At 37.8% G+C, this 72,089-nt stretch overlaps 1 protein-coding gene across 1 annotated transcript; it reads right to left on the bottom strand.

Moving 5' to 3' along the window:
* Positions 1-13,384: 13,384 nt before the first annotated feature.
* On the bottom strand, positions 13,385-60,208 carry SYDE2 (synapse defective Rho GTPase homolog 2). Its single transcript, XM_008690648.2, has 7 exons — positions 59,446-60,208; positions 49,474-50,142; positions 41,511-42,613; positions 37,297-37,423; positions 24,332-24,513; positions 21,291-21,522; positions 13,385-15,487 (listed from the first exon to the last, which is right to left on the bottom strand). Exons 1-7 carry the CDS (start codon positions 60,191-60,193, stop codon positions 14,988-14,990), a joined length of 3,561 nt encoding a protein of 1,186 aa, XP_008688870.2. The 5' UTR covers positions 60,194-60,208; the 3' UTR covers positions 13,385-14,987.
* Positions 60,209-72,089: the final 11,881 nt, after the last annotated feature.

Raw genomic sequence — 72,089 nt, 5'->3', positions numbered from 1 at the left:
AAGGCAACTGACTCCAGTAGATGGTGGTCGTTGGCCTGGGTACACTTCCACAGCTTCACTAATCCACCACTGTCAATGATTAACATTACCCTGTGCCCTCTACCCCCAAGCGTTGCTTGGGGTAGGCCATCTTCCACCCAGTTGCTAGGATGCCATCGTCAGGTCAGATACCATGTAACTGAGCAAGGCTCCCAGGACGGAAATTAAATACCTCGGCTAAGGGCAAATTAAACCCTGTGTGATGAATCCACTCCTTCCATGGCTGATGAGCTATTTAAGGGTCACAGGTCATGTAAAAACAACTGCACACCATCAAAGTAGAATCCCAAACACCCAAGAATCCAACCTCGACAGTTTACTGGGGAAATGATAATTAAAAAAAAAAAAATTAAGTGTAATTACTTCCAAATGCTCTCTTGTTCACAAATATGACATTAAAAATATATGCAGTGAGTATGGTAAATAATTTAGGTTGTGTTTTCCTGCAGTCATGCCAATGTTCCAAACTTAAAGGGACAGAAAATAAGATTTCTCTAAGTCACCTGTACATGTAATATTCCGGGCTATTTTTATTCCTTTTTCTTAAAGAGAAGGAAAGAAGATGTAAATACCAGATTTCACATTCTTCCCATCAATTAAAGATAGTTCTTCCAGCCTGAAGCTGTATTTTTAAGAAGAATAATTCTCTTTAAAATTTTTTCTTAAAAAAACAAAACCACACTAAATCAAATCTAAAATATGGCAAGTTTCTGCTTTATTTTGACCTTAGTAAACAAGCTAAATTAACAATTAAAATTGACACTGATTTTTCACTTTTAATGAAGTTTCCAGACTGTATGGATCTAAATCTAACAAGAAAACAGAATGAACTCCCCGTTTTACAAAATCTAAGTAAGGATCATCCTGGTAATGGGGCTATGCATGCAGGGAGATCTAGTCTCCAGAAATTTTACACTATAGACAGAATTGGAAATAAAGAGATTTTGCCTCAGTTCATTATGAGGATCTTAATTTCAATTGATTGAGGGTATCAGAAAATCTGCGTAGGGAGGGAGGTGACAGAAATCACCAACGCTTGTCAAATATCTACGCGCACCTCTACATTTTCCAGCCTCTTTGGCAGATAGACTGTAGCCTGTGACTGAATTCTAGCCAACAGGATGTGGGTAGAAATGATAGAAGCCACTTCCGGACCTGGCTTTAACTCATCTTGTGAAATCCTCCAACTGCTATGTGTTTCAGATGACATGTTTATAAAATAACGTTTTTCAACCTGTTTCAGACTTTCAGACAGGCAGGAAATAAACCTTTATTGTATTAAACCACGGATACATCAGTGTTTATTTGTCACCACTTCATAGCCTTGCCCATCCTGATGAATTTGGGTGGATTAGAGAATACTCAGTCTCATTAGAACACATGAACACAACTGTTACTTGGAAATCAGGAATTGGACTTAAATCTGTGCACATTTAATAAGACGCTAGAAAAATTTAAAAAGCCATAGCTGAAGATATCAAAAGAAAACCAACTTTCTTATATTAGAAAATACCTCTATCCACATGTTGAAAAGAGTACACTATATTCCAAGCAAATCCTAGCGTATTCAGTAAGTGGGTGAATTGGGATTGGCATACTACTCCAAATCCCATGATTGTAATACCCAACACTGAGGCCAAAGTGGTCATTTAAAAATCAAATCTGAACCCCATCCCTTCCCTCCTTAAAACCTTTCAAGGGTCCTTGCTGCCCTCAGGATAGGGTCTAAGTTCTTTACCTGCTAATGACACAACCCTGCTTGCTTTTTGAGCCCATTTTTTACAGCTTTGGCTTCCCTGCCTCCCCTTCAGATGTTGCAGTCCATGCTGTTTTCTGCAGATCCTATGCTCTATCTCACCTCTGCTTCCTAGAAAATGCTATTCCCTTTTCATGGGTAAAAACCTACCAAGAATTTTTAAAATGCCCTAAAATGAATTAATATCTAATGCAGTACAACAGTATCTACATATATTTAAAAAATGATTCATATGTAGTTCTCCTATGGGAAACGAAGAGCACTCATAAGGATTTGTTTGAGAGAGGCGCCTGGTGGCTCAGCTGGTTAAGCATCTGCCTTTGACTCAGGTCATGATCTCAGGGTCCTGGGATGGAGCCCCCACATTGAGCCGCAAATCAAACCCCGCATGGAGGAGTTCCGCCCAGCATCCAGCCTGCTTCAAGCCACCCCCTCTCTGGCCTTGAGCCCAGGCTGAGCCCCACATTAGGCTCCCTGCTCAGGGGGGAGCCTGCTTCTCCCTCTGCCCTATTCTTGCTCGCTCGCTCTCTCTCAAATAAATAAACTCTTTAAAAAAAAAAAAAGGGATTTATTTTAGAAACCATAACAGGAATTGACAATGTGATATTAACCGTTTTCAAAGTCACGAAGTAAGACGGCTACGTGGATCGTAATCAGAACTTTGGAGTCAGAGACAGTTCTGAGCACTCCGTCACTTACAAGTTTTAGTAATTTAACCATAACAACTTTCTGCTGTGGCAAAATAAATTCTCAAAAATGGCCACAGCATTTCCCATCCCACATGCTCTTTAAAAGCATTGCCACACCCCCATCAGGAGACAGATTCTTGAAATGGAGTGTGACTCTGTGGTAGCCTCAAAGCATAGAACGCAGCAGAAATGATACTGAATGACTTCTGGGGCCAGGTCATAAAGGGCAACGCAGATACAGGTCCCACCTGGCTCTCTCATTGAAAACTCACCCTGGGAACCCAGCCACCATGTTGTGCGGAAGCCCAGGCTACATGGAGAGGGCACACGGAGGTGTTCTGGTTGATAAGCCCAAGTAAGATTTCAGCCAGTGACCAGCTTCAACCACCATACATGTGGAAGGAACAAGCCTTCAGATAATTCCAGGCCTGAGCTATTGAGCCAACCCAGCTGTTGCTGACTGGAGCCTAGATGAGCTCTCCCTTCCAAGACCTGCCCGAACTCAGGCTTGTGAGCAAGTGAGCAAAGTAAATTCTGCCATTATTTTAAGCCATTAAGTTTTGGTATGATTTTTTATGTAGAGGTAAATACCTGGGAAAACCACCTCATTTGGTTCTTGTGAGGATTAAATGAAATAGAACATAGAAAATTCCTGGTACAGTGTCTGAAGCACAGTGAATGTGAGTTATCTATAATGTATCCATAACTGTGGCAATTGCCTCAAAATAGCATATTTATTTATTTCTATCCCTACTTTAAGAATTATAAAGAAACATAAGCTGCTTTTAATACATATAATCCAGTAAGACAATCAGCTATGTACTCAAATAATTACAACAGAAAACAGAATAAAATTAGTGCTACGTATCTTAAAATTTGAAAAAGGTCTTTAATAAATATCAAACTATGAATAATGGAACTCTGGTGAGTGGGATTGCATTTAAGTAGGAGATAAGGAAAAGATAAGAGGAGCATAGAAGAATGGGCTTTCAACTACATACTCTTCTGCACTGTTGGAACTACTACAGGAAACATGCATTTCTTTATTTCTTATTATCCTTTTTACTGAACTATTATTTATAAACAGTGAAGTGTACAAATTCTAAGTGTGCAGCTAACTTAATTTTTAATTATGTATACACCCAAGTAACCATGTAACCATCACCCAAGCATGTATTCACTAACAACTCTATTACTATAGTTTACATTTTATAGAATTTTATATAAGTGAAATCATATGGTATTTATTTTTGTCTTATTCTTTCACTTTTGAGATTCATTCTTGTGTACATTAATATTTCATTACTTTTTATTGGGCTAAATAGTATTTCATTACATGGATACACCACAATTTGTTTGATAGACATTTGGGTTTGTGGTTTCCAGTTTGGGGTTATTACAAATTACTCTTCCGTGATCATTTCTGTGTAAGTTGTTTTATGGACATATGTTTTCATTTCTCTTGGATAAATATCTAGGAGTAGAATGTCTGGCTCATATGGTGTGTATATGTTCAACTTTCTAAGATAATGTCAAATGTTTCCAAAGTAGTTGTGCTATTTTACATTCCCACCAACAGTGTGAAAGTTACATCCTCAGTTAGCCCAGGATGAAAGTGTATGAAAGTTCTAGTTCCTCCGTATTCTTGCTAGTATTGTCAGTCTTTTAAAATGTAGCCATTCGAATTAGTGTGTAGTGGTATCTCATTGCAGTTTTCATTAGCATTTTCCTGATGACTGATGTTGGTGAGCTAATTTTCATTTGTATTTTCTATCCACATGTCTTCTTTCATGAAGTGTTTATTTACATATTTTGCTCATTATTCTTGGAGGGTTTTTTTTTAATTGTTGAGATTTTAGAGTTCCTTATATATTCTGGATACAAATCTTTTACCAGATACATGTAAATATTTACTTTCAGTCTGTGGTTTATCTTCTCATTCTCTTAACAGTGTCTTTGAAAGGGCAGAAATTTTTAATTTTGATGAAGCTCAATTAATCAGTTTGTTTTTTTATAGATTATGTTTTTGTTGACTTATCTAAGAAATCTTCGCATAACCAAGGTTTTCTTCTAGAAGTTTTATACTTTCAGGCTTTACATTTAGATCTATGATCCATTTCAAGTTGATTTTTACATATGGTAGAAGGTATGGATCAAAGCGTTCTTTTGGTTTCAGGGGGAGGGGGTTTGCATATAAATACCCAATCATTCTAGCACTATTTATTGAGAAGACTGTCCTTTCTCCACTGGATTGCTGTTGTCAAAAATCAGTTGTGGATCAGAGAAAAACAAATATCATATGATTTCACTTATATGTGGGATCTAAAAACTCAAAACAAACTAAGAAATAAATGACTCAAATACAGGGAACAAACTGGTGGTTGCCAGAAGTGAGGTGGGTGGGGGGAATGGGCAAAAAAGATGACAGGGATTGAGAGGAACAAACTTCCAGTTATAAAATAAATAAATCACGGAGATGTAAAGTACAGCATAGGAAATACGTATAGTCAATAATATTGTAATAACATTGGTGACAGATGGTGACTACACTTATTGTGGTGAGTACTGAGTAATGTATAGAATTGTCAGATTGAGACAACTGGCTGGCGCAGTTGGTTAAGCATCTGCCTTCAGCTCAGGTCATGAACCTAGAGTACTGGGATCGAGTCCCGCATTGGGCTCCTTGCTTGGTGGGGGGGGGGGGGAACCTGCTTCTCTCTCTGCCTGCTGCTCCTCCTGTTTCCCCTGCTTGTGTTCTCTCTGACAAATAGATAAAATCTTAAAAAAAAAAAATTATCGAGTCAGTGTTGTACACCTGCAACTAATATAACATTGCATTTCAATTATAGTTCAATAATAAATTTTTTTAAAAGTCAGTTGTCCATATATGTAGGGCCTTTTTCTGAACTCTGTTATGTTCCATAGATGTGTCTATCCTGATACTAATACCATACTGTCTTGATTACTGTCACTTTAAAAGTCCCCTTAAAATCAGATAGTATTCGTCCTCCATAGTCATTCTTTTTTTTCCCCCCAAGGTTGTTTTGGCCTTCATATGTATATTTATGCTAATTTACATATGCAATTCTGACTTTCATAAAATTTCCACTAGGTGATTAGCTAGAGGTCCAACCCCATTGTGACTCAGGCCCTGTGTAAACGCACTGAGGATACAGCTGATAATGGCTTAAGTGATCCTGGGGTAACTGAGGATGTAAGCAGATGGAGGAAGTTGAGATGGCTAATAAAGGAGCTAGCAGTCTCTCAGAAGCAAATGTGACACGCAACTGTAGAAGCACCATCCAGGGAGCAGAAAGTTAACAGAAAGAACAGAGAAAAAGCAAAGGAGTGCCTCTGATATTTTCTTATGCATACCCTTTATGAGGTTTAACAAACTCCTACTTTAAAATAAAATCTAAATAACCCCTACCATCGTTAACACCCTAGTATTTTAGCAGATGATGAGACTTCATACTTCCAGGCGAGACTACAGAACCTAATGGAAGGTAAGTTTTACTTCTAGGCAGAGGAGGAGGCAGATTCTGGGGAAAGGCAAGACTGGCTGGGGTATCTGAGGCTCACGGCACCAGAACTGGCACATGGCCACAGGGGCTAGAGGAGGAAATAGTTCATCAAGAGAGGCAAGAATATGCCTAATTTTGGCTACTTTGCTGGTTAACAGGATGCCCAATGGCAGCCATCGCCTAGCAATTACCTGGAAAATCTTTGCATGTTGGTTTTGGCTGCCAATACACACTTCCGTTTCCTGCTCCATTTGACGAAGGGTCCCAAAGTTCATCCTGTGACAGTTGGTCACTATAGGAGGAAGCAATAGGAGGTAATTGTTAGGGGATAACATCCTGTTCTCGTGTTTCCATAAAAGGGGGGGGAACTTGACTTCTCAAGAGGAAGGAGTATGGGAAGATCACTTCCAGCTTCCCTCTGACTCCCTCACTTAACTTTCTCCAAGTCACGGAGACTGACTCATCTGACTGGTGAATTGAGCAGGACTTGAGCATGCCTGCCTGGGAGCCTTCTGTGTTCTCACCTACAGAGCCAGCCTGTCTGTAATATGCACTTCTTTTTTTCTTTTTTGTAGCGCTGTAGCGCTGACAGGCCGTACCCCTGCCAGGAGGCTTGTTTTTAACTAAATGTGCCAGTGACTGGATGGGAATGATCAGATCCCAGGGACTGTAGAAAGAAGCTTACTTGGCCATAGACCTAGTTATTTTCTCCAGCTTACCTTCCTCAGTAGTAAATCTGGTATTTTGATCTCCGTATGTCTGGCTCCTAGGTCTTGGTTCTAATTTCAGGAGGGAAAAATAGGTGTGCTGTTAGTCTCCTACCACACCTATGTTAATATAGAGGGAGCTTAAAGGAAGATAGGGTGGTAGGAGAGGGTTAAAACTTTAAAAGGAAATAAAATGAAAAAGAAAATATGGTCAGAGCCATTGCTCTGAGAGGCTGCAAAGACTGGGCTTTGGCCAGTATGGAGTCTGCAACTCCAGGGCAGCTGGGGTTGACAACACAGGGCTCATGAGGAATGCACCCCACTTGGGACACAATCTCAGACAGGCTGCAGACAGACCCTTCCTCACCCTGCCTTCTCTCTCCACTGCCAGTTCAAGTGAGATTTAGGCAAGTCTGGATGTGGTGCTTTTGTCCCTTAAAAAGAGAATAGCCTAATATCATCTATGTGTCCAACTTCCAATGCAGATTTGAGTTTTCTTGTGCCCCAATATTTGTGAAAGGAAAGGGGGAAGGATAGAGGCTATATAACTCAGAATTTCCCTTAGTATGCATGCCAAGGTATACATTATAAATTTATTTTTGTTTATAGAAAAAAATATGGTCAACTTATTTATGACAAATGATACTGGTTTTCCATTTATGGTAGCAATATAAAGTTGTACTCTAAAAATAAATTAAATTGAAAATAAATTTTTTTAGAGAAAATAAGAAAATAATACTACACATGGTATTTGAATATGGTAGAAATTGTGAAGGCTACCTGTAATGAGAGAAGTCTGGGAAACTAAAAGTTATGTGGAAAGGATCACAATACTCAAAATATGCATTATTTTTTAGAGGCTATTAATAGCAATGTTATATCTTTCTAACCCTGATGAAATCTAGGATTTGTAGTAAATTCACATATTTTGTGACTCTTTTAGGAATTAATTATAATGGGGGGGGGGGCTTCCAAAATGACACTTACTGTGAAGTATACTGAAGCTTAAGACTTACTTTAAAATGTACCAAAAATTAACACAGATAATGATAGACAGGCATATGATGAAACACATATAACAAAATGCTTACAATTACAGAATCTAGCTGGTAGGTATATGGCTGTTCACTGTATAATTTTCAACTATCCTTTATACTTGTAAACATTCATAATGAAATGTCCATGGGAAAAGATACTAACATGCCTTCTTTTATGTATAGTTTAGTTGACTTTACAGGTGAGTTTTGACGTTGAGTACAGAATCCAACATAGATTCACAGCCTTGGACAGATGGTACTTCGTGCTCCAACATTTCTTGTCAACCAGCTTAGACAAGTTATTTTCACTTACCTAATGATTCAAATTTGCCCTTAGGTTAAAATGTGAGTTTTACAATGGCTACAGGGCAGGGTAAAGTTAGTCAAAAAGAGACTCAAATGCTGGCAAACTGTGTCCCTTTTCTTGAACAAAGGTCAAGAACAAGGGGTCACTGTTCAATATCTGCAGCTGTGAAAAAACGTGAGCTGCAGGCTTGCTGTCTCTCACTTTCACAAAAATGTCTTGAATGCAAGACTTTCCCTTTTCTTGATTTAGTTAATATTCACCGTATTTTTCTAAAGTTGAAATTTTAAACTCTCCTTAGAGGAGTTTCTAGTCAAAGAAATAGGTAGAATGTTGAGGCCAACACCAAGTTTCCACTTCATAAATACCTCCAGTAAGCAAAACAACAACAACAAAAGAAAGGTTAACTCAAATGACTTAAAAGCATGCCAGGGGCCTTATCAAACAGATAAGGATTAAGTTAACCCAACCCAGGGGCAATATCTAGGCATTTTTCTCAATTGCTTAAAACAAACACTTGACATTGAGGAAGACAAAAAACATGAAATGCAGTGGCTGTTTCCCCAAAATGGTCTCTGCTACTCTTTCTAATAAGAGTTCTATTTTTGGGTTCATTCAACTTTATGAAAATATTTTCTTTTAATAAAATGAAAAATAGTTTTTTTTCAGTTCTAGCAAAAAGTACACACTGAAATGAATCAGGATGGTTTTTGCTCATGATTTCTACAAAGAAAGAAATGCCGCGTTTTAACAAAAGCTCTCTTAGAGACCTTCCTTTCTTATGGTGACACTTCTTCATACACGTTATTTAAATAATTGTTTCCACTGAAACAATTGCTATTCTTCAGCCAAAAAAAAAAAAAAAATACCCCAAATTTATGAACCCACTAACTTTTCAAGTCATGAATATTCCCAAGGCCATTCTAGTTCCAAAAGAAACACAAGTCATTTAAAACAAAAAAAAAAGGAGAACACTTTGTTAACTACAAATAGTTGCTACACAGGAGTGAATTTTTTTTTTTTTTAAGATTTTATCTATTTGTCAGAGAGAGAGAATGAGCGAGCACAAGCAGAGGAAATGGGGGGAGTGGTAGGCAGTGGGAGAAGCAGGCTGCCCACTCAGCAAGGAGCCTGATGTGGGACTCCATCCCAGCACCCTGGGATCATGACCTGAGCCAAGGCAGACACTTAACTGAGCCACCCAGCTGCCCCGGAGCGAATATTAGAATAATTACATAGACATTGCCCCTCTTGGTCCTTGGTCTTTTCCTGACAAAAAGATAACCATTGTCTGAGAATCCCTTTACATTCATTCATTTATTAACAATTAACTGAACATCTCTGTTATAGTTCCTAGGCACATGGCAGTGAAATAGATATATAAAGGTGTGGATATACTTTTTTACATTTTTTTTTCTTTTAGATTTACTTATTTAGGGGCGCCTGGGTGGCTCAGCTGTTAAGCGTCTGCCTTCAGCTCAGGTCAGGATCCCAGGGTCCTGAGACCGAGCCCCGCATCAGGCTCCCTGCTCAGTGGGAAGCCTGCTTCTCCCTCTCACACTCCCCCTGCTTGTGTTCCCTCTCTGGCTGCCTCTCTCTGTCAAATAAATAAATAAAATCTTTAAAAAAAAAAAAAAGATTTACTTATTTATTTTAAAGAGAGAGAGCAGGGCAGGGGGTGGTGATGGGGAGAGAGAGTCTTAAGCAGACTCTGAGCTGACAGTGGAGCCCAAGGTGGGGCTCGATCCCACAACCCTGAGATCAGGATCTGAGCCGAGACCAAGAATTAGACGCTCAACCGACTGGGCCACCCAGGTGCCCCTTAAAGTTTTTCTTCTTAAATTAGGTTTATTTTCTAAAGTTATAAATGTCCATCGTTTAATCAAATAGTACAGTCACTATTTGGTACTTGTTACAAGAAACAGAAATCTACATCATCTTCCTCCCCCAATTTTCAATGCAGGTCACTAATTGGGTTTTCAGAGGTAGCCTCTGAAGTGGCATTTGAGCACAGAAGTGAAAGAACAAAAAATAGCCACTCAAGGAAAGTCTGGATGAGGAGCATTTCATATAGCGGAAATGGCAAGCACAGAGATCCTAGGACAGGAATGAAGTCCTCAGTGTTGCTAGAGCACAGGGAGCAAGGGAAGAGCCTGCGGAAATGATACAGTTTATTTTTTTTTAAAGATGACTTTGGCTTCTGTGGGTAGAATGGATGTGAGTGTGGAGAGAGGAGAGTGATAGCAGAGATGAAACAGGAAGAGACTGAGAGATGATGGGAGCTTGGTCTAGAGTGTGAATAGTGACAAACCTAAGTGTATGGTTCAAGGATATATTGTGGTCAGAACTGTTGACGGGTTGAGTAAGGGGGAGTGAGAAAAAGATGCCAGTTTGGGGGCAATAGGGTGAGATGAAGACTAGGGAAGTGTTGTGACATATGAAGACTGTCAGGCTGCTGGGCATTTGAAGCCCCTTCTTAAATTCATAATTTATCATTGTGTAAATTCCAGGAAAGCATGCTAGCTAATTGCTCCCTGACGCCTGGAAGCTGGGGCACAATCTAATGCTTCCGTCAAGGATCATGAATCAGGGATGATGCTGCGGAGCAGGGCTGTTTTATAACTAATTCCAGTGGTGTGCATGAGCTGTGTTTCGTGGCAGTGCCCTAATCAGGCATAGCCTTGGCTGCTGTCATTCTGATCACCTAGCCTCTCTTAGTTCTGCTTATCTTCCAAGTCTAGTTCTCCAGCTTTCCCATTTAAAAAAAAATTGAGGTATGACTTATATAAAGGGCAAAAATCTTAAGTATGGAACTTGATATGTAAACATCTGTGAAACTTCCCCTGAGATCAAGATAGAAAACATTTTCAGCACCCTGTAACAGTCTTCCCTCTGAAACATTATTATTTATTTTTAAATGAATTCCATTTCTGCCTGAATTAGCCAGTTTTTGGCTAAGTCAGAAAGCAACCAAGAACTCTAATTTCTAGCACTTCAATGTTTATCAAACATGAGCCTTACTGAATTAAAAATGAGCCTTGGGCTGGGAAAAGAGCAAAAGAGCATTCCTCTTCATACCAAAGTCCTCAAGTCTGTAAGATTCAAAAAGAAACTTGTTATTATTAAACATAATACAATTTTATCATTTTTAAAATCATTTTCCAAGTACCTAAAAGTTGGTGTCTTTAAATTATAAAATCCTAAGCCTTAAAGTCATTCTGTCTGGAAACATTAATTCTTTTCAGGAACCATACCACTACCCCAACCTGTTTCTTTAGGGTTCCTAATATAAAGCCACACAATCTGAAGTTTTCCAGAGAGTAAGGATATGAACTTGGCTTTGATATATATTCACTCTTCCTGCTTTCTTATTGTTGCGTGACTATTGGCATCATTACCAGGTACAGAAGCATTAGTACTTAGTAACAGGACATTATAAGGTATTTTAGTAAATACTGCATTAATAATAGCATCTTCCACTACAAGGAGCTCATTTAAAATATATAATGGAGTCACCTCAATCTCACTTGATGGCAACTCCATCCTTCAGTTGATCAGGCCTTACCCCTTTCTCTCACAGTCCACTGGCAGATTCTTTTGGCTCCTACTTCCAAAACACATCCAGAATTCAACCAGTTCTCACCACCTCTATTGCTTCTTCCCTTGTCCAAACCACCATCTTTCTTGCCTGGATTACTGCAAAACTGGATGCAAGAAGGTAATACAGAAATGCCTTCACAGTTCTAAACGGAAGTGAGTTTGAACCCAGAACTGCAGGTCCAGTCAAAATGAAGTATACGGAAAAAAATGAAGGCCTTGTCAGAGAGGCAAGGACCCAAAACTTTCTCTCTCAAGCACCCTTCCGGTCGGGGGTGGGGGTGAGGGAAGTGGGGGGTACAAGGGGTGGCAAGTGGTGTGTGTGGTAGAGGGAACTACTTCTATACTTCAGCAAACAAAAGAAGAACACCCCTAAATTTTAGAAAAGTGAGATATAAAACAAAACAGAATATAAGAGTGCAAGGAAAACATATCCCAGGATGACCCCTAAAAACCACATCATCCACGTTTGATAAAGTTGATTAAAAAGCTTAGGATGATCTCAGGGTTATACTGAAGAAGATATTTTTCTTCTGTCAAAGAAAAATAAAGGCAAGAATGTACTTCATGAATCCCAGAATGAGAGTTAAAAGCACTCTAAACAAATTTGGTATTTCAATAGCGTAATAAAAGAAGAATAAAAATCTGCAAAAGCCATGACCCAATTATGAAGCAAATAACACACAACATGATTTGGAGAAGTTGATGGCTATAACATAAAATAATCCATTTGACCTTTAGCTTGGAATATTCTGCTTAAATCAGCATAGACTTCAGGACATAAGACTGGGTATGTAGGAGACAAAACCACCTGGCTAACCTGTAAATGCTTTTGCATAATCCAGTGCATAATGGCTAGTTATTGATTTGTAGTTTTTAGAATCAATATATAAATGAAAAGCCTATGTCAAATATAGTTCCCCCCAAATAATATAATCTATTAATGTTGATTATATCAACTAATGGTGTAACTTAGAGAAATTAAGAGATAAAGAAGAACTAAAAATACTAAATGGGGAGGAGGAATGGATATTCCTTATCATTCATACTCGACAATCAACAGATACTACTTAAATGACAAATCAAGAAACAGCAGCAGTAAACCTAGACCCGGTGATGGAGGTAGTACCTACCTGAAGAATGAAAACTAGCTGTTACCTCTGAGAAGCAGGGCTGGTGTGAATGGCAGGGAGGCATACTTTTACTTTTTACTCTCTATCCGTCTGAATTGCTTGAAACCTTATTCAGGTACATGCACTGAAATTAAGATTGTTTTTAATCCTATAAAACATTGGGGCTGGTAGACTTAGAAGGAAATGGTAGCTGACAGTCTAATAGTGCAGAAAAAGCAGTTATAAAAAACTCAAAAAAGGTTTGAAGTTACAGGTCATTTAAAGTAAAAGCATCAACTTACTAAGAACTACTAAATACAGCAGAGTCAATAAAAGAGATTTGTAGTTAGGACTCAGTGATTTAGACAACACAGATGTTTAGTATTTTCTATTTAAGATGGCAGAGATTAAACTATTTCCATCCAAAATTACATAACAAAACACATCTGGCCTTGAAAGTATTTCAGATTCTGGAAAATTCAATTCTGGACCAAAAAATATTGTTACATGTATTTACGGATAACATTCGATCGTCCAATGCTCTAACACATTTGTTTAAAAAGAATGACATCAAAATAAGTAATCCTTAAAATCATTATAATAATTAATAGCGTGACACCAAGGTTATAATACTTTAATAAAATATTTACATTTCTGGAACAACTTATTCAATTCATACAATATACATGATACAGCAAACAAAAACATTTAAAGCACATTTCTTTTGACTGTTTACTCAATATATATACCTGTCACATATTCTTTTGGTATTCTTCGGAATTGTTATACAAAGCTTTAAAAAATGAAATTTTCGTATAAAAATAGTTATTTATCTGGCTTTTTAACAATTGAGTTTTCAAATTAAATAATAAGATATTCTGTTTACCAATGTATGTTACATAGAAAGTTAAATACTTTAATATTTAGAAAAACACCAAGAAGTCAGTTTTGTAACAGCTGCTACATCTTTAAGTTGGTGATTCAAATTTTATTTATAATTTTTAAATTACATGTTCTGTAGGTATAAAAGTTTTAAAAAATACATTCCAATTTAATAAAAAAGACTTCCAAATTTACATTTTCAAACACTGCTGTAATTGCTATAGTGACTATCTTATAGATATACTTAGCCAAAATAAGTTAATTTTTCAAAATCAGTAACATGGAGTATGCTGGGCAAGACTTCTTTAAAAACAAATGAGGGTAATTATAAAGTCAACGTTATCAATGTACTACTACAAATAAATACATTTAAAGTATAATCACTTTGTTTTAAAAAGCAGAACATAAAAATGCATAGAACAGGTGAAGATATTTTTTAATGCAAATCACTAGTGCAGAAACCTGGGCTCTTAATCCCTTAAGAAATTAGAGGCTAACAATTTAAAAGATGACTTCTCACTAGGGATATTATGACTGTGAATCAAAAAAAAAAAAGAAAGTCTATGATTTCTATTCAGATGCTTCTAGTGTTTTGGTTCCAGTGTTTCTATGGCACTCCTTTAACTTAAATGTTCTTTCCCTGAAAAAGACATTTTAAGCTAGTAATTTTGGCCTCATGACATATATACTTTAAAGATACATGTGATTCTGCAGCCAATGCCTCCCCCATTCTAATATCTATCCATATATGCACTTATAAATAGATACATTTTCAGGATTATAAAAATATTTAATTTTTATAAGCTTAAATAATCACGGAATGTTAATGCAGAATACATTAATATTTGTATAATTTTACTTTTATTTATAAAAAGGTTTTTTATAGCAGCATTTGCATTGCAAATGAAATACGATCAAATGATGTTGCAGTGTACATGGACTCACACTGCAAACCAGAAGGAGCAGCTGCCACGTTCCTCTAAAAGAAACATTTGTCTCAGCTACAAAAGAGCAGTTTCTACTAAGTACAAGAACCATGAGGGGCTAATAACTTATCTGAACCTTATAAGTGCATTTAAAAGTTATCTCCATAGAATTGGCCATATTTGTTAAAAATATCCACAAGTCCAAGTTACCTTTGCCCCCAAAATATTTTCTAATGAGATAAGTAAAAATGATATTAATGAAGTGTTTTTAATTGAATCACATGAATTTACTAGAAATTAATGGACTTTTCAAGAGTAAAAAAATAAAGCCATCACTGTGAGAGGTATAAGAAAGTGAGAAAGACTGATTTGAAATTTAAAACATTACAAAAAAGCAAGTTAAAACTCTCCATCTCAAACACTCATATTAAGCTTGTTTTTGTTGAGTTCACGCTCCAGATTTCCAATCAAAATATCAATACTTTCTTGTAGGTCTTTAAGATTGACTTTTCGATCCACTGTAGACTCAATTGTCTGCATTGTGAAGTATGTCTGAAATGTGTACTCTTTGGACACAGGTACTGGCTGTTCAATCATTATATCTGGTCCATACATTTTGCTACAATTTTCTCCGTTTTCTCTATCTTCTGAAGAGATATCATCATAATCTGTATCATTTAAATTTTCTTTTGTATTTAGAAAGTAGTTTTCTCCACAGCTGCTCCAGTCTCCTGCATAACGATTGCTAACTGGACTGTCTAATCTGGTTTGCCTTGGTCTAAGTAATTTTGATGAATCAGTACCACTCAAATTTAACATGCAAGGTCGCTCTTTCTTCCTCCTCAAATAATTTAGAGAAGACTTCTGCTCTGGAAACAAATTGTCTGTTGATTCTTTGACAGTTAAATGTTGCACTAGAAACAAACAATAAATTTGCTTAGTCACAGCCATCCGACTGGCCTTAAAAAACCCAGCAAAGATAAGCCGTTTAATAATCAACTACAAACATGCATTAAAACAAAACATGCACACTATTTAAAAAAAGGCATTCCATAATTACTTTTTTCTATCACCAGAAATAATCAAGACTAGGGACAGAAGCTAGTAGAATGTTCAATGGTGCTAATTCATGCCATATCATAACATCCCCAAACAAATTTCTGATGTTGATTAACTTTCGGTGCAAGTTAATTATTATCTAGCTATAATCCAAACAGTAGTTAAGCTGGTAGCTTCTTCTAAATTAAAAGCTACAGCAAAAAGCAGGCAAGCCATGTTGGTGTACAAACAAGAGAAAACAAAAAGGTCCTTCTTCTGCAAACATCTAAATGAGGCAAAGACATCTAAAGTGCTCACTCTAACCTTTGTGCTTTTTTGCAATTCTATTAGCAGCAGTGTTATAATTTACTTCACTAAGCAGCCCAAATTTCACTTTGATAAAATGCACAAATACTAGACTTGATCACTTGTTACCTGACTTTGGTTACACAGCATTAGCTACTAATAGTCTTCATTTATTGCCTGAAAACAGTACAGATATTTTATTTTCCCATTCTGGTTAGGTATCTAACAATCTCAAGTAACATTCTCCATATTAAGATTCATTTCTCCTAAAAATATACATTGTACTGGCCATACGGATTACTAGATATACATATCATGACAAACCAAGGCTTTACTGCTTACCCTTTCTGTGAATATTGGACAAACATTTGTCTAAGGTTCTCCTGTACATAAAATGGACTTAAATGTTGAGGCATAGCTTTTAAAAAACTGTCCGTAATATCTTTCTCTTTCTGCTTATTTATTCTCCCTTAATAAATGCCTCTCCATTTACACTTTCTTTCACTAAGACACATATCATCAGTGTGAATAATAATATCAGTAGTAACACACCTACTTTTCACACTCCAGCATATAATGAACGCTTGTTTCCTATTGTAGAAAATAAGATAATTGAAAAGTAATATAAACATGTGCATCATTCTAGTTTTCCAGACGTACAGTGATCTTAACATTTTTCAGATCACATAATTTTTTTAACTTAGATTTTATTAAAATACTTGATAACTATCTATAGGTATGTTTTTAACATTTCCATTTGTCTATATTTTTATGATGGCCAGTATGTATAATTACAAATAGCTAAAAATCACTTGATCAAAAATTTTCTGGAAAGTAAAGGTCTGATATTTACTTTAAGTTGATCTTTAATAACAGTATTAATATCAAATGCCCCATGCCATTAATTGATGCAATTGCAGAATGAATATCTGAATTTTTTCCACTGTTTAATTATTCATATTCCTTTTTCTCCTCTAGCTGCTAATCTCCACTAAGTCTCCTTGCCTTTCTCCCTCCTTTTCTGTGCTATTCCTGTTCTTAATGCTTAAGTGTCATGACTGTTTTTTTCATTACAGTACTTTGCTAACCCTGAAGTCATCTGATTTGTGATCCAACCAAAGTAAACCTTTTATTTTTTAAGTAAGCTCTATGCCTTGGCAACATGGAACTTGAACTCATAACCCCAAGATCAAGAGTCGCATGTTTCACCAACTGAGCCAGTCGGGTGCCCCAAAGTAAAACATTTTTGACTGTAGGTTGAGCTTATCTTGTTGTGCCCCCACCTCTGACATTCATCTGCAAAACCCAGATTTATTTTGTTGCCAGTTACTTAAAGTTGTTTAATCCCTATTCAAACATGGTTTTTGTATATTTCCTTGGAAAATATTTAAGAAAGCAATCATAATTTTATATCTTTTAAGCTAAAAATTCAGTTTGTGAAAAATCAACTTCACTGACTTTTTAAACTACTGATGTTGGAGTGGTTTCCTATTAAAAAATGCAGAGAAAATGGTTAATTTTAATCCCAAAAGGAAAGTTCTGGTTTCCCCAGCACTATGACTGCCCATCTTCAACAGAATAAAATTTAAAATGCAATCTATAAAGTTGCTGAAAATGTTTCAAAATGTAAAGATAAGTACTGAGAAACTTAATTTTCTTTCTTGTTCTACTGATAGATTTATATTTTTAATCACCAGTTTATTAGCCTTTTATCTACAGTATAATTGCCTTATTTAACAGAATATATTAAGTGCCTAGTTAATGCCAACCACTGTCTTAGAACTTGGGTGCATAAAGGTAGGCAAAATCTAATCCCTGACTTCATAAAGCTTAGTCTAATGAGAAAAATGAAACAAAATGGAATAGGAAAATATTACAGCTTTTCCCCAAAAACCTGCCCCAAATTTACTCATCACAGAAAATGTGATACAGCAAACAGCTGGTCTAGGAGTTACACTCACTCTAAAGCTATTTCCCCATCTGTAAAGACAAAGTAAATTTCAATATTCTTCTTAAAACAGCAAAACCATTTTTAAAAAGCAACAATTTTGTAAAACTGCAGTACATAAAAAAGATGAAAAGAAGACCATTTTGATCAAAAGGGAAGTGTGTTTACATTCTGTTCCCTCACCTGTTGCCAATCTGGCTCCAAAGCTGCTTCCGAAGAACCTGAGGGCTTGGCAGAAGACAATCTGAAATGCTGCTGGCACGATGATTTTTACCTTCCAGTGCCCATCTGCCAGGATTCTAACTGATCACTTTGCAGATAAGATTTTTCAAATGGAAAGCTTAAAGCAAATTTTAATACTGCCCCAAATTAAGAAACAAAAAATAAACAAAAAGAGCAAAAACGAAGGTCGGTGGGGGAGGGTGGAAGCAACTCTTTACCTCCGGAGTAGGGGAAATTCCAAAAAAGAAAAATAAGTAAGACATGCATAGCAAGGAGGGTCAAACCCTTCCATAGGGTTTGATGCATAGAGATGGGCATTCACCAAGTTCGTATACTATGGCCCATTCTCTGTATCACTATCGATTTTCTCAGGCACAGTAACTGCACTGCTTCTACTTAATGTCCGACTTTCCTTGAATCCAAAAGCAAATGATTTAGAGGGCCAAATTAACTGGTATTTATTCTCATCTTTCTGCCCTTTATCTGAGGTACTTTAACTAAATAAAAATACAGGTTATAGAAAAGGGGGCAGGTTTGTTGTTGTTGTTTTTTATTGAAGTACAGCTGACATATGGTTATATCACATTCAGGTGTAAACACAGTGAATCAACAACTCCAGACATTACACAACGCTCACCACAACAGGTGTGGTTACCATCTGTCACCAACGTTATTACTATGACATTGACTATATTCCCCATGCTGTCCTTTTCATCTCCTGGACTTGATGTGATCTGATAACTGGAAGTCTGTATTTCTTAGTCCTCTCCACCTATTTCACTCCTCCCTCCACCCACCTCCTCTCTGGCAACCACCAGTTTGTTCTCTGTACTTATGAGTGTATTTTCGGTTTTTTTTGGTTTGTTTATTGATTTGTTTTGTTTTTTAGATTCCAAATGTAAGTAAAATCATATGGTATTTGTCTTTCTCTGTCTGACTTATTTCACTTCACACGATACCCTCTTGGTCCATCCATGTTGTTGTGAATGGCAAGATCTCCTTTTTTTAAATAGCTGAGTAATATTCCACAGTGTGTATGTGTGTGTCTGTGTGTGTGTATCACATCTTCTTTATCCTTTCATCTACCGATGGCACTGAGGCTGCGTCCATATCTTGGCTGATGTAAGGCTGCAATAAACACAGGGGTGCATATATCTTTTCAAATTTGTGTTTTCATTTTCTTTGGGTAAATACTCCACAGTAGAATTACTGGATTGTATGCTATTTCTAATTTTTTGAGGATCCTCATACTGTTTTCCATAGTGGCTGCACCATTTACATTCCCACCAACACAGCACAAGGTTCTCTTTTTCCCACATCCTCAACAACGCTTGTTATTTCTTGTCTTTTGGTATTAGTCATTCTGACAGGTATGAAGTGATATATCACACTGGCTTTGATTTGTATTTCCCTGATGATCAGTGATGTTGAGCATCTTTTCATGTGTCTATTGGCCATCTGGATGTCTTCTTCGGAAAAATGTCTATTCAGGTCCTCCGGGGCAGTAATTTTTAAGTAACATTAACCTCCGATACAGAATTAATGACAACGAAATCAAGTACTGATAGTAAACTCCAGGTAAGCAAGTTTTCATCTTGATTCGAATGATTAAGATGGCTCCTTTCCCAATTCCTGATGCTTATTAGAATTAAAGCAGGTGTAGGAAAAACTATAGGAAACACATTTAAAACTTTAACCCGAGATCTCCCTTATGTTGGGTACCAAACGCAGAAATCAAACCAATTATCCAGAGCATTTTGATTCAGGATTTTTAAATAATTAATGATATATACCACCTCAGTTAAAATATAGATTAGAAATAATTTTAGGGGCGCCTGGGTGGCACAGCGGTTAAGCGTCTGCCTTCGGCTCAGGGCATGATCCCGGCGTTATGGGATGGAGCCCCACATCAGGCTCCTCCGCTAGGAGCCTGCTTCTTCCTCTCCCACTCCCCCTGCTTGTGTTCCCTCTCTCGGTGGCTGTCTCTATCTCTGTCAAATAAATAAATAAAATCTTTAAAAATAATAATAATAATTTTAAGTTTGAAAGAAAGCAAAACTTTTAACTTTATAAATTTAAAAGTTGAAACTTTTTATTCACTTTCTATAATTAATTAGATGTATTTTAAAAGACTAAATCAAGCATTTCTTTGTACTTTAGTCTATCTTCATATGTACCATTAAAAGAGTAACAAAGAACTAACTTTATGCAAAACACTTGCCTCGATGCCGTAGATGCCTTGTCTACAGAATCTTCACAACCAGGAGGTAGGCACTATCTATAGAGAAGCATACTGAGGCTTAGGGGAATTAAATATGTGCCTGGGCCATAGTCTGGATCCGAATCCAAGGCTGACTCCAGGGCCCAAGCACTTTTACCACTGTGTGCTACACACAGCTTCTAAGTACTTTCATGTTTGGTATTATGCAGGGTGGGGAAGGGGAGTGGGAGTTGCAAAGGATAAGAACATTTGGGAATTTTCTTTTTTTTTGGAACTTAAATACAGCATCCTATATAGAACATCTAGTTAAATACATATTCCTTTTAGCTGTGAAACTATATAAGAGAGGTATTAGGAAAATAACTGTCAACTTTTTGTTATTGACTGGAACAAAGGATGGATAAGTAAGATGGAAAGATCAAAGGTGATTGTCAAGTTAAGCCTGGATAATTTGGAGAACAACCATGAATACAGTAAAGATGTCAGGAAGAAGAACTGAATGAAGGAGAAAAATGAATTCTGCTTCATACCGGTTGAACTTAAAATGAGAAGGGTAAAGAAATTAACATTTATGGAGTACCTATTTTGTGACAAGAGCTGTGCCGAGCACCTTACAAACATAACTTTTTATTTAATTCTCCTATAAACTCTATAAACATACTACTAAATCCATAGGACAAAAGATGACATTGAGGCTCTAAGATGTTAAAGAACTTGCCCAAGATCAGACCGCTAAGAAGTATCACAACCAGGACACAAATCCAGGTCTGGCCAAAATGTGTACATCGATCTATATGTCTACAACATTATCAGCAAAAGCAAAAAATGTAAATGGAGAAATTTAAAGGTATCAATTCATAACTATTTGAAAAAGCAAAATCTAGAAAAGATTTTCTTGACTCATATATGGGCGTATTTATTGATTAGCTAATTCAAACCCCCTATCATTGAAAGAGAAAAATATTTCCATAGAATCATTTACCTGGCCAGAGTTGAAGTAAGTAATGAAGAACTTCAATATGTTTTTTAAAATCCAAAGCACTTGCAAGTTCTTCTGAATCAGTAAAGACTCTGTTGTTATGGGTGGAAGTCTCTTGCCTCTGACTTAACAATACTGGTCCAAAGCACACGGCCAAATTCTGGCAAGTCATCTTATTCACTTCATGATAAGAAGCCACCAATTTCAAATGATCCAGCAACATCTTTAGGGTTGCCTAAATTAAATTAAATTACATTTCACTTAATAGAGTTACACACAGGGGCAAATTCAAGGACACAATTTATAGCAGAAAATATAGATAAGCATCCTGTCGCTTTTTAAATGGTTGTTTCAAAGATTTGCTTCTAAGTTGGAATATTTGGAACTTTGAAACTTATTTTCTTATAAAAACATTACATAGGACCCTTAGGTTCCAATGACATAATTTGATCCATTAAATGGTTAAAATATATACTCTTTATAAAAGGCTCATGAATGCATTCCAAATTTCAACTGGAGTCCCTGAGAAAATATACATCGACATTTTCGTCTTTCCTCCACTAAAATGACAACAGCAAAGGCTGTGATGATAGAGGAATTAGGTAAGAGTTTTCATCTTTAAGCACAGATAAATCCTGTAGTCATAAGCAGGGGACTACCATCTTTAAATCTAGGAAGGCAGTGATTTCAAACATGACCTGGTCTCGCATGATTCAGATTAGGAAAAAGGCCGATGCGCTTAACTAAAAAATGCTTTAAATAGACAAACCATGAATAGTATTCCTAGAAATAACAGAAAAACTTGTTTAAAAAGAATACTTTTTAATATTTGAAGAGCTAGTAANGGAAAGAGTTTGCTCAAGAAATGGAAGGTTATTTAGGTTTAAGCAATTATGGAAAGAAATTATGTTTTTGAAGGTCTGGGATATGATCAATCATTTAACAAATAAAATGAGTATATGATTTCTTCTTAATAATTATATTAAAGAAATGAATGACAAATAAAACTGTAATTATAAAAGTTTTTTTAAAAAGAAAAAAAAAATCGAAATGACGTATTTCTAGGGCCAAAAGTGACATCTGGATTCAGTGAGCAGAAGGTCATTAGTAACCTTGGCAAAAACAAGTCCAGAGAGATAGGGTAGGAAGCCAGATTACAATGTGTTGAGTAGTCAAGGGTGGTGAAGAAGTAAGGACAGCCGAAATAAACATTTTTTCAATGTCTGGCTGTGAAAAAAAGTTATGAAGAGAGAATGAAAGCCAGAGGAGACTATAATTGACATTTTGAAATCAAAACAAATCAATGAATCATAAAAACAATGTAAATAAAAAGTATCTGTTCCTCTTCACATTTCCTAACACAAGTGGGACTCTACATTCATTGACATCTAAAAGCTAGTTTCAGCATATTGTGCTGTGAACAACATACATACACACACACACACACACACACACACACACACAACCACCTCTGGTTAAATATATTAGGTTTACTCTCAACAGCAAACCAAAAAATAGAACTTAAAAAAAATACTTTTTGTCTACTAAGTAAGACGAGCCAAACAATGTAACTGTTGTGTCCCTCTTGAAAAGTAATATGAAAATGTATTAAGAGCCTTTAAATGTTCATATCATTTAAATCAACAATTCCACTCCGAGATTCTATTCCAAATACATAATTCTAACTGAAAAGAAATCTCTGCAAACAAATATATACAAATAGGTTCAAAACCAAAATATTATACAAAAGAGAACAGTGACAAATTATGTCAAGTCCACTCAATGGAATATTATGAAGCCTTTTAGAAAGGACGCTAAGTACGAGCTTTAGGGCCTAAAAGGCCTAAATTCAGGTGAAAGATACAACACTCATAAAGGCTATATCACTTGGAGAAGTGTTTAAATACCTGGACACTCATTTCTTCACTTAAAAGTAAAATGACACAATTTTACCTTATATCAAAGAAGGAATATCTCTATCCCTTCACCCCACCCTTCTGCTGCTGCCCACCTCTTTGTAGCTGTTCCCCTCTTCCCACCCAAAGGAATAGTAATTGTTCATCTAATTGGAGTGAGCACAGGATGTTCAGAAGACTACAGTGAACTGGTGAATGAAGTTTTGGGGCTTAACATTTCTATCTGCTTGGGCACCTGGGTGGCTCAGTCAATCAAGCGTCTGCTCTCAGCTCAGGTCATGATCCCACGGTCCTGGGATCAAGCCCCAAGTTGGGACCCCTGCTCAGCAGGGAACCTGCTTCTCCCTCTCCCTCTGCCACTCCCCTCCTGCTTGTGCTCTCCCTCTCTCTCAAATAAATAAAATATTCTTTAAAAAATTTCTATATACTCATTCTTGCCCTTTCTACCCTCACTGATAACAAATACAGGTAAAGTTGGCCTCATCTGGACAAGCCCAGCCATATCTCTCTTATTTTCCCTTTTGTACTAAGGAACAACAGCTTAAGTTAGGCTAAGACTGGTTCTGCAGACCCGGCTATCCTTCTATCTGCTCTGCAGGCATGCCTGAAGATACTGACCTCAAGATTTAGATTGTCAGGAGGCAGCAAATGGGAAGAGGCAAGAAGGAAAGAAATGGTGGTGGTGAGGATTGCTAAATCTCCAGGCTAAGTGATGTACATAAAACAGTTACCATATTTTTTTTAAATACTAAAAGGAAATAAACTAATATGTTAATTATAGTTGCCTTTGGATACTAGTAACTGCAATTTTCCATTCTTTTCTATATCTTCCCAATTTTTCTATAATAAACATATATTATTTTAATAATAAGGTAATCATACTTCTAAAAATGTATAGGAAGTACCTGTGCCTAAACTAAAATTACATACAGAAAACAGATTGTTATCTAGATTTACTCTGCTTAAGAAGCACTTTTTAGATTTATGTTAAGGAGTGTTTAGTAAAGACAGAGCTTAAACTCGTAGTGCTACAAATATGAAATACCTGAAAAATTATTTGTAGCCCTGGAGCTAAGTATAAATTCACTAGCTGGCTTTTAGAGAAAAAGGTATAGCACATATGTTTACCTTCTCAACATCAGGAAGACAATCAAGCAGGTCGACAGTGTACTTAGAGTCACTTGGGTCATTCTCACATCCGCTTGATGACATTTTCAAAGGATTTTTTGCCATTGCATCTAATACAGCCTCATAAAGCTGCTTTGTTATCAGAGGAGAAGGAAGTTCTCTTAGATAGTCCTTAAGAACACCTTTAGAAAACAAAGACAGAGAGATAGCAATTGGTCTTCAGAACAAAATTTTTAAAAACTGTGAATTTTTTTATGTATTGTTATAGAGAACCTTTAATATTCTGAAAATAAAAACAACAACAAAAACCTATTATAACAAAACACTAGCATTTTGTAACCTTATAAATTGCCTCAGTAATTGACTTCTTGTTTTGAAAGCATGCTAAAAATGTACACACATAATTTCCAACGATCGTACATATTAGGTTTCTTATTCATAACGTAAGCAATTCACGGTACATATACTCTATTAATTCTGGCCCTCTATAAATACATGTGAAACAAAAGGTGAGAAAACAAGGCATACTAATATTAATTGGAAATTATTCCAATTACATGAATTTTGAGTTTCTAGACTTTTGAGAGTTAAAGAATACCAACGGTCCATGTACAGCCTGGTGAGTATAATTAATACTACTGTATTGTGTATCTGGAATTTGCTAAGAGAGTAGACCTTGTTTTGTCTTATTTATTTATTTATTTACTGACTAACGAGAAACAGAGTATTCTTTCTTACATTGCTTTGTAGATTTTGGGTGTTGTATCCAAAGAGAGGGCTGGATCAAAATATCTGCTTGGATAAACCGGAACCACATCCTCCTGCTATGCCGTAAGATTTGTAAAAGTGGGGTTTTACAGCCATGTCACGGTATCCCAAAGTACGGATGTTCCAGAATTTTATCTAGTCAGTCACTACAGAGGGAATACTTGAGTTGTTTCTAATCTTTTGTTATTCCAAAACATGCTACAATGAATAACCTTGCACGTCATTACCTGTATGTACGCAGATATGTCTCCAGGATAAACCCCCAAAACAGGATCACTAAATCAAAAATGCATTTGTGATTTTGAGGGAAAGGAGTGGTTAAGGGTGTTTCCTGGGCTTGGAGCTTGAGCACCCAGGTGGATAGCAGTGCTATACTTTAAACAGGGGGGAAAGGGGAGAGAAACGAGTTTGATTTTGAATATGTTCAGCATAAAGTATCTATGGGACATTCGAGGCTGCTAGATACAAACATCTGAGGCTCAGGAAAGAGAGAGCTGGAGACCCTGAGAATGATCAACTTAAGGATGCTAACGGAGCTTGGGAATAGCTGAGACGACCAGGAAGGCACAGGTGATGTGAGAAGGCCCGAAGAATACCAGCTTTTACGGGGTCATCAGGAAGAGGATTTTCCAAAGGGGACTAAAGAAGTATGGGTGGTAAGAAGAGGTGGGGATGGGCTAAGGGGAGACTGGCAAGTATGCTGCCAAGGAAGGCAAGAAAAGAATGTTTCAAGAAAGAGTCTATGGTATCAACTGATAGCCAACAACAGGCAGGTTAGGTAAGAACCATATTAAGTACTATGGAGAACAGTGTTTCTCAAACTTCACTGCACACTGAAATAACCTGAAGAACTTAAAAAAAATACATTCCAGAGCCCCATGCCAGCCCTACTAAATCATAATCTCCAGGGGTCAGGGCTCATGTCCTTGTATTTTCAACCATTCCTGCTGTGATTCTAAGGTGTCAGTTTTTGTAACTAGGTATAAGAAACATGAGACAATTTAAGACAAGGATCAAAAAATGTCCACCAGACAAAGAAGTCAGCAACCTTGGTAAGCACAGCTTCATGGGAATAAAGGACACAGAAGTGAGGTTGCATTTGGTTAGGAAGTAAACGGATGTTAAAGAAATAGAGAAAGAGAAAGAAAGATAGGCAATCTGCTCCAGAAATCTGGCTTTGAGAGAAGGTGAAAACCACAGATGAGTGGGAAGGGGAGAAGCAGGATCAAAGTAGGGATTTTTTTTATATATAAGATGAAAGAAACCTGAACATCTAAATGCTAATATAAAGAAGATATGAAAATGGTTTTCAAGGTCCAAGAGAGAGGAATAAGTCGAGCAAAATCCCCAAAGAGGAAAGAAGAGACTCCTGAGAACGCATGAAGGAGTTAAAATTAGTCCAAAATGTGAGGAAGACCATTTCTCTACTGTTACAGAAAAGGCAGTGGAAAAGTGGAAAGGATGTATGCCAAAGAAGGCACGTTGGCAGATTGGGTCACAACAAGTAGAGGAGGTTCCTCTCTGGTGGCTTCTATTTTCTCCAAGAAGTTAGGAGGCAGGGTCGTCTGCTAAGAGTGACACGGGTGAAGTGAGATTTGGGGAGTGAGAAAATATTAAACAGACACTCTGGAGAAGGAGAGAAGGGGGGTTGGAGAGATAAGAATATATATTTATTAGCAGATACCACTGAAAGGCCAGTTAATTCTGAAGTCCATGGATTTATACTAGTACCAAGATATATCCTTGTGTGATTTTTTTTCTAGTAGCAATCATAACTTAGATACAGGCTAGAAAAACAGACCAGTTGTTCCAGCCAACATGGAGCAATGCAAACCAGATTTAACTTCCTGCGTGAAACAACTGGGAACACCAAATAAAATATCTAGAAACAAAACAAAACAAAACTATGTTCAACACATTGGACATCGGGCAAAGAAGGATATGATCCCTAAGGGATGGGAAACTAATGAAGTGTGCCCATAACTGCCTCAGCTTACTGCCTGGAAAGCCTTTTCAGGTCACACTGAAGAGGCACGAACACAGGTAGGTAGTAGGTCTAGCTAAGTTGAGGAGAGGAAACTAGAAGTCTAAGGAGATCAAAGCAGCTAGAGCTTGAAAGACAGAGTATTAGAGAGTAGACAGCTGTCCAGAAAAAAGGCTGGATATTTCCAAATCCCCGAGTTTCTATCTGAGTACTGATCAGCACGTGCTGGTGAGGAAACTAACCAAAGCTGGAGACAGAACCGCCCAAAAAAGATTAGAGGGAACAATTTCAGGAGCTTACACTGGCAGGCAACAGCACCTGTTCTGAGCAACCAAAGTGAAAAACTTCATAACTCATGAGATTTGGGTACAGTACTGTTATAGGTTGAATTATCTCTCCCACAACGAAAATATATTTAAGTCTTAGTACCCAGTACCTCAGAATGTGGTCTTGTTTGGATCTTTACAGAGATAATCAAATTAAAATGAGGTCATTAGGGTGGGTCTTAATATGACTGGTGTTCTTATAAAACGGGAATTTGGACACAGAGACAGATATACGTAGATGGAAGAGGACTTGAAGAAGCATGAGAGAACACCTTGTGAAGACAGAGCATTGGAGTGAGGCATCTATAAACTTAAGGAATGCCAAAGATTGCCAGCAAATCACCAAAAGCTATGATGAAGCAAGGAAGAATTTCTGTACAGTTTTCAGAGGGAGCAAGGCCCTGCTGACATCTTGATTTCAGACTTCCAGCCTTCAGAATAATGAGGAAATAAATTTCCGTTGTTTTAACCACCTAGCTTGTGGCACTTTGCTACAGCAGCCATAGGAAACCAGTATGAGTACACAGAAGGGTTTTGCTTCAGTAGTGGATCAAAGAAATAGAAAAAGAGATGCCTTATGTAAAAGCTGCTCTCATTCTACTTACAAGCACAACTAAAAAGAATCAAACTGTTCCCAAGTAACCTAATTGTATACCAGAACAAAGCCCAGAAGTGTCTACAGGATAAAAAAAACCCTAGCACCCAAGAAGATAAAATTAAGAATACCTAACATCTAACAAAAAATTACAATGTATTTAAAGAAGCAGGCAAATATGATCTATAATGAGAAGAAAAATCAATCATGAACCAACCCAGAAATGACATAGATGATAGGACATTGAAAAAGTTGTTATATGGTATTTCACATATTCAAGAAGCTACAAGAAAGACTGAACATGCTAAGTAGAGACACAGAAGGTATGAAAAAAAGGTCAAACTTCTAATAGTGAAAACCAAAATATGAGAGATTAAAAATACAATGGATGAAATTAATATTAGCAGAGAAGACTAATGACTTGAAGACACAGCAGTAGAAATAATCTAAAATTAAACAAAGAGATTGAAAAAAAAGACTGGAAAAAATGAACAGAATATAGGTGAGCTGTAAAACAAACACAAGTGACCTAATACATGTGTAATTGAAGTCTTTAAAGGAAAGGGGGAGGTAGAAGATGGGTGAGTCAAAACCACAATCATAGTTGAGGATTTCAACATGCCTCTCTTAACAAGAAGAAAGAAAACACATAGAGACATGGAGGATTGGAAAAACATTATTAATCAACTTGACTGCATTGATAATTATAGCATATTACATTCCAAAACACCAGAACACACATTCTTCTCAAGGGTACAAATGAAAACATTCACCACAGAAGAGCTTGTCCTTGATGTTAAAGCAAGTTTAAATAAATACAAAAAGATGGGGCGGCCTGGGTGGCTCAGTTGGTTTAGTATCTGCCTTCAGCTTAGGTCATGATCCCCAGGGTCCTGGGATCAAGCCCCACATCAGGTTCCCTGCTCAGCAGGCAGTCTACTTATCCCTCTCCATCTGCCCCCACCCCCTTTCATGTTCTCTCTCGCTCGCTCTCTCTCAAAATAAATAAAATCTTAAAAAGAAAACCAAAAAGATTCAAGTCACATGAAGTATGTGCTATGATTATAATGGAATTAAATTAGAAATTAATAATTTTAAATATCTGGAAAACTCCCTAAATATTTTGACACAAACTAACATACTTCTAAATAACCCATGAATCAAATAAGAAAAAGAAAAATCAGAAAATGTTTGAACTAAGTGAAAATGAAAACACAACACATCAAAATTTGTGGGATGAGGTTAAAGCAGAGTTTAGAGGGAACTCTAAAAGAAGAGAAGGAAGGTCCCAAATCAATGGCATCAGTTTCTATCTTAAGAAAACAGGAAAAAAAAAAAAAGGAGCAAATATACTCAAAGTGAGTAGAAGAAAGGAAACTAGACCAATATCTACAGACCAATATCTTTTAGGAATGCTGACACAAAAATCCTCAACAAAATGCTGGCACACTAAATCCAGCAATATATTAGAAGACAAAGAAGACGAAGACGAAGAAGAAGAAGAAAAAGAAGAAAAAGAAGGAGGAGGGGAAGGAGGAGGGGGAAAGAGGAGGAGGGGAGGGAGGAGAAGAAGAAGGAGGAGGAGAAGAAGAAACATCATGACTAAGTGGGATTAATCTCAGGAATGCAAGGGTTGGCTTAACATCTGAAAACCAATTAATGTAATATACTAATATCAATAAAATAAAGGACATAAACCACATGATCATTTCAATAGACTCATAAAAGTCATTGAACAAAATCCAACACAATTTCTTGATAAAAACACCAAACTTGGAATAGGAGGGAACTTCCTCAACTTGCTAAAGGGGATCTATGAAAAATGCAGTTAACATCATAACTAACGGTCAAAAACTGAATGCTTTTCTCCCAAAATCAAGAACAAGATAAGGATGTTCACTCTTGCTGTTCAACATATATTGGAGATTCTAGTCAGGGCAACTAGGCAAGAAAAAGAAATAAGAAGGATCCATCTTGGAAAGAGAGAAGTAAAAGTATCTGTATTTACAGATGACATAATCTTGTATATAGAAAATCCTAAGGAATCCACTAGAAAACTAATAGAACTAATAAATGAGTTTAGCAAAGTACAAGATCAATGTGCAAAAATCAACTGTATTTCTATACAATCCAATGGAAAGAGAATCATCTTTTAACAAATAGATTCTGGATGGGTCATTTGCATATTAAAATCATTTAGGACAAAGGCAGGACTTCAGTTGGAAATATAACCATTGGTGAGATACCAAAGTGTTCACTGAATAAACGGGAATGACCAAGAGTTCTGCAGATGATGTTAAATAGGAAAGATAGAGGAGGTGGTGTCATGAGCCTCAAGAGAGCTTTATTCCTCAGCACAGAATAAGTTTCTACTCAACAGTGAAAAGATAACAATCTGGAAATAGCATTAGTAAACCAAGAGAATATTGACCAAACTTCTTCCTTGACATAAAGAAATATGATATATATAAAGAGCTTGGCATATCATAACAATCAATGCATGTTAGATGTACACTGATGATAATAATAAGGCATTTTATACACAGTAGACAGGAGCACTTGTTTATTCCCATTTCTTAAGTTATATCATGTGATTTTTTTTACTACCATCATTAGTTTTGCAGTCTAAACCTATCTACAATGAATAGCAACATATGGTATAAAGAGGACAACTGAGTTACAGTTAGAAAGTGAAAATGCAATTGCCTGTAGTTGCCAAATAAAGACACTACTAACCCTCTAGGGCATGATTAAAAAAAAAAAAAAAAAGATTCCATATGTATTCCTTAGCAAAGCAAGACTTGTCAGTTCTAACAAAATTTAATATGCCCTGGTAGTTTGAGACTCGCCCTATAGAGCAATTAAATTAAATTAAAACCTAAAAGATCTCCAGAAAAGATAACTTTATAGCTTAGTAAAACACATATTTCAAATATCATTATCCTTTATATAATTAATACACTAAACAACCATTAATATAAATGGAATTTTAAATTAATCCAAGTTCAAGATTACTTACTTCACTATAATTTGAGGGCAAATAAGGGAGAATTATTACTCACAAATACTAAGCACTTAAAGAATGCTCAAGGTACATTACATTCAATGAAATAAAAGTTATAGCTCCTTTTCTATATGCAAAGAATTCATTGGAAAAATAACCAAAAGATTTCATAAAATGATATGGAGGAAAGGTATTTATACTATGCTGTGACATATGCTGTGTTACTACCCATCAATCTAGACATTAGCTAATATACCTTATCTCAAAACTTAGTGACAGACTGGAGTATCATAAGCCATATTACCTTCTTAACATCTTTCAAACGCTCTGGAGACATAAAAGCTTTAAGATAATAAGTTTGTGGTGACAATCTTACTGCCATAGGAACTACTAAAGGGAAACTTGGGAAAAACTTACATAGAGAAATTTTAGTGCAACACAGTAAATCTTTTCTCATGTACTGGAAGAAAATGCAGGCAATTATAGGTAAATAAAGAACTGGTTCTGGCTGCATCCCTTAAGCTGCTCTGTAATAATTAGATACTATGAAACCATATGCTTCTCACCTTCATTCAGGCACAAGAACCAACTACACAGGAAAATTCTACTCATCCCCATGATAGAATAATAGGTATCATCACACTTAAAAAAAAAAGCATTCTAATAACTAAAACTACTTCTACCTGTTAAAAACTGGTTTGTAGTACCTGTATTTTATTAATTCTCACTTTGCAAAATCACTCTGTTCTCTCTACCTAGAAGTCTGGCCCCAGATCTTCCAACGGTTAACTCTGTATTACACAGATCTTAGCTCGAAAGGCACTTCTCAGATGAACTTTCTTCTCTGACCCCCTAGCCACGGGAGTCACCAAGCCGACTACTACCTCCAATCAGTATTATTCCCAATGTCCTATCACTCATAAGTTACGATATCTCACTATTCATTGGATGGATTACTGATTCTCTTCCCCCACTAGAATACATACATAAGGACTGAGAGATACTGTTCATCTCGTTCATTTGTCCCTGGTGCCTAGAAGAATGCCTGGCATATATTCAATAAATTTTAGTAAATAAACCAATGAATTTCTAGGTAGGGAAGGATAAGTGATTAAGTGGACTCTGGTTATTCCTCTGCATAGACTCCCCTTCTCCTGTGGGTTTCTTACTTTGATTTCCACAGCCATCATCACGCCAGTACCCCTGGAATATACAGTGTTAAGTTCAAAACTCTGGTTCTGATTTGGAGAAAAAACCAAAACAAATAATCTTTCAGTATTTACCCTTTAGCACTGCAACACAAATAAACAATTTAAGTTTTTTTTTATTAAATACACGGGAATAATAATAATAAAAGTCACTATAGAATTACACATCTTCACCTCAAAGAGTCAGTAGGTCATCTCCTTGCCTTTCTTTTAGCCCTCCCAGCTACCTCTATGCTTTAATGTGGAAGTGCTATCATAAAACCTAGTACATGGAAACTCATCCAACTAACTTGGAAGGAAAGGACAGAGGGAGGGAGAAAAAGAGAGAGGGAGTGATGGAAGGGAAAGATAGGAAGAAAGAGAGAGAAAAATGAAAATGATCACATTCTAACTCTGCTGTTTCCAAATGACCCTCATTGCCAGGTCTGGGTTCCAGTCTGACAGAGCATTCCAGCCATCTCTTACTACTCACCTGTCTGATGCCTTCCTCTCTAGCAAGTATGTAAGTCATGCAGCTAGCCATCTCCAAGTTTTTGCTAATAGATTGCTTTCCTCCAACCCTTCTGGCTAAGCCCAGTTCACCTTTTAAAAGTTAGCTGAGGAGTCACCTTTCCCAGCAAGTTTTCCCTAATCTTCCCACAATAAGCTAGGTGCTTCTCCTCATATATTATAATCAGTTGTCTCTGACTCTGTCTTCCCCCTTAGACTAGTATTCTTGAGAGATTATCTCTTACACATCATTGCATTCCAAATGCCTTAGCGAAGTGTCTAGTGTACAGTAAGCATTCAATATATGACAGTTAGATGGATGGATACCATTTTTCTACCAGCAACTGCAGGACTATGAAGATTAATACACTAAATAACCTCATTCTTCGAGTGAGACACTGTCCCCTGAGAAAGTGCCCTTATCCTCTATCTGCACCCCAGAACCAGAATACAAAAATACAAGTACAGGACTGTGAGAATCATTCTTTCTCAGGTGAGACCTCTATAGGTAATAAAGATACATTAGAGTGGATAGATTTGAACATAGAATCACTGACACTTCCTGAAGTTAATGCTATAAATTAATTTTTTAAATCCATTAATCTACCCCACCCTACCTTACTTACTCTTTCTGAACTTCCTGCTTATTTTGGTCATACCCTGTAGATGTTACTGAGAGCAAATGGCTCTCATACACTGCCTCAGTATATTCCGATTGCTCAATCAATGACCATTCCTCAGTGTTTTGCATTTCTTAGTGTTTATACAGTTCAGATATCTATGTTCAATCCCCCAAGTAAAGAAAAACAGAAATAATTTGAAAGTTAGTATGTCAGAGATCAGAGAACATACGATACATATGGTAGGGAAAATGGATATTTAACACACATAAATGCAGAATATTATTTATGTTTTAAAGATAATTTTGGGTTTATTTCTGAGCAAGTTTTCTTTTGAGGGAAAATAAAAGAACGAATAATTTATTTTTTTATTTTTTTTAAAGATTTTATTTATTTATTTGACAGAGATAGAGACAGCCAGCGAGAGAGGGAACACAAGCAGGGGGAGTGGGAGAGGAAGAAGCAGGCTCATAGTGGAGGAGCCTGACGTGGGGCTCGATCCCATAACGCCGGGATCGCGCCCTGAGCCGAAGGCAGACGCTTAACTGCTGTGCCACCCAGGCGCCCCAAGAATGAATAATTTAAAAAGAATTAAAATCAGAGGGGCACCTGGGTGGCTCAGTTGTTACGTGTCTGCCTTCGGCGCAGGTGAAGATTCCCAGGGTCCTGGGATGGAGCCCCACACTGGATTCCCTGCTCAGCGGGGAGCCTGCTTCTCCCTCTCCCTCTACCTGCTGTTCTGCCTGCTTGTGTGCTCTCTCTCTCTCTGTCAAATAAATAAATTAAATAAATAAATCTTTAAAAAAAGAAAATTAAAATCAGAAAAATTCATGGTCAAATAAACGTTTTAAGTGCTGAACTTAGATATCAATGGTGTAATACTGCAATATGAGTCTATTTTACATAGGGCAGACACATTCAAATTGAATTTTCCTCCGCAGGAGGCTTATTCTTTTCTAATAATCACTAAATGATAAATATTTTTACTTTTCTAATTTCTTTTCTTGTTCCTTTGATAAATAAGCCCCATAAACAACTACGACTAGATTTTGTACCTTCAATTTTGCACTTCATTGAAACATCTGGTTTATCTGGAGCACTTCATTATGTGTTCCAGACAAACCAACTACTAAGAACACATTAAACTGTGAGTAAACTCTATCATTTGCTTTATTAATAGTTCATTTTTTAGAACTATTGAACTGTTAATTATATTTCAAAGTTTACTTAGAAATGTGAGTTCACATGGAACAAACACATGAGGCAACATCATTACTGGCCAATTCCCCAAATCAATAATATCCTTTCCTTTGAGACATAATGAGACCTTGTATATAATTTATTGTAATTCCACTGATATTTCTCAGACAATTTTAAATCATTTCATTGGCTCTTTAACAAGGAAGAAAATAGCTCTACGTTCTTTTAAAAGAACAGCTTTCCTGGGGTGCCTGGATGGCATAGTCAGTTAAGCATCCAACTTTTGATTTTGGCTTGGGTAGTGATCTTGGGGTCCTGGAATCAAGCCCTGCGTCAGGATCCATGCCCAGCGTGGAGTCGGCTTGGGATTCTCTCCCCTCCCTCGCTGCCTCTCCCCATTGCTCTCTCTCTCTCTAATAAATAAATAAATCTTTAAAAAAAAAAAAAAAACCCAAACAACAAAAAAAAGCTTTCCTGAAATGGAAGAGTACAAACAATAGAGCCAAAAAATACCCAATTCATAAATTATGGAAAATCTCAATTTTAGGAAAGAATGCTACAAATCTAATATTCATTGACCTATTTTTCATATCATCTACACATGCTACAAATTTCTAACTAAGGGTCTTGTCTTCTAGCAAATAATCAAATTAAACCACATCATTCATCTTTTTAATTTGTACATATTTGACATGATTTTTACTTCTAAGATATGCTTCACCAAGACAAAATCTCATTTCTTTTGGTCACAGAGTGTAATTTCCTGGGAATTGCTATTTATAAAATTCCCCATTAATGAATTCAAAAAATGGGTCCTTTGCTGATTTTAATTACATATTATTAAAGGAAAAATTCTACTTTTTTGTAGACATGATCGATTTTTTTTTTTTTGTAGAAATGATAACTTTCTTCCTTTACAAAAATAAAAGTACCAACTATTTCTGATTTGCTAAGATTTATTAGAAAGAAAAAGTGCCTTGGTTTGTTGTCTCTTTTAAAATGGTTGGGATCAAAGTTTTGATTATCTAAGAGTATATATCTAAATACTATGAAAATATAGTCATTCAGAGTTCAGAGACTGGGAACCTCAGCTATATGAAAAGCCTTAATCCTAAAAGTAAGTTTTAAAGGATTCCAACCAACAAAAATCTCTTTAATATGTGCAAGTTGAACCTTCCTCAAATTCTCTCCTAGGCAATTAACTGCATGTACAATTAAAAAATCAAATTAGAGAGATAAATAAATAATATTACAGCATGAAAAAAAAATGGTAGTTAACAGTAGAGAGAACTATCAAAATAACACAGAAGATCTGGAGATACATACCAAAGCATCTATAGGTGAATGGATATGATATCCAAGATATACTTCAAAATAATCCATGTCTAGGGGAGAATCAAATGAAGGGTATAAAAGAGACAGGTTTGGTCATGTGTTGATTATGGAAGCCAGGTGATGGATAAAGAGGGTTTATCATAGTATTCTCTCTACTTTTGTATATGCTTCAAAACTTTGCTAATAAAAAGTAAAACAACAACAAAAACAAACATGGAATTATAAGCCAATAGTCCCTGAAGATATCCATTAGTTATGAACAATCCTATAATGGCCAAATTCAAACGCCTTATCTTATATGATCTCTCCATCAAATGACACTGCCTCACACCTTTCCCTAAATTCTGTGTCTTTTGTTTTCCAAACTTTCTGACTCCTTTCTTCTCAATCTCTTTAGCTGGGTCTTCTTTCTTTGCATCCCTCCAAAGTTTGGAGATCCTCAAAGCCCTTGTCTTTTCAAACTTTGTGGACAATCGCAGGGCGTTAATTACAACTACATGTCAATGACCCTCACATTGTCATTTTCCACCCCCATATCTCAGGAGTACTAGAAGTGTATTTTCAATCCTATACTTCGGATTGTATTCACACTTGGTAAATTTTACTACATCCTCTCCTTAGCTGTACTTTCTACTTTGCCTCATATACTCACATAGATCTTCTACTAATAACTCAAATTCAATATGTTTGAAAAAAACCCCAATTCATAATCTTTCTTTACATTTCTCCACCAAAAGCAGTAGCTCTCCTCTCAGCTTCTTAGTTTCTGCAAATGGTACCCAATCAACCAGGTGTCCAAGTCATGCTTATCTGGGCCCTCTCTTTCTCATATCCTTTCAATTCTATTTCTTCCTATTGTTACTGCTACAAGACTCCTTCAGCTCTCTTTACCTCTTTGCTGGGACCACTGCCAAGGCTTCCTAACTGCTTTTCTGTCTTCTGGTTTCAGAATTCTAATTCCAATCCATCACATAGAGTTGCCAGATTAGAAGATTATGTCTAAAGATTTCACTCCCCTGATCAAAAATCTCTGATGGGTCCCCTCTGCCTACTAAATAAATCTGAATTCTCTGACCACATAGTCAATGCCCTTTACATGACCTAAGCTCCAATCAAACTGACCTCTAATGGTGTTTTTATTTTTCACTTTATGAAGAAAATGCACTCTTTTCCTTCTGCTACCTAGTATAGCTAATTTAATGTAGGTCTTACTCCCACCCCTACCCCACCCCCAATATTTGTTGGCTGTTTGAGGGCAGGGATCATATCTTGGTATCTCCCCACAGAAATTAACACAGTAATGTTTGTGAAGGAAGGAAAATAAGACTTCAGGATAAAAACCAATTCAATTTAGGCTACCAAATAGTATTTCAATTCCTTTTCCTACAGATGTAGCCTTTCCAGAATATGTACATAGAATAAAAAACATTTTTTACCTGTTATTACATTTATATCTGGGTACTGGTTTTCACACAGACCAACAGCTTTGCTATCTCTCTCAAAAGCCTCTCGAAGTTCTTTCTTGACTGCTGCCGAACCACATAATCGGTACAGGCCTACCACCTAAAAATAAAATTATGGCCATATTATGGTAAATTTGATAAAGAGAAAATATAATTGCATATAATGTATAAGTCACATGAAATTGGTAATCAAATATGTTCTGATGACATTTAATTAAAAATACCTCAGCTTTTGAAATCTCACCATAGACTATATTCATCAGTTGAATAAAAACATTCTATTCTTTCATTTAAATTCAAACAATATACTATGATTTCTGTAGTGCTAGCTCTCTTATCTTAAGATACAAGCCCTTCACTTTAGTTTTATATACTCAGCTAATATCTCCATGCCCCAAGGTCACGCCCTTTCACATCTTTTGCTCTAAACTGAAGAAATGCCGCACGGTGGTTACAAGGATTTTGGATTCCATAAAGCCCCACTCTATCACTCCTTGCTTAGTGAATTTGGGCAAGTTATTTAATCTCTTTAAATCTCGGTTTATTTATCCATTTAAAAAGCATATACTTGAAATAAGATTCCAGTATACTATTTGTGTGAAGTTATCTTTGTAGGGAAAAAAAAAAAAGATTGTAGGGAAGAAATAAAACAAACCTGGAATTTTTTTAACTTACTAAATTAATTGATTATAAAGTGATAAAGGAAATTCAATTAAAATAATATATTAAAGGTAAAATAAAACCTTTAGTTCAAAATATATATAAGACCCACCCTCCCCTCAACCTACACTAAAATGATTTATTTTTTAAACATTGCTAATTCATACAGGAGATAAAATATTAAGTCTTAGGAAGCTCACTATAAATTTGCTGAGAGGAAATCAACACAGTATTAAAGAGAAAACATGTCTGATTAAGCAATCAGAGTTTAAAAAAAAATAAACCTTCAAGAAAACCAAGAAAAATAAGTGATTATTAACTATACTTCCACATCCACTATTTAGGAAGCCGAATCACCTTGAATTGAAGGAAGTTATAAAGAAATTATTTCAAGACAGAAATAAAGTAAAAACAAACAATGAAGATCCCCAAGGATTTGAACTAGGAATCACTTTAAAACCTTATAAACAATCTAGGAGAAAGAGTATACAAATGAAATTTCCAGGTGTACTTATGACACAAACCTCTCCAAGTCATTAAATAAATGATAGAATATAGAAGGTGGGTCTCAATACAAGAAAGTGTCACTAGTAGATACAGAGAATGTTATCCAAAATATTGGAGATGATAAACTATTAAATATTAATTGGAAGACAGTAAGGAACCTACAACAATTTCTTTTTTTTTTAAGATTTATTTATTTATTTGAGAGAGAATGTGTGCATGTGAGCAAGGTGAGGGGCAGAGGGAGAGGGAGGAGAGAAGCAGACTCCCCACTGAGTGCGGAGCCCAACGTGGAGCTTGACCTCATGACCCTTGAGATCATGACCTGAGCCTCAATAACAGTCAGATGCTTAACTGATTGGGCCACCCAGGTGTCCCAGGAATCTGCAACTATTTTTAAGAGAAGGTAATGCAAGGTGCTGCTATATTCCAAAGGATCAACATAATATAGGAAACTAAGGAATATACTGAGAAGGAAATTTCCTACTCTGGTCCACCCTCATAGTGCATTCACACTGAGAATAGCATGTCTTCTGCTGGTCATGTCTCATAAGGCATGGGAGAACCATAGATGATCCAGAAAATAAAGCTAAACTATTAAACAGGATCAAAGAAAATGCTATCACATGAGAAAAAACTAACTCGAGTAGACTGCTCTGGTGTAAGCACACTTAAGTGTCACAAATTCCCTAATAAAGATGTATCCCCTTCAACTTGAGAAGGAGATGAACCCAGAATAAATTAAAGAAAGGAATACTTCAGTAGTAATCAGTTGATGGACATGCTATCTCGAAAGGTGAAAAAAGGAAGAGAGAGATCTAATACAGACATTTCAAGGAAAGGACACTTGAGGATATTATCCCTAACTTCAGAGGTTGACTTCTTGAAGTACATGCTCGATGCCTCTATCAGAGACAGAATTGTACTGGATTGACCATGAGTATGATTTCCACCATCATCTTTCCCACTAGAAGCACGGGATAGGTGGTAGTAGCCTTCAAAGCATTTGGAAGATGCCACAAACTACTTCTGTAAGACTGTTAAAGCCTCATGTTCATGATAACAATAGCAAGAATAATTACTGACTAAAAAGGTAAACAAAATCTAAGCAGTGTGCAAGTCTGTAAAATACAGACACAATAAGCCTCTTTCTCTGTGTGTTGGGCAGGGGGCGGTGAAGCAAAAAACAACAATAACAAAAAAAAAAAGCCAAGAAAAAAAAATAAAAGTGTTTAAACTTGCATTTCCAAATGTACTACTATAAATTTTACTTTTCAGTTCACAGGAAATAATTATTTTTAATACGCCATTTTTTAAGAGTTTATTTATTTGAGTGAGAGAGAGCAGAAGCTGGGGGAGGGAGAGGGAGAAGCAGACTCCCCACGGAGCAGGAAGCCCGATGCAGGACTGGATCCCAGGGCCCTGGAATCATGACCTGAGCTGAAGGCAGATGCTTACCCGACTGAGCCACCCACCAGGTGCCCCATCACAGGTAATAATTCTTTATTAAAATAGCTATTTCTAAACTGTAAGTATAGAAATAAAAAGCACTGCTAAAAATGTTTTACTATTTAAAACAAGTTACAACAGTCTTATATATCCATTCTTTATAAAATATTTCAGAAAAGAGACTATACAAGTACAGTGCTATTTGAGTTACTTATTTTAATATTCAATTGTAAACGTTTCTGTTTAATAATTAGCTTTACAGTCTGCCTAATCTCTGACTTCTCTACATGCTGCCTTAAAAAAGGCGGGGTGGGGGGGGGACAGAAAACCTTAAGAGAAAGGAACCGGACCAAAAGTTAGATTGGAAACTAAAGGCCTCAATCTCATGTAGACAACATAAACTCAATCTGAATAATATACCTAAGAAGAGGTTTTAAAAGTTCAGATGTCCTTCCTATCTCTCAGCTTCAGAAAGCTACTTCATCTATTTTTATAGATATCAGCAAATAAAGACCTAAAGACATGAAGTGACTTGTTCAACATCACACAGTGAATTAATAATTGAGGAGAAACCAGTACCTGTCTCCTGCATCTTTAATACAAAACCCCACTAAACTACTTACACTGTTTCCGTAGTTTCCACATCAGGTACAAGGTGAGTTATTTTAAAATCTTCTCTACATATAAAGAAATCATAGTTCAGACGTGGGGATACTTACCCTTGATGTTTTTAATTAGTGTCATAAATTCTGATAGCAGTAAAGCAGAAATACCTCAGAAATACTGATGGTAGGCTTAATTTTTGAATAGAAACAATTGCTTGTGCCTCAGAATAATATACTCAGTGATATGCTGTTTCTCATTGTCATAGTCCACACGTGTTAATGAAAATAAAGAAAGATGAGGTCTAATAAACTGGTGAATATTACATATCTGATTACATTTAACACCAGGGTTTTTGTTTAATGGACTGCTTTTACCTTCTTATTTATTTATTTAACCTTCTTATTTAAAAGGAAAAGAGAATGAGAAATGTTTCTAGTAGGCCCTCTCTTCATCCTCCAAGCCATCCCAAAGTTCAGAGACAGATAAGCTGATGCTTCCTAAAGAGTGGGATGAGGGAGAGTTGGGGGTAAGGGCAGGGAGTTCGCTTTAGGAGTAAAGTGGGTTTTTAAGATTCACCGTTGGAATTCTGTACCATAAGAAGGTCAAACCATGCAGAAACATTCCTGAAATAAATTAGTCTTTGCCTATCTTATCAGCTCTGGCTTTTCCTAGGAATGCCATTGTAAAGCAATCCTGATATGTAGGTATAAGGCCCATGCAGCTTTGCTTCACAACCTAAACCGTGGAACCAGCTAGCATGCTCTCAATTGCTCACTGACAACACAGGTGAAGGTATGAATTATACCCTGAACAGTAATGGAATAAAAATAAAAAACAGGAATGAGAAAATGTCTCAATTGGATTTTTTTAACCTTACCTTCCTTCCCCTAAGACCTACTATAAATATAATTAATTAATTAAGGTAGATAAATAGATAAGGAGGTAGAGAGAAAAAGTGAAATGGATACCTGACAGCCTCTCTTTTCAATCTCCGTAATACATTTTTGTATCAGGAGTGGCACCATCAGTCCTGTATTTTCTTTCTCTACAACTTTTCGAATATCAACACCAAACATTACTGGTTCTCGATTTATATCCAGTCCATGAAGAGAATTCTCCCACTGCTCCAGAAGAGTCACTTTCACATAAATAAGCCCTCTGGGCTCAAGTTTGACAGCCAACTGATGTGTCTTTGTCACTCTGAATAAGGTGGGGAGAACCACAGTTCCATGACAACACACTCGATTTTTTCTTGGAGTCGGTTCCCAACTGAATACTACTAATTTCAAATGCTGTGCATTTTCAATTTCTATGTTGAAAGTATGATCCATGTCTAAAAATGTTGTCCGACATGTGAGCAAAGCTGTTCTTGCTTTGTTTACTGAATCTACCTGAATTGCACAGAAGACGTCTTTTGAATCTATCCGAGGTGGTTTTAAATCCTCAGCACCGTAGAAATGCACACTCATGAGCCCAGATATGTACTGTGAACATTTAGGCTGATCAGAAAAACTATAATGTCTAAAAGCATCAATGTCTATTTCACTCTTGCTACAACTATTTGGAATTATTTCTCTTCCCTTTCCAAATTTGTTTTCAGATCCGTGTTTGCTAGATTTAGTTATAAGCTCAGGTGAATCTCCATCACTGAGGTAACCACCTTTACACGAATACTTAGAACTCATGCATGTTTTCTTCTGGTAGTTGTGCTGAGAAGATACGCTGGTATCCAAATGGTACCGACTTATAACATTCCTCTTAGCAGCTGTGGTTGTGTTCCCAGAAGGCAGAATATCAGTATGATGAATTTCCTGACAGTTACATTTAGACAAGGAAGGAGTATTATCTGAACTGTTCATATGATTCAAAGTTCCTTTAACGCTCAGCTTTCGGCTAAGTTCTGGCAACTTTTTCATTTTCATGGAAAGTTTCCTCACGGTTCGTGGAGACTTTATTTTATCTGGGAAAGACCAGTTAATTGAGCTACTTTTTTTCACAGGGCTAGGGCTTGGAGAAGATGGTTCTGGCACTCCCAATTCAGTCTTATTTGCAGCAGCTAGGATCCCAGGACCTTAAAAAACAAACAAAAAAGATATTATAAGGTGATATGTTCTGATTCCTACTTTATAAATCATCAACTAAACAAACTCTTACATGGACAGATTTTTTTCTCTTGTTTCATCTCATTGGAGAGATTTAGTTATTACAAGTTTAGGTAAATCTCCATTTACCTAACAGAGTATCAAGGATTTCCTGGGGTGTCTGGATGACTCAGTTGGTTGAGCATGCAACTCTTGATCTTGGTGTTGTTAAGTTTGGGCCCCCACATTGGGTGTAGAGATTACTTAAAAATAAAATCTTCAAAAAAAAAAAAAAAAAAGGGATTTTCAAATGGCTACCTCTCCATCCGATTTTTTTTTTTTTTAAAGATTTTATTCATTTATTTGACAGACAGAGAGGCAGTGAGAGAGGGAACACAAGCATGGGGAGTGTGAGAGGAAGCAGGCTTCCCACTGAGCAGGGAGCCCATGGCGAGGGGGGGGGGGGTTGATCCTAGAATGTTGGGATCATGACCTGAGCTGAAGGCAGCCTGAGCCACCCAGGCACCCTTCCATTTGCTTTTCTATTCTAACGGTTTGGAGGATGGGTAATATAGGTTCCTTTTAAATCTTTCCCACTGCAGTATAATTCAGGGAGTATGTTATTTTATAACCATAAACCGTGGCTACCAGAGGAAACTAGGAAAGCTTCTTATCTTAATAGGTTTATTTTGGCATATTAATACACATTTATTCTAACATAGTTCCTATTTTAACATGTTTATTTAGAAATCCTACTCTAATTAAAAAAATCCTACTCTAATAAAAGAACATTTCTTCTTTCTTTTTAAAGATTTTTTTATATATTTACTTGAGAGAGAGAGCGGGAGAGCGAGCACAAGCAGGGGGAGGGGCAGAAGGAGAGGGAGAAGCAGGCTCCCCTGCCAAGCAGGCAAGCTAGATGCAAAGCTGGCTCGATTCCAGGACTCCAAGATCATGACCTGAGCAGAAGGCAGCCGCCTAACCAACCCAGGTGCTCCAAAAGAACATTTCTTCTATTTACAATCCTCTAAAAACTAAATTTTATCATGTAGCAGGACTGTTTTAAAAATTTTTTAAACCAAACAAAATTGATAATTTTGACAACTAAGAGCCCTTCTTTATTTTAATGTCCTATTCGAACATTCCACAGAAGATCATATAAAATGAACTCTAGTCAATCAAGAATAACTGAATATTGAGGGGTGCCTGGATGGCTCAGCTGGTTGAGTGTCCAACTCCTGATTTCAGTTCAGGTCATGATCTCAGGGTCATGAGATCGAGCTCCACATCGAGCTCAGTGCTCAGCGTCAAGTCTGCTTGTCCCTTTCCCTCCCCCTATTTGTGCATGCTCTCTCTCTCTCAAATAAATAAAATCTTTAGGAAATAATAAAATAAATTTTAAGAATAACTGAATATTGACTATCATAAAGCTAATTGATTAATTTTAAAAACTAGAAAGACATTTCTTATATTATTTATATACAGTAACTCCCTAGAACTTCAAGAGCTAAATTAGGGCCTTTCCTTGCATTTCAATATATTAAATGACAGTACAGAAACATAAATAAGTTTTCTTATAATGCTTAGTTTTCATGAAGAGTAAAGCATTGAAATGCTTCTTAATTCTTCTCCACCCAAAAATAGCTTTATTTTTTTCAGAATGTGAAAGTAAAAAGGTTTTAAAAGATACAAAGAAATACAAATAAATAACCTAAACCACACTATTAAGAGATTAGGCATTGTAAATATTGTGGTGAAAATAATATTAAAAGTTGTTTAATATTAAATTGTTAATATTTATAACACCACCAACATTCATTGAGCTAGACAAAGTCTGAAAAATTAATTTAATACTTACTATGCAAAGCTCCTCATCTGAAATAGCCCTGTGACTTAAGATACCACTAGCATCCCATTCTCCAGATAAAAACCTCATGCACAGAGCTGTCTAATTTGTTTAAGATCACAAAGCTGGTAAGTGGCAGAAACAGGCACGTTTCAAACCTAAGCATAGGCCTTCAAACCCTATATTCTTAAATACTATCGTTTAGAGCCCTTCCATCCTTCTAAACATTTTTTCTGTCTATACAAACACAGTAAATGGATTTTTAAGACCTTTTCTCAACTATTATTAACAAGTTAAAATATTCTATTTAACCTCAAACTTTCAATCCCCCAGTTAAAAAAAAAATATTGAAAAAAAAAAAATGTTGGGGCGCCGGGGTGGCTCAGTCAGTGAAGCATCTGCCTTTAGCTCAGGTTCTTATCTCAGGGTCCTGCTCATCAGGGACTCTGCTTCTCCCTCCCCCTCTGCCCCTCACCCTGCTCATTCTTTTTCTCTCTCACATAAATAAATAAATAGATAAATAAATAATTTTAAAACTGTATGGACTAATAAATTTTATTTTAAAATTTGAAATTGCTCCTATTTAAGGGTTTAAACTAATGAAGCAAAATGAAAATATCTTCTAAAATCTAATCTAAATTTAAACTTTTCCTTTAAAGAAACAATCTAGGGGTGGGGCGCCTGGGTGGCACAGCGGTTAAGCATCTGCCTTCCGCTCAGGGCGTGATCCCAGCGTTACAGGATCGAGCCCCACATCAGGCTCCTCCGCTGTGAGTCTGCTTCTTCCTCTCCCATTCCCCCTGCTTGTGTTCCCTCTCTCGCTGGCTGTCTCTATCTGTGTTAAATAAATAAATAAAATCTTTAAAAAAAAAAAAAAAAGAAACAATCTAGGGGTGTCTAGCTGGCTCAGTCAGCAGAGCATGCAACTCTTGATCTCAGGGTTGGGCCTAGAGCTTACTTTTTAAAAAAAAGAAAGAAAGAAACCATCTATTACTTAAATTATTTAAAATTTAAATCAATTTTTCATACTTCATCTAACTATTCCTTACAAAGATCTCTAATGACCTTCATATCACAGGCTACTCTATGTAATACATTTCACAATTAAAATGATCAAAAAAGTACTAATTCATTTCAAAAATCAATAGATTAAATGACCTTTCTTTAAAGTATTAATATAATCTCCCTCCGCCCCTCTTTGTGTGCCCTAATGACAAAGAAGTGGTTTCTTTATAGAGAAAGGACTATTTTAAGTATGCCTGCTGGGCTTTTCTGGTAAGTAACTAATAAGAAATGGAGTGTTTGATAAACTAGACAAAGCATTCCCTTGTACTGTAAATTGTAGTACAATTCTACTGGTTTACTGGCCTAAAACATTGTATAGTAATTGGAGTCCTGCTGTAGTCTACAATCTATTTTGTCATGGTTTAAAAAGCTATCCAGTACATTAAATTGCTCTAGGTTTTTTTACATTATTAAGGAGGTATTTAACATCTGATTTTTTCTACACATCATGCATTAAATATTTCTTAAGTCCTTAACTAATTATTAAAATGAAATATTGTGTAAATTAGCAATTTCTACTTCAGACAAGACAATTTATTAAAATAAAAATGCTTTGTTTTTATAAAATCCAAGAGCTGAAACATTACCACATTCGATAACTGCTTAAAATTAAACCAAAATCAAACTAATCAAATCACAGACTAGCTACAAAGGGAAAGTACAAAATGAAAATCTTTATGAATTCATGGACCAGGCTAGAATCAAGTGAAACCGGCACATTCCTTCAGCACCTAGAACAGTAACTGGCACACAGCAGAAACTGAGTGTTTACTGAATAAGTGAATTAATCAACCAACCAATTGTTAGTTGCCTGGAAGTTGGTAAATCTTTTAGGAAATATAATATAGGAATTACATATAATAGTTACCAGCCATAAAAACCCAGTAATGCTACTAGTAATTAATCCTAATTAAGTAAAATAGAACAAGATGAAGATAACTCCAACAGTAGTGGAAACAATCTATTAACATCCAACATAACCAGCCAAATAGATTAGAACACATCAATCCAGTTAAATACTAAGAAATTGCTAAACAGGGGCGCCTGGGTGGCTCAGTCGTTAAGCGTCTGCCTTCGGCTCAGGGCGTAATCTCAGAGTCCTGGGATCGAGCCCCACATTGGGCTCCTCCGCTGGGAGCCTGCTTCTTCCTATCCTAGTCCCCCTGCCTGTGTTCCCCCTCTTGCTGGCTCTCTCTTTGTCTGTCAAATAAATAAATAAAATCTTAAAAAAAAAAAAAAAGAAATTGCTAAACAATAATGTTATTCTACGTGTAACAATACAAGATGAAAATACCAAGTGAAAATATCAAAAACCAAATGCAGAGTGCTATGATTGCAGCTAGATAAAACACACATACACATATGAAACTAGGGAGACAAAAAAACCAAGTCATAATTGTGTTAGGATGATTAAAAAGTGTCATTAATATTAAATATACTCAAGCTTTCCTATTTCTTGATCAGAAAATTATTTTAAAATTAAACCGTTCTCTTTGGCTATTTCTCAACAATTCTCTGTTAATATTGCTAAAGAAAACATCACTTCAGGTGACCTTTCTGATCAAACTAAAACAAAAAAATATGACATGTAAATAAACTGTCTAAATATTTCCTTTGGTGGGCACCTGGGTGGTTCAGTTGGCTAAGTGTCCAACTCTCGATTTTGGCTCAGGTCAGGATCTCAGGGTCCTGGGATCAAGCCCATGTTGGGTTCCACACTCAGTGGGAGTTCACTTGTCGCTTGTCTTCCTCTCCCTCTGCCCCTTCCCTCCACTGCCGCCTCCCCACCTGAGCATGAGCTCTCTCTCTCTAAAATAAATAAGTAAATATATATACACATTTATGTCCTTTGGTCATATTTAATAGTGCTTATATTTTAATAATATGTTAAAGAGAAGAAAAACAGTGAGAAAGGAGACATAAATGACAGCCCTACCATATTTTCAAGTTTTGGGGCTCTTGTTTTTTGTTTTTGTAATGTCTGTTAGTCTTCCCAGGTTCACAATTTGCCAAACATAAAATAATAAAGTTTAAAGATGGTAACTTAAAGTATGTATCACTTTACAGATACTGGCTTTCCAACTTTGCAGTTATTCTTATACCCTCTTGCCTTTTCTGCCACTCTCTGCTATACTCCTTTAAGTCTTCCCTACCATTCCACCCTAATCACAACCTGTGTTCCGAACTATTATATTATATAGCATTTATTTCTCTCTCCATCCAGATTACAAACACACACACACACACACACACACGTGCGCGCACACATACAAATTCATGCTGAAAAGTCAGGCTACAATTAGAAATGCACACCCTCAAAATTTTTCATTACCTTCAATCCCAACACGAGGTTGGGGGGGGGGGGTTACTTAATATTTCCAGTATAAGTTTTCAGTGTTTCTTTCAAAAAACTATTATCATACAGTACACACTGTTTTTTAACTCACTTTTTCCCTTATCAATATAACATTTACTCCACCTCCTTATAGCCCTGAGGAAAGGATTCAAATGCAAGTAGTTTATCTGTAAAGTACAGAAATTCTAGCAAGAAGTGAGAAATTTCAGGGGAAAATCCAAGAATTATCAAGCCTGCTACTACTATGGGCAACTGGTGCTTAGCCTCAGGAGAAAACTCTGGGAAACAATGTAGAATTACGGCACTCAAGGAGGGAGAAAGCTGAGGTAGGTAGCCCAACACCAACTCCTGTCAGTCACTGGTTGAGGGGCACTCCCAGGTTGCCCTGCAGAGAAACTCCCTAACCCTTCTGTCAGAGTCCTCAATCAGAGATGCAGATACTGATGTTTGGAAGTAGGCTACTTCCCTCTAAATAACTAATAAAACCCAAGGGATATGGACGAGGTACTGACAGTATCTGCTCTACCCCACATCTTTAAATATTCTGTATCATTTGAATTTTTTTTTAGATTTTTTAAAATTATCCATGAAAGAGAGAGAGAGAGAGAGAGAGAGCATATACACAAGTGGGGGGAGGTGCAAAGGGAGAGGGACAAACGGATTCCCTGCTTAGTGCAGGGCTGGATGCAGGGCTCAATTCCAGTACCCTGAGATCATGACCTGAGCCAAAGTCAAATGCTTAATGGACTAAACTACCCAGGTGCCCCTCATTTGAAATTTTATAAATTAAAATGACTTGATATAAACCAGAACTGCTTTCTCTCCAACATTTGATATCAGCAACTAAATATGCTTCATGCTGTTTCCTGTGTAGTGTGTCTGGGACCAATTTTGAAAAGAAACATATCAAAAAATCAAGGCAATCAAAGAAGAATAAAACCATCAGGTTGAACTATATGAAATGCCGTGTTTTGCAGATTAGAAACTGTTGAATCTCACCAATCTCATATGGTTCAACCTAATATGCATCAAACTTTGATTATTTCCTTTCTAGGTTCCATAAGTATTGTAGCACCTATTCCAAGGTCTTCACTTCTACCTCTCATTTCTTTTTCTCTTCTTCCTTTCCTTTGTTCATGAGGAAATGTAGGCATGAAACCATAAAGTAATAACTACCAGTACACTGAATACACAACTTTTCAGCTGTAACCAGGCTAGGTGTAAATGAATGAATGAAGCAAAATCAGATTTTCATAAAGAATATATTTTTCTCTTCCACTCCTTGTGATTCCATTCTTTCAACTAAGAGAAAAGTGATTACTATCTCAAAGGACAGACATTGTAAGAGTTGGTGTAGGACTACCCCAGCACCTCCACCCCTTACAAAACCAAGTCTGTGATAGGAATAATTAAACCACCATTTATATAAAAAGGTTTGTAAACATTTTTGAGTTTTATTTTTATGAAAATACACTCACTCTGTAAGAAAAAGTACATAGCTATAATAAACATCTATATTTAGTTTTAGCTGTCAACGAATTGAAAAATGGAAAAAGAAAAGGCAAACATATGATCATCTTTACCTGCAAAAGGAGATTTCAACATGAGACTGTCCTCTACCATGATACCTTCTTGTGTCTTGTGTCCAAGCTTTTCCTTGAACTGCTGCATGAGCTCTGGGGAATGGATGGACTCTACAGGATTCGTTTCATTGGACTGTGTGGCTCTGAGTTCTGAAGAGCAAGACAAGTCTTCAGTGTACTGCTCTGCTTTCATTAGGTCACTACCAGATAATACTCTCAAGCTAACAGCAGGAAACTTCAGAACAGGAGGGTCTCCCTCACCAAAATGCAAGGCATTTGATATACCAAAGTCGTCATCCTCAGGAATGGGGTTGTACCATATTTCTCCTTCATCATCTGCATCATTCTCCTCATTAAAGTCTAAACAGTTTCTTGATAATGAAGAATTTGTAGCATCACACACCATATATGTACAGTATTCTTCAGATGACTTGAAGAAAGGTCGTGATAGCTGCTGTTTGGGTGAGATGGATAAGTGACTTATGTCTTGGCATTTCTTATTTTCTTCTTCCAAATTAAAAGATCGCAGAGTACTCTGATACAGCCAATTGCGTTTCTTTGACACAGTGATGCTATTAAGTGGCTTATGACCTCTGAATCCAATATTATCCTTCAGATCTTCAAGTTCTCTTCTCTTCACTGAAGACCCATAGACATTTTCAAATAAATCTGTTTCAAAGGAAAAAAAGAAAGTAGAAATGTAATGATGTAATGCCTAGCATACCAGGAAAGACAGGTCACTTGAAATCAGTTATTAAAATATTATTTTTAGGGGCACCTGGGTTGCTCAGTCATTAAGCATCTGCCGTTGGCTCAGGTCATGATCCCAGGGTCCTGGGATCGAGTCCCGAGTCGGGCTCCCTGCTCAACGGGAAGCCTGCTTCTCCCTCTCCCACTCCCCCTGCTTGTGTTCCCTCTCTTGCTGTCTCTCTCTCTGTCAAATAAATAAATAAAATCTTTAAAAATATATTATTTTTAAAAAGATAGAAAAGTAGTATTACATTTGGAGACTAAAATGAAATAAGAAAAATTTTGGCTTTTTCACCTAAAAATAATTTCTATTATTTGGACTACTAGTATAAGTGACTCTGAGATTGCCTTTATAGACATGATAGGGCTAACAAAAACTTACCCTAAGCAAAACATACTTTATAAAAAGCTTATATACAATGCCTTGTACACAGTATGCCTTTAATTAATATTTTTAATAATTTCCAATTCACTACTACAAGGACCAGAAATCTTTAGAAAACATAAGTAATATTTCTACTTTCTCACACAAAGATTAACTTTGAGTAAATCTTTAAAAATAAGTGTGGCTTAGTTATTAGTAAATGCTTTCCTCATTACTGAAATTTCAGTGTAACATCTATATCCTAATCAAATAGTTATGCAATAGCACCTTATGCAGGGTTTAAGTTCTAAATATCCAGGGAAAAAGTAAAAACAAAAATCCCTTAAGAAGACTCTAGGTTAAAACCAGGTATCTTGGGGCGCCTGGGTGGCACAGCGGTTAAGCATCTGCCTTCGGCTCAGGGCGTGATCCCGGCATTATGGGATCGAGCCCCACATCAGGCTCCTCCGCTATGAGCCTGCTTCTTCCTCTCCCACTCCCCCTGCTTGTGTTCCCTTTCTCGCTGGCTGTCTCTATCTCTGTCGAATAAATAAACAAAAAATCTTAAAAAAAAAAAACAAAAAAACAGGTATCTTATCTTGCAGTAAATACAACCAGTTCTTATTACTGATCGGGCACAAACTTAAGGAGCAAGAACATACGAATGAACAAAATAGTGCCTACCCTTAAGGAATTCATAGTCCAATGAGGGCCATCAAATAGCTGATATGTGTTTGTGTTAATATAATGAGATAAGACTCTAAAAATGATACATAACATTAATTCCATATAAAGAGGAACACATCCAAAGAATTGCATAAAGCAGGCTTCAATGACAGTCAATAAGCTAAATATATACCATAATACTAATTCACTAGACATAGAAAAACAGACAAAACCACATTTCTAAAACTGTAAGATCATGTCAGGTTTATAAATTATAGAATTATAGTCTGCGCTACTTTAAGTATATATATGGTTGGTTCATCTTACTATTACAGCAAATAAAATATAATACCCTAATAACAGAGTGAGAAAAACACATTAAGCTATGAAGAGCTTAATAACAACCAAAAAATTAGGTTCATGCATAATGAAGGCTTTCAGTAACCTCCCTCTACTGAACAAAAATCCCTTTAAAAATGTAAACTTGTTGGGGCGCCTGGGTAGCGCAGTCGTTAAGCGTCTGCCTTCGGCTCAGGGCGTGATCCGGCTGTTCTGGGATCAAGTCCCACATCGGGCTCCTCCGCTGGGAGCCTGCTTCTTCCTCTCCCACTCCCCTGCTGTGTTCCCTCTCTCGCTGGCTGTATCTGTCACATAAATAAATAAAATCTTTAAAAAAAAAATGTAAACTTGTCTTTTTTTAATCCTTAATTTTACCCAAGCAATTAATTTTAAAAAATTAATAATAAAAAAAAGAAACCCTCAAACACAAACTGGTTTTCAAGTTCAACTAGTTCCAGAGGCAGGAATAGACTAGGACTCAAAAGGGAAGGAAGCTCCGATGCAAGCCTACTATGCATTTATTTATTTATTGAGTGCCTATTGTATATCAGCAATGAGAGAGAAAACAGTTAAGAAAGCCCTTAACCTCGTTTAGCCTCCATAAAAATACTAAGACAGGTATGATTATTTCCATAAGCCAGAAAAAATGAGGAATATGGTTAAGGTGCTTGCTATAGTATTCAAATTTAAGCCAGTCCAACTCTAAAATTCACACTCTTTAACCTGTCTCTCCTAAACCATGCTACCCACCAAAAGCAGGGAAATAGGCAGCTCTTTCTGAGCATGGTGATAATACCAACCCAGTTAACCTTATAGGGTGGCTGCTGGTAAGAATTAAGTGAGATAATGTTGAAAATATTTTGAAAACTATATAGTACTACTCAGAAAAATCAAGTAACTTGACGAAGATCACCTAGTTCATAAATGAAGAGGCGGCACCCAAAATAAACTCTTCTGACTCCAAAGTTTGTAGCAGTACACCTGGGCTACTACTAAGAGACACACCTCCACCCTCCAAGATTTAACATGCAAACACATAACAGATATTTAATAAATATCTTGAATTGATTCAGTTTAATTAATGAAAAACATGAAGATTCAAAAGTCTTTCTTGGTTCTGTCTCCTTTAAAATTAAAGAAATTAAAAACTGAAATCAACACATACTCTCAGGAATCACTGGAGCTTCTGGGTTTTTAATGGCCACGTCTTTTTCCAAGTGTACTAAAAACTAAATCCATTTCACATTTAAGCCCAAATCCCATATTATTTAATAGCATTTCAGACATTCATGAGACAGTATTTGTAGTTTTTACACAATTATAAATTTGAAGCCAAAAGTATAAAATTATACAATTCACAATGGCTAGGAGTCCCATCTTATTTTATCTTTTTCTCAGATGTCTCTCAAAAGATCCAAAATTTTATATAGTTGGATAAATTATTTTGAGTCCTACAGTTTTTGACTTTTAAAATGAAATAAACATGCTTCTACTTGTACTGCATTCCAAGGAATGACAATGACAAAAACAAAGCTACTACCATCCTATATTTATGCAAATTGATACATCTATTTACATGAGTATTTAATGTATAATATTAAAAGGAATAATTACACGAGATACAATGCAACTACTTTTCATGAAACTACAAACACCTGAAACCAAATAGTCTGATTGCTATTGCTGCTATTGCTATTTTAGAGATAAATAGGTACATTATTGTGATTTCTGATAAAGGTCAAATTTATTCACTTATTAAAACTGAATATAGGGGCGCCTGGGTGGCACAGCGGTTAAGCGTCTGCCTTCGGCTCAGGGCGTGATCCCGGTGTTATGGGATCGAGCCCCACATCAGGCTCTTCCGCTATGAGCCTGCTTCTTCCTCTCCCACTCCCCCTACTTGTGTTCCCTCTCTCGCTGGCTGTCTCTGTCAAATAAATAAATAAAATCTTTAAAAAAAAAACAAAACTGAATATAAGCAATGCCTGCAGGCACTAAATTTTACTTGAGCAATTATTTATAAAGAACTTAAAACATTTCATTTTTATCTTCATTAACTAAAGGGATGCATATGAATATTAATTACATAGAAATGGAAAGCTATTTGTAATCTTCTATTTTCTCCCTTTTATGCGAAAATTAATGTTAAATCCTACTGGCTTAAGTTTAAATTACCTTTAGCTTCTGTTAGCTTTACCTACAGCTATATCCATACATAAACATACACACACACACACACACACTGAAAGAAGATGCAAGTAAAAAAAAATATCAAAATAAGTATGCAAAGTTGCATGGCCAAAAAGTCTTTATCCCTTATAATTATACATGTTGTGGTGTAATTAATTAAATGACTAATTAAAGTCATTTTACTTTGAAAATCCGTAGGAGAATGCAGAAGTGGGAATTAAGTTTTTCATGCAGAAAAATACTCTACATAGTAGTGAACTACTCAAGCCAATTTTGTGTTCTCAATTTCTTCATAATAAATTAAAATGACTTATTATTACTAAACATTTAACTAGAGTCCCAGCTCAAAATCATCAGCAAAGTTTCTCAGAAATTGTGTGTTTCAACCCTCAATGAAAATGCACCTATAAACAGACATTTAAAAAAAATACTACTGCGGAAATAAACTCTGTTGCTTTTGCTTACTTCTCTTTAAAAAATCCTAAATAAAAGTATTCTTACAAATATTGTATTAGAGTTTAAATAAAATACAAACAGCCCTGCTTAGAGTCAAACCTGGGAGCCCAGAAGAAATGACTAGAGTAAATTTAAACCTTAGGTTTATGCATGACTGTATTTATATACATGCCTTTCTCTTTTCCAGATAAATCTAAATGGGGAGATGGGTACAGTGAAAAGGAAGAAAGTTATTTTTCTATCTTCTATGTTTCCTCCCTTGTGACTAGCAATAAAAACCCTTAAGAAAAAAGCTGTGTGCTAGCTTTTGGGACAGTAGAGAAGAAAACCCTGAGACTGTTTTCAGTCCCACAAAAGTAAAGGGGGGGAGCAAGACAAAGATGCACAAAAAGATGAGCAGAATAAATAAGTGTCCCATAAGGGGTGTGTTCTACCTCAATTCCTAATGTTCTTCAAGGCAGCACTCCTCAACTTCTGACCATTTCACTCCCCATCCAGAATCCTAATGATCTGGGCAAGGAAGTACTCTCACAAAGCCTGCTTGCCTTTCTCTTGGTAACAGCTAACCAACCAACAGCTAACTAAGCATCAAGCGTGGTACCAAGTGGATTATCTTTTTTCATCCTCACAGCAACCTGAGCACTGAGGCTATGCAGTGTTAAGTAACCTGTACAAGGTCACAAGCTTGGTAAGGTAAGTGGTGGGGTCTGTTCAGAAACCCAGAGGCCCTATTCTGTTAACCAGTCTACTATATGGCCTCCTCTCTGGCAGATTCCAAAGTCTCACATTTACTGGTGCAAGATGAAACCAATATAGAGAGAACTGCTGAAACTTGTCACATGCAAGTAGTAAGTATAAATCTATATATAATAAAACTGAAGCAGAAAGAGCTCAATTGCTTTGTTCTAATAAGGGATTAGTTTAAGAATAAGGTATCAGAATAAAGTAAAATGCTTTTTCAAAACTTTAACAAATGTATCAAGATAGGTGATGGGGGCACTGGGAACTCTAGAACCTAACAACTCAAAGTATGTACCAAACAGTAGCATCTACACTGGTAGTTTGTTAAAATGCAGAATCTTAGGTCCCATCTCACACCTATGAATCTGCATTTTAACAAGATTTCCAGGGAATTCATATGTACTTTAAGTCTAAAAAGCACTGCTCCATAACCACACTTTGAGTGGCAGTGGCCTAGAAAATAGCCTTGGCAATTCTCAAAAAATAAACTCCACCTAGAAATGTAGGACTTTCAAATCAACACACTATTTTCTGCTGAATTTGTAAGTCTCAGAGTTTTCCTGCTACCAGCAACTCCAATGTTCTATGGCACTCTTCCAAAAAAAAAAAAAAAGCAACTGGACTTGCTTCTAAGGCCACAATGGCAGAATTTCTCAGAGGGGGATTTAAAACTAGAAGACGGGGTGCCTGGGTGACTCAGTCGATTAAGCATCTGCCTCCGGCTCGGGTCATGGGTCCTGGGATCAAGCTCCACATTGGGCTCCCTGCTTAACCGGGAGCTGCTTCTCCTTCTCCCTCTGCCCCTCCCTCTGCTTGTGCAAGCGTGTGCGCACGTGCACGCGCACTCTCTCTCTTTCACTCTCTGTCAAATAAGTAAATAAAATATTTTTAAAAACTAAATAAAACAAATAAAAATAAAACTAGAAGACAGTCAAAAATTATATGCATATTGCTACTAATCATGAAGAGGGCTAATGCATAAAAGAATTTGTTGGAAAATTCATAAAGATCATGTAACTCATAAAGCTAAGAAATCAGAGCTACAAATACTTAAGAAAAGAGAAGAAACAGATGGGACTCCACATTATAAACATCAGCTTCACTTTAAGGTATATTACATGAGATTATACCAGTTAATTAATACTATTTTAAAGGAATGCCTAAAATTTTTAGACAAAATATTAACCAGTTACATGCCCTAAATTTTTCCTTTCACAGATAGTATAGCAGCAAAAGTGAGTAAAAATAGGCTATTTTTAGGGGCTCCTGGGTGGCTCAGATAGTTAAGCGCCTGCCTTCGGCTGAGGTCATGATCCCAGGGTCCTGGGATTGAGCCCCACATTAGGCTCCTGGGTCAGCGGGAAGCCTGCTTCTCCCTCTCCCTCATGCCCTCCCCCTGCTCACGCTCTCTCTATCTCTGTCTTAAATGAAGAAATATTTTAAAAAAATTTTAAAGCAATAAAAGGCTGAAATAGCTCAACCTAGTGCTTTTGAATTTATTTCTGGGTACCATATGCTAATTAAACTTATTTATAAAGACTTTTAATGAACTATAGTTGGCAAATAGATTAAAATTCCTTCTTAATCTTAAGGCTTGCAGAAACTTGACAATATTTACCATGTGTAATGACTTTAGATTTCTTAAATAATCATCTCAATTAAGAACAAATTGGCCAATCTGCGAGCACTACATACCCAATGCACCAAATCACTGGCACTGTTATACTATCTAAAGTTTTAGGGGTTCTCAGTAGGAACCAGAAATCAAAATAGAAAATCATTTAGGCTTCCATTTGTTAACACAGTCTCAAAAATTTCCAAAATACCTAAATATTAGGTAGATTAGGTATCTCTATCCCATTATATATTTATTCTATATTATAAATTCTGTAACTTTTTTTTGAAACAAAGTAGCCTCACAAATAATGCTGTATAGAAAAGTGTGATATCAACCTTTTAGTCTATTTAACATCTTTATACAATCTACAATGCACTGCATCATTTGGACTGCCCGATTAATTTTTAGAAAACATGATTGTAAAGTAGAATCTGGAAAAGATGTGTAAAAAAAAAGAAAAAAGTGGAATCCAAGAAACATCAATCTGAACTAAAGTTATTTAAAGGTAAAGGTTTAAATACATATATTGATTAAAAATTGTCTTAAAACCTTTGAGAACTCCTTCATCCTTGCAACTTTGAGGTAGTTACCTACCCTTCTAAACCTTGCTGAAATTACATTCATCTCCCCAATCCAAGCAACATAATAGAATTTGTTGGATCAGACCTCTAAAGAACTTCAGCAACTGTTTGACCTTAAATAAATACAGGTTTTGGAGTCATAGAGACTTGAGTCTGAATCTGTGTAATGGTTTGAATCCATATACTAGTATATACAAACCATTTTTGAGTGATCATGGGCAAATTATGTAACCCGTTTCTTTTGCTTTTGTTGTTAAATGACAAGAGTCATACCTAGGGGGGAGGCGGTAATACGAGAATCACATAAAGTATACAGAATGGTTTTAATAAGTTAAATTAACCCTTCATGAAAAATAGTTTTTAAAAAAAGATTAACTCTCCAGATCTACACTAGATATGTAAACGTTACACAAATTATTTTTATCTTTCCTAAAAGATCTGAAAGGAAATAACATCTGATTAAATAACATTAAATAACATCTGAGAAAGTTGTTTAAACCAGAAATTACCCAAGCTTTTGCTTAGATTTCTTGTAAAATATCTAAAATACTACCACATAGTAATTCTAATGTTTCATTTTAATTTCTTTTAAAGTTACTTCCATTTAATTAGTTTCTCAATGAAAAAGATCAATGAATGCATTCTTAAGCATTATTACATTTATTATTACTTTTAAAATCCTTGAATGTTTATTTACTCTATAACTGAGGGCCTTAAAAGCCATCAGATGGTAAATGCTTAACCTTTGCAACAAAAGGGTAAAAAACATTTGACTAAAGTTTAATGCAGATTTTTGTTATGGCTGAAATTTAATGATCTTACAAAGAGTTATCTGAACCAAGATCATGGGAGGTAAAGATTTAGTGGCAATAAAATATAATGATTACAAATACTCTACCCCTGCAAATGCATATTTTAATATGAATTTAGCATAAAGTACACCTCTCTTTACAAAAAAATTTACATCCTGTTATACTTTTATTCAGTGAAATGGAATAAATTTGAGGAAAAAAATTGACAGGTATGGATTAGAGATTTACAGGCTCAAAAACTTTCCGAGTTTGTATAAGCTTTAAATGAATCATTTGATTTGTGTTCACTGTGTGATTAGAAGTTTTGTGAACTTTGATTCTCCCCACTGTTTTGTATTTATTGGTTAAACAAAGTTAATGTTTGGTCCTAGAGGATTTGTAATTCTTACCAGAGAGAATACCAAGTACTCTGAATACGCTTTACATTTCACCATCTAATATTTTTTAAACAATTAATGACACGTAAGTCCTTATGTTCACTAAAAGTCTTTGTATTTAAGATTGTAGTTCAAAGGATCATGTTGTTTTGGACTCAGTTTGAAGGTATTATAATTCTTTCAGGAAAGAATTTTTACTATTTACAACATAACTAAAAGATTTCTAGAATTGGTACTCTAAACCTTCAATGAAAATTAAAAATCATGTACATACAAAATTGGGAGCAAAATCCTATTTATAAGGGCAAATATAGTTAAGTTTACAAATGACTTTAAAAGTCTGCACTTTCTTAGAAGTACATGAGACATCTTTTTTTGATTAAAATAGTGCCCTTGATTTTCCACAATAAAAAGATTACTCACTTGTTAGTTTTTTGTGGGAGGGAGGAGGGAGGAAAGGTGGAGAGGAGAAGTATGTGAAATCCTATGTGACTGAAAAGAAATTTTAGTTGGTAGTTTTTTTGGTTTGGTTTGTTTTGGGGTTTTGGTTGTGTCTATGTTGTGTGCACGCGCCCCTGGGAGAGAGGGGAAAAAAGAAAAACGTGTAATGAGTAAAATGACAGTTTATGAAGCCCGTAAAGTCTACCTTGGATCAAATTCAAATTCACAAACTCCACAAAGTCTATGGATTTGCCTAGAGCCACAAAGAATAAAAATCAAGGCAGCACCGCCCAACTCTATACTAAAAGCGCGTGGTGAACTTAACCTTTACTCACTGTTGTGCTGAGAGTAGGCACACTGGTTCCTAGAGAAGAAAAAACAAAACCCCCAAGTTCCTCATGCCAGTGTCTTTATAAAAAAAGGGGGGGGGGACAGAAAGAAAAGAAAAAGGCAAAACGAGTGAATGCATTATACTAAGTAACCCGGTGCAGTCAGCTGCCACTTACATGGCACTTACTTTGGCACCGGCACGTACCTGTCTGAAAAAACAGACCTTATTCTTCGCTCTTAAGACAGAAGCCTCCTTGGTAAACATTAAGACGCAAAGTGTTAGCATTTTGATTGCAAAGTAACCTACCTGTTAGCGTAATTCTTTGGTCTGGAGGCACGGAGAGGACTTGGCCCTCACGCATTTTCAAAGGGCCCAGATTTGGAGAGGATGCCTGCGCTCCCGTGACTTTGGGGGGTGTCCCCCGGGAGCGACCCTTCATTCCCAAGGACAGCAGACGTCCTTTGTACATCCACTTCTGCAGCTTCTTGACTGTCACCGCGGGAGGCTTGAGGAAGGGCAGCCCCTCCTGGCCGTCTCCTTTGCCACTGCGTACCACAGCGGACCCCGCAGGACCCCTGAAAGGGCTTCCCGAGGAGCGGCCGGGGTCCCTGGAGCCGGGAGTCAGGAGGTCGGAGGGCGCCGCGGCTGGGGCGCTGCCTCCGCTCCAGCCGTCCATCCCGCCTCCACGTGGCGGCGGTTCGTCCAGGTCTTCGCGCGCGGCGCACCTGATCCAGCTGTCGCTCGGCCACCGCTGGAAGGAAGGAGGCTTGGCACCCACCCGGAGGCTCTCGAGGCTTCTGCTGCAGGACAGCCGCATCCGACGAGCCCGCGGGCGGCCTCCCCCCGACTCCCTCGGAGGCGACCGGGGCGGGGACACCTGCTGCCAAGGGCGGCCACCGCCTCCCCGCTGCCAGTCTTGAGGGCAGGCTCGGCGGTCCGCAGCGCCGCAGGGGGAAGGCGGCTGGCCCAGAGCCCGGGCTCCCACAAGGCAGCCGCGACCCGCCCAACCCCTGTCGCCCCGCCGCGCGCCCGAGTCAGGGGGCAGGTCGTGCATGGCTTGGATCAGCAGATAATAGGCCTCTCGCAACTGGGTCTGCAGCCTGCCTGTCTCCAGGCGGCCGCCCTCCGCCCCCAGGGAGGAGCCCGCCGCCAGGGGAGGCGGGGGCCACCGCTCCGCCTCCGCCCCCTCAGGCTTGGGCGCCGACTGGGAGCCGCCGGGCAGGTTCTCGTAGTAGTCGGCGTCGTCCTCCTGGTCGTCCTCCTCCTCTCCGCTGCCTTCGGAGTCCGGCGGGGCGTGCAGATAGGCGCGAGTGAGCCCGCGACCCGAGGAGAGGGCCTCCTTCCCGCCGCGCTGGCGAGGCCCGAGCGTTCCCCACTGCTCCGGGCGCCCTCCCGCGACCGGCGCCTCGGGACCCCACGCCTGCGGCGACGGCGGGGGCTGCTCCAGGGTCGGCCGGGCTCCGCGGGCGTGCTCGCAGGGGTAGGCGTCTGGGGCACCGCCAGCGTCTCTCTCGGCAACCGCGGAGGCCGCCACGGTAGCTGCAGCAGCCGCCCGGAGCCCGAGCCCCCCGGCGGCGCGGGGACTCCGCCTTGCCCGGAGCCTGGACAGCGTCCTCCTCAGAGGGTCCGCCATCCCCTCCTCCTCAACAACCAGGCTCGCCCCTGCTGCGGGAAGAGGACGGAACCCAGTTCGGGAAAAATCTGCCCTCGCGGAGGCGGCGGCGGCGGCGGCGGCGGCTCCCCATGACCGGCGCTGGCCCTCGCGGGCTCCTCACATACTTGGCATAACTCCGCCGCGGGAAGGGGTGGGGGAGGGCGGCGGCGCCGCAGAGCGCATGCCCCGGAGCCTCGGGCCGCGACGGGGCGCGCAGTTTGCGGGCGACCCAGCTGCGTTCCCCGGGTGGGCGCGCTGCGAGGCGGAGTGCAGGGAAGGGAGGAGCGCGAGAGGGAGCGCCCTGAGCGTGGTGAGGAGTGGGGAGCGGGCGAGAGGTGGACAGTGAGAGTTGAAGCAGGAAAAAGAATGAGCGGGAAGGTGTCTCGGCTGGAAGGCTGCAAAGTTTTGGAGAAAGGGAAAGTGCCCTCCTGGCTGCCACCCGGTCACCTTCACCCCCTCCCCATTGCCACCATTGCACAAAGCGTGTCTAATACAACAAGTCCTAGCTTGAGAGAAAACAAAGACCGTTTTGATGGACACAGTATGAGTACAGGTGTATCTCAGTGCAATTTGTTCTAGAAACGTTCCGAATTATCTTAATGGCACGGGGAGCTAGCTTTTTAAAGGAAATTTGCAGCGATTACTTTTCAGTTAGGAAGAATCCTTTTGCCCAAAAAATCACCCCCTTGTTCTTCTAAGCGCATTTTTCTTTTCTTAATGAATGCATGCTAACACAATTCCGATTATCAACCAAAACTTGTAAAGTGGAGCCGCAGAAATAGTGCCCCCCACCCCATCGTCTCGCTAACACTTCACTTTAATGAAAACTTGGTTGAGAAACAGTTGGGTTGAAATTGGGAAACTGTGTTATTTGGAAATACCAATTCTCTCAAAAATATTAAATCCCGTATGCTGTGTAACAGTTGCAAAGTACCTTGAGTTGTCACAGGTGAATGGGCCTATCCCTGATTGGTAAGAATCATCGTTGCTGTCATCTCTGATTTCAGTTACATTTTTTTAAAAGATTTTATTTATTAGAGCGGGGGGGGGCGAGGGAGAAGGAGAAGCCGACTTCCCACTGAGCCCGGAGCCCCTTGCACCGCAGGATTCCATCCCAAGTCAGACACTTCACTGAGCCACCCAGATGCCCCCAGTTTCATTTTTTTAAATGTTTACTTTTAGAAAGGGCCTTTGTCTGAGTAGCTCATGAATGTACTTCCAACTCCCAGTGCAGTACTCGCCCGTAATAAGAATTAAAGAAATATTTGTTGAATAAATGAATGTTTGCCTAACTAAATAAAAGAATTTAATCCTGGGGCACCTGGCTGGCCCAGTCAGTAAAGCATGCAACTCTTGACCTTGGGGTGGTAGGTTCAAGCCCCACATGCCCCACGTTGGGCAGAAGTTACTTTAAAAAAAAAGAGAAGAAAAGAAAGAAAGAAAGAAAGAAAGAAAAGAAAGAAAGAAAATCTGGTACTAGTTTATCCAATTTCCAAATATATTTATGTAAGTTTCTTTTTTCCCCACCAGTTAAAGACTCCAATCTCTAAATGTACTTTGCCATATACTACTTTCTTTAGCACCTAGTCCCTGCCTCCTGGAATAATTTTACCTGCATCTCTATTTGCAAAAATCTTACCCATCCTTTTAAGACTCCACTCATCTGCGATATTCCAGAGGGACATGATCTCTCATTCTTCCAAACTCTAGGAGTTTCATATCTAGGAGTTTCATATCCATTCATAGTATATTGGTTTTTGTTTTCTACAAAGCATGCCTTATCTATCCTACAAGAAAATTCATAAATTCCTTAAGGGCAGAGACTATCTATAATTAACTTCTGTATTCTCTACAGAGTGTAAGTATAGCATCTTATATATATATATACGTGATGAATAAATATTTTTGAATTAATATTAGTTTTAATTTAGAGGAAACAAACAGCTTTAACTTCCAATCTATTGCCTAACTCTTCACTAGACCATATTGTATTAGAGTTGTTTTAAAATTCTTTTAGTTACGAGTAAGAAATACTTTTGTTTGTTTGTTAAATAATCTTAATCCTCATGTGGAAAATACGGTGAAATGTTAAACTATAATTTGCATGCATTACTATTTATAGTCCTACAGTATTTTTATTCCATGGAGCAGAGGCTATTTAATGAATAATCAAGGCATACAATTATGTCCCAGTGAAATATCCCACAGGAAATGACTGATAGTAAATCTGCCAATAATGGTGTCTATAAACACAATTTGATCTCTATCTCAGAAATTATTTCCATTCCAACTCTTGGTTGCAAAATCTGTTCATTCTTTCTAAGTTAACGGTTGTTAAGTATACCATAAATTGCATATATGTGTAAAAGTGAATATAAAAATATAACCTTGAAGGTCTAGGTTGAACTTCTTTAATTCAGCTTGTCAGCTTGTTGATTTCAAGAGTTATAAGTACATTGGCCAATATCAAATACTACACATTGTTCTCCACATTACTCAGAACTAAGTCTGAACACAATTGAACTTAATGCCACTTTGAAGCTGAAAATATTCTATCACATAAATTCACAATTTTTAAGAAGTGTTTTAAAGGGTCACAACAAATTAATAAGGCAGTCAAGGCTATATGACACTAAATAATAACCTTAAAAATGCAAATCCTACTATATGGGTATTACACTTCAATAAAAAGTTTATAAAAATGTAACTACAAAGACAGTACCCACAGAATTTACATTACACATATAATAAGACTGCGACAAGATATGAACAGAAGTAATACTTTGTAAAATCCTTTTTGTGTTTTAACAGTTTTACCCCATTCCCTCAGTTATCTCAATTTTCATATAATTCTAATGAACAGATTCCTATGAAAATTTAAGGGGTGGGGATACATTTTCCAGTGTTTGTACTTGTTTCTCACTGACTTGGAAATCATTTTGACGCCCTCTGAATTAACAACTATGTCGGCACAGTCACAAAAGATGAAACAACTATGGGATAATAGGACTCCAGTAAGGCAGGGAGCCAAACTAGGGATGGAGTAGTACTGACTCAGTCTGGGAGAAGGGTGGGAAGCAAGGCAGGTTGAGACAGAGGGCTAAGTTTAACAGTAATACAAAGCAAATGTCTAGGTACGTTATGGTTATTTTCTAAGCAATTTAGAGTGCATTTCTGTCTCACTGCTGTTCAGTCTTCCATTAGAGTCTTAGTGGAACCAAAGACAAACCTAACTCTGGCATTTGCCCAGTTCCCTCTCTCTCTAAGCTGCCTTCTAGGGATCCACTGGTGCACACCCGTGTGGTGCAGACCAGATGCCGTTACATCAACATGGAGTAAAAAGTGTTTCAGCCCAAAACTGACCACACTGCTACCGCCCTGAGAATGAAAGATGGCATGTCCTCAATACAGCATCTTTTACTGTTAATTTTTTTCCATAATTAACAACATCTAGCAATTAGTCATGTTCCTTACCTCATCCCCTACCTTGAACCAAAGGAATAAAAAGGAGGCTTTGCCAAAACATATGTATTTTCTAATGTTTTAGAAATGTATAATGTTTTAGAATATGCATGATTTCACACTTTCTTAGGGTATATTTAGGATCTGTAGAGTAAGTTCCTCAAAGTCACCGTAATAAGTGAAGGAGAATTCAAACCTCATCTATCTGATTCCAAAGCCACTATAGCCTCCAGCCCTGGGCCATTTCCCTGTAGAGAAAAATAGAATATCCATTTGCTGTAATTGTACTTGCACTGACTTGAAACTTTGTTTTCATAAATTATTTAGTTGGTCACCTTTCAGAAGAGTTTAATATTTTATGAGCTTTTGTGAATGCAGCAGATCATTGGAAAGCTGCTTGTTGAAGATTTGAATGCTTTTCTGTGCAGTCCTCTTCAAAGGTGTTAGAACTAAATCCTGTCATATATTCCCCTTAAACTGCAAATATTAAGCCACAATGTGCAACTGCATCCTGTAAAGGTAGTCTAATTTTAAAAGTAGGACAAACTACAATTAAATACTTTAAAGGCAAAATATATGCATCCTTAAAAACACAGGGGCTCTCAGATAAGCCTCTTTTAGAAGTGAGCAGAGGGTATAGCCTGTTCCTCCTAAGTGATTTGTATCTCAGGGTAACTCACAGTTGATGGAGGGAAATAGTTTGTGTTTTTTTTCCCCCAAAGCTATTAATCTAATAAAAAGAATTGGTGCAATACCGACATCCTTCATTCTGATGAAAAGCTGGATCTAATAACGGAGCTCTGCAAGAATCAAGTGGCTACTCACATCACCAAGAGAGACAGCCCAATTTACATGGCCTCTAGTCAAGTACACACCACCACCTGTGGGGTATTTTTACCAGAAATGAGCCCGAGTTTGATCAGCCTCAAGATCTGATTACCAGTTTTCAGGAATTGCAGAGAACAGAGGAGCATTTAACACCAGGGGGATGCAATTATAAAATCCAGACTATGGGAAAGTTCAGGCCAGAGGATTCAGTTTCTGCAACCTATTAACCAATTGCATGATGGGGACTTTTTTAAAAAATAGGAATCCAACTTTCAAAATGGATCTTGGCAACTATGTAAAGCAACATAATTTTGAGGGTGGCCAAATGGTTTACACTGCAGAGATAACAAGAGAATATTGAAATCTAGGTCTAAGGACTGTAATTCTAATCCAAATCTGAAGTGGTATAATAGAAATTATTTGAAATCAGATAGAACTTGTTCACATCCTAATCCTGATCAGTCATATACTCAAAAACCACTGATATTGGTGAGCGAGCTCTTGTTCATCTTTGTCAATTCCAGATCATTATCCTCCCTCTTCCTGAAAATCCACATCTCTCTTGAAACAGATGGCATTGAACTATACCACCTGCTGCCTCTGCTTTTTGTCATCATCTGCCAGCTTCCCCTTCCTTCATTCTAGCACCTGCCTCACTATCTCTCTGCCATTTTTCTTGTCATCATTATTGGTGATTTTGTTATTTACAAACAGGACCCAATAATCTGACCTATTTTTTTTTAACTTTTCTAATAATCTTGTCCTCCACCCACCTCAGCCACCTAGTCTGAGTCATACAGTAGAGTCTGTCATAAGCAGTATCTGCAAACTCTCCAGACGCCACCTCCTATTTTCTAGCTCACTCCCGCCAGCACTCAGTCTCCAACAATGTTTCGATCCCACCAGCCCTCCAGTCAATCACTCCTCAGGTTCTGTCCTTTCTCCTCCCAGCTTAGACTGCATGCGTGGTCCCTGTACCATGGCCTCCTTGCATACATCCTCAACTCTCTTGTCCTCTCTCCCACTGTCCTCCTCACTTGGTGAAACTTCAACCCTGGTGACAACTGACTTTCCCACAAACTTCATGCTGACACTTGGATGACTTGAGTGGCTGGAGAAAAACACATTACAACCTTCCAGGGGTCCCTCAGTGCTGCCAAATGACCCCACTAAATATCCTTAGTCCGTTCATTCTCGTCTCTTTCTCAACTTTTTGACACCACTATCCCCTCCTCACTGTCAGCTACTACTTTCCTTTTTTGTGACACTGAAGTAACAGAAACATTCAAGAGAGAACTGCCTCATCCTCCCACCTCCAGATCTTCCAGCTGCCATCATTTGCACTCGGATATCCCACCTCGGGTCCCCTTATGACGGAGGAGCTGCTGCGCCCGTGCCTACCCGAGGTCCCCTCTCCACCCTCCTACCTCACTGCTCCCCTTCCTCCTCTCATTGCCCTCCAGTCACACTGCCTTCCTTGTTCCTCCAACACACCAGACACACTCCTGTCTCTGAGCCTTTGCATTTGCTGTCCCTTCTGTGCGACTCCCTCCCTCCATTCAAGTCTCACCTCAAATGTGACCTGCTCAGAGGGCCCTTTCCTGACCACTTTACCTAAAATAATACCCCTGATGCTTCCTATCCATTCATTTTGCTTTATTTTTCTTCATTGTACTTATTTCTATCTAATATTACATTAGCTATCTATTGGTTTATGTGACACCACCACCACCACCACCCCTAAATGCCACAACCCCACTTTGTAAAATATTCCTGTCATGTGGAGATGTTCCATATTTATTTATATATATTCGTTTAGTGATTATGTGATTTTCATGCCCAAGAGCAGGTTAACGTATGTTTCCATCTCCTTCATGGGAAAACTGATTGCTATTGTTCCATGAGGTATCTTTAAGAGGATGAAAAGAGGTAACATAGATGAACCTTGAATACATTATGCCAAGTGAAAGAAGTCAGCCACAAAAGACCACATATTGTAGATTCCATTTCTATGAACTGTCCAGAATAAGTCAATCAATAGAGACAGAAAGTAGATTAGTGGTTGCCAGGGGCTGGGAGAAAGGGGGAATGAGGAATGATTGCTAAAGGGTGTGAGTTTCTTGTTAGGATGATGAGAATGTTCTTGAATTAGATGGCAGTAATGTGTGCACAACCTTGTAAATATACTAGAAACCACGGACGTGCACACTTAAAATGGCGCATTTTATGGTAAAAGCAAATTCTATCTCCGTTCTTTAAACAAAGGAGCAGTATTTCCCTGCCCTTTTAAGTTTAACTATACTCCCAGCTAATATTCATGGAAAATATCCATTCAAAAGAAAATGTTTAAAGGGAAACATTAAGAGAAGATCGTAGATGCAAATAAGAATAGCTTGAAATGTGTTTCATTGGGTGTTCGCCGTCAGAAATGTTTTCACGTACCGAATCCCAGTTTTTCAATAGAGCTTTCAATTCTACATGTTCGACAAATAAATACAAATAAAACCTTTCTTACTTAAAGTGTACTTTTCTCTATCAGTTACCAAATGGGTTCAAATCCAGACTTAAAAATTAAATAAACCACCTCAGGCTCTCACTACCACCAAGAAAACAAAAACAAAAACGTTTTCAGTGTTTAGAAATAACTTCCTTTCATCTCCTACTGGAAAGTCATAGTTCTTTCGTGTAAACAAAACTAAAGAGCATTACTTAAAGGCAAGAAGCTACTAAGAAAAACCATAATTACACTAAAAGAGATAAGTAAGTAAACACAATGTTAGCCTTTAGTATTCTTTTACTAGAGGATTTTCTCTAAGGCACAGAGTAAGGAGCTATATATTACTTAACATTCTGGAATAGCAGGGAACCAATTTGGGGGAAAAACAAATCGAAAATTGCCTAATAATGTCTCTCCTGATTAAAAATCATCTTCTGATTATTCAGTTATATGTAAAGAGGAAACTTCAGGTAAGCGCTTATTTTATTAACTGTTTCAGGTACTCCGGAAAGTATGCTAGGTTCTTTTTATTGTATAAAACCAGGTATTTTTCTCCTAAGCTGATTTTCATAACAGCACATGTCACTATCAATACCTACATGGTTTTTCTTTAGAAAAAATCTCAATTTTGTTTCAGTTTCTAATTTAAGTTGTGGTAATGTATCAATTATGACACATACAAGAAAGGGGAGCACAGGATATGCAAGGACAGAAATGTCCATTCACTGTAGAAATGGTAGATCCCAAGAACTACATTTCAGGGGGTGTCATGGACTGAAGAGTTGTGTCGTCCCAAATTTTATATGTTGGCCCCTCAACGTGGTAGGATCTGGAGGTAGGGCCTTTGGGAGGTAATTAGGTTGCGAGGGAGGGGCCCTGGTCTGATGAGCTTTGTGTCTGTATTAGAAGAGACACCAGACAGCTTGATTCCTGTCTGGCAGACAGACCAAGGAAAGTCCATGTGAGCTGTCTTAGTCCATTTGGGCTGCTGTCACAGAAACCCATAGACTGGGCAGCTTATAAACAACAAACATTTATTTCTCACTGTTCTAGAGGCTGAGGAGTCTAAGATTAAGGCACCAACAGATTTGGCGTCTGGTGAGAGCCCACTTCCTGGCTCCTATAGGGCTGGCTTTTCTCTATATCCTCACATGCTGGAAGGGGCAAGGAAGCTCTCTGGAATCTCTTTTGTAAGAGCGCTAATTCCATTCCACCTTCAGGATCTAATCACCTTCCCGAGGCCCCACCTCCAAATACCATCTAAATACCCTGGGCATTAAGATTTAACATATGAATTAGGGGGCAAACATCCAGTCTATAGGATGAGCACACAATGAGCAGACAGTCCTCCACAAGCCAAGGAGAGAACCCTTCCAGAAACTGACCATTCTGGCACCCTGAACTCGGACTTGCAGCCTCAAGAATTGTAGGAAAATTAATCTCTGTTGGTTAAATCACCTAGCATATTGTGTTTTGTCACAGCAGTGTGAGCAGGCTAAAACAAGTAGGTTCTTTTAGAATGAAAGAGTTTTGGGGCGCCTGGGTGGCTCAGTTGGTTAAGCCTCTGCCTCTGGCTCAGGTCATGATCCCAGGGTCCTGAGATCGAGTCCCACATCAGGCTCCTTGCTTGTCAGGGAGCCTGTTTCTCCCTCTCCCTTTGCAACTCCACTTGCTCATGCTATCTCTCTCAAATAAATAAATAAAATCTTAAAAAAAAAAAAAAAAGAATCTCATGTAGAGACAACTTGACATCACACATCTACAGCAGGATCCAAACTCAGAGCCCACCAGGATTAGGCAGGTCCTGGCAATGAGTGGACCAGTCCGGGTATAGCAACAAAGAACCATGCCTGCCCAGTAAAAGGCAACAACTGCTTTCTCAGCTCCAGGAATGAAGAATGACAAAGAGCCACTACCTCATCCTTGTCTCCCCATCTTTCTTTTAACCCTTTGACTATGAAAGTGAGTTTCACATTTTAAAAAATACTATGGAGGCTAACTCTGGGTGGGCCACCCAAATACATGTACTAGTTGCCAGCTTTTAACCTCTCACCTTCAGGGAATATGACACAAACATTCCAGAAGGAAAGGAAGCTTCAGACCATTATTTTAAATAATCTGTTGTCAGCCCCATGACCCAATGGGCCAATGTCTATGGTGATGATGAAACTCCCTTTTCTTGCCTTATTTTTCATCATTACAATCTCCATATCAGCATGAGCCTCATGGGTTTTATGGACAGTGAGGTGCTTTTACTTTACCTCCTAGTCTGATGCTCACCAAAAGTCTTAGAAGGAGATAGAACAGAGAGGGTTATAACCACATTCAGATGAGTAGCTGAGACCCAGAGAGGGGAAGCCATTGAATCATGGTGACTCAGGCCTGGGGACGATCTAAGCTTGGTCTTCCAAATTTCTAATACAAATCTCTTCACTTTTATTTTTTTTAAGCTTTTATTTATTCGTTTATTTGTTTGTTTATTTATTTGAGAGGGGGAGAGAGAAAGAGCACCTAAGAGCGTGGTGTGGGGGAGAGCAGAGGGAGGACAAGCAGACTCCATGCTGAGTGTGGAGCCAGACATGGGGCTCGATCCCACAACCTTGAGATCATGCCCTGAGCCGAAACCAAGAGTTGGAGGCTTAAACGACTGAGCCACCCCAGTCCTTTCACTTTTAAAAGCATTTTTAAAATCTGATGACAGTGATTCTTTCTTTAAACTCATAAATAACTTGGAAAATATAGAAAAGCGAAGATAACCAAGAAAAGGAACTCCTGTAACTACTTCCCCACACCCAAACACACATATCCACGTTTCCACGTGAAGGATAGTTACTGCTGGGAAACCAGGTTTTTCAGTATTTCAACAACCTCATTAGAAGTATTAAGATAATATTCTGGTCATACAGAACAATTCTCTTAGAGCGTGGTGTTTTATTATAAACATCGACAGGTACTTGCTAGTGTATTTGATCTAACATGTCTGAGGAGGGAAAAAATAAAGTTATTTTACAACAAGAATTTTAAATGACCCAATAAGGAATGTAATTTCTACCAGGATCTCTGTGAAATTACATTGGGGGAAAAATGTTTTTCTTTAAATGCAGAAGTTCACTTATCTGAAAACTTTTTTTTTTTTTAACTGTGCACACCAGTCGGCAACCTCATAATTACATACCCAAAGATTGTTCAAATAAAAAGGGAACAAAGCTCCTAAGCAAAGTTCAATGCATATGTCAAGACTGCCTGAAGGTATAATAAGTTTTATGTCTCTGTTTACCCAGGAGTAAATTAAATAAATGCATATTTAACACATGAATCACAGTTCTATTTGGTCTACATACTACAGACAGAGAGAAACAAAAGAATTCTTTCTCAGATAAAATTTATTAACGAAAACTGAACATATTCCCACAGCTCTAGATCGTTCTCCTTAGAATGCAGCTGGGACTCATACAGTAAAATAGCTGCAAAGCAAAAAGTCAAACTAGGGCTGTGGATAAAATGTTCGCTCTCTCTCTTAGTTGTAGGACATGGACAGGATGCGTGCAGCACCCCTTTAAGGACTCTGAAAACTAACCAGCAGCCGATGGATCGGGAAGCCCAGAGTTCAAAGGACCACCAAACCACGCCAGGATTCCTTGACCTGCAGGCAACGCAGCTTCACACTTGGAAATGGCCCTGCGGCCCCAAAAGGGAGAGTTTCAGGAGAAGCCCTGTAGTCTCTCATGCAGGTGGAAGGGAACTCCTAATTCTCAGAGAACGTGCAGAAATCCCTAGGACTTTCTCCCTCTCTGTTCTCTTGCGCGCCACCGCCCAAGCACACCTGCCGCGGTGACGGAGAGGTCCCCACCTGAATGGGTGGCGCTGAGGCCTCAAAAAGGGTAGGCCAGACGCCCATTGCATGTTTCTCTCTCTCCGTCCTTTGGTGCTTGGCCCCGAATGCAAGCACAGTAACGGTAGTGTGCAATAGAGCGAGGTCACTGAAGCCTCGGGCTGGGGGCCCGACGACCAAAACGGACAGTGCCCAGGAAATAAAAGGGGCCTGAGAGACTGTGCCATAGACTAGATGCACAATTCACATGTTGAAATATAACCCTCATTATGATGGCATTAGGAGAGGGGCTTTTGAGAAGTGATTAGGTCGGGAGGCCGGAGCCCACATGAATGGGATGAGTACCCTTGTAAAAGAGACGGCAGCCGTCTCCCTTACCGCTTCCACTTGAGGGTACACAGAAGATGGCCGCCTACGGACCAGGAATGGTTCTTTAGGAGCCACCAACCTGTTGGTGCCTTGATCTTGGACTTCCCAGGCTCCGGAACTATGATAAAGAAACTGTGAAAACTAAGCGTTGGTGGTATAAGCACCCAGTCTCTCAGTCTACGGTATGCCTGCTGTAGCAGCCTGTGTGGACCGAGACAGAATTTGTCAGTGTGCTGGGCTCACCACTGAGCTTCGTGCGTGTGTCGATCCGATCTTAATCAGCGTACTGAAGACACTGAGAACTGGAC

This window comes from Ursus maritimus, unplaced genomic scaffold (genome assembly GCF_017311325.1).
Source record: "Ursus maritimus isolate PB19 unplaced genomic scaffold, ASM1731132v1 scaffold_12, whole genome shotgun sequence".
NCBI lineage: Eukaryota > Metazoa > Chordata > Mammalia > Carnivora > Ursidae > Ursus > Ursus maritimus.
The sequence above is the reverse complement of the archived record's forward strand: the minus strand, read 5'-3'. Positions and strand labels throughout refer to the sequence as shown.

Bases quoted from the DNA above. Each gene is read 5' to 3' on its own strand.
- SYDE2 (XM_008690648.2), bottom strand. From the start codon at position 60,193: ATGCACGACCTGCCCCCTGACTCGGGCGCGCGGCGGGGCGACAGGGGT. The intron at 37,424-41,510 runs GTATCCATTTCA...TTTTATTTTTAG, and splicing joins TTGAAAAGAGAGGCTGTCAG to GTGGTAGGCCTGTACCGATT. The intron at 21,523-24,331 runs GTAAACATATGT...AATTTAATTTAG, and splicing joins GTCTTCCTGATGTTGAGAAG to GCAACCCTAAAGATGTTGCT.